The sequence below is a fragment of the Eucalyptus grandis genome, chromosome 8, assembly GCF_016545825.1.
Source record: "Eucalyptus grandis isolate ANBG69807.140 chromosome 8, ASM1654582v1, whole genome shotgun sequence".
Lineage (NCBI taxonomy): Eukaryota > Viridiplantae > Streptophyta > Magnoliopsida > Myrtales > Myrtaceae > Eucalyptus > Eucalyptus grandis.
In genome coordinates this window covers 27,998,202-28,070,290 of record NC_052619.1, presented here as the reverse complement: position 1 = coordinate 28,070,290, position 72,089 = coordinate 27,998,202, and the positions used below count along the sequence as shown (strand labels likewise).

General features: G+C 39.3%; 4 protein-coding genes across 4 annotated transcripts in view; 3 read left to right on the top strand and 1 right to left on the bottom strand.

The window, feature by feature from the left end:
• Positions 1-19,112: 19,112 nt before the first annotated feature.
• Positions 19,113-23,662, top strand: LOC120287694. The gene is made up of 5 exons (XM_039300906.1): positions 19,113-19,497; positions 21,757-21,823; positions 22,449-22,497; positions 23,085-23,129; positions 23,352-23,662. The coding sequence occupies exons 1-5, from the start codon at positions 19,249-19,251 to the stop codon at positions 23,416-23,418; spliced, it is 477 nt and encodes a 158-aa protein (XP_039156840.1). The 5' UTR covers positions 19,113-19,248; the 3' UTR covers positions 23,419-23,662.
• Positions 23,663-48,082: 24,420 nt separating this feature from the next.
• Positions 48,083-50,926, top strand: LOC104416881 (cytochrome P450 81E8). Its single transcript, XM_039299808.1, has 2 exons — positions 48,083-48,994; positions 50,241-50,926. Exons 1-2 carry the CDS (start codon positions 48,083-48,085, stop codon positions 50,826-50,828), a joined length of 1,500 nt encoding a protein of 499 aa, XP_039155742.1. The 3' UTR covers positions 50,829-50,926.
• A 2,774-nt stretch (positions 50,927-53,700) lies between these two features.
• Positions 53,701-54,380, bottom strand: LOC104416880 (cytochrome P450 81Q32-like). The gene is made up of 2 exons (XM_010028217.2): positions 53,926-54,380; positions 53,701-53,875 (listed from the first exon to the last, which is right to left on the bottom strand). Exons 1-2 carry the CDS (start codon positions 54,378-54,380, stop codon positions 53,701-53,703), a joined length of 630 nt encoding a protein of 209 aa, XP_010026519.2.
• Positions 54,381-70,095: 15,715 nt separating this feature from the next.
• LOC104416879 (isoflavone 3'-hydroxylase) overlaps positions 70,096-72,089 on the top strand; it is a 2,843-nt gene continuing 849 nt past the window's right edge. Inside the window, exon 1 of the mRNA XM_010028216.2 lies at positions 70,096-71,007. Within this exon, the coding sequence (XP_010026518.1) occupies positions 70,096-71,007 (912 nt within the window). The remainder of the gene's footprint in view (positions 71,008-72,089) is intronic.

The following is a 72,089-nucleotide window of genomic DNA, read 5'->3' as shown; positions in this document are numbered from 1 at the left end:
ACTCGCGAAAGTCCGCTGAATTGTCGGCCCGCGATCTTGAGGCGTCGGCACGTTCTGATGGAGTAAATGCAGACGATGGTAGATCAGCATAATCACGCAGATTTGGCGATGAAACATCATGACATTCCTCGGGAAATTGAGAGGCATAAATATCCTCTAGATCTGCTGGGGATCGACTGACTCCCTCCATCGGTTGCGGGATTTGAGGACATGCCTCTTTTCTCTTGGTCTCCCCCTGTTTCCATGCCTTCAGGTGGAGAGTGCTCCTCATGTTCTCCTTCTTCTTGATCTCTTTTCTCTTCTTCTTCTTTTTCAACTCTCTTTCTCAGCATCTCTTTCTTCTTCTTCTTCTTCTCTTTCCTCTGCTTCTTTCTCTTCTCTTTCTTCTATCTACTGTTCTGAGTCTTTCTCTGGAACAGAGCGACTTAGATTCTTCAATGCAGAAATAGTAATGTTATTCTCATCATCTTCATCCTCAACGATGAGAGCTCTTCTTCTCTTGGATGGAGCATCCATGGGCTCCTTCCCTTTTCTTTTTCCTACAGAAGAGAATTGATGAGATTTGACTGGAGTCTTCTCCTTGAATTTCTCCAACGCCTTGCTTAGTTCCTTCAGACGCATCTTAGTCACCATTTTCAGTCCTACCACCATATGATCGCACGATCGAGCACAAAGAATTTGCGGAGGCTGAATGTTCGATGTCCGAATAACTTCGTCACAAGACTTGGATAAGGAAGTTGACCTCCGTCCTTCATCACAGCTCTATACATGTGGAACATAACAAAGGTGAGGAAGTGAAAACCTTTTCCTAGTGATGATGGCATACATTAGCTTTGCCTCTGAACTTGAAACATCAGTCTTGGAAGTTGATTTCGGTCTAAGGCAATTGATTACAATATTGTGCAGCAAGATGTTGAATGCACTCATCCTTGAGTAGGAAATCTTTTCATCTGTTCTCCTGTCCTTAACAAGTTCCAGTGTAGCACGAGCAATAGAAACTTTGATCTATTGATATCTTCCTCTTTCAACTTCTAACACATCTGCTAGCATATCCATATCCACAACAGAGTCTTGATCTTTGACATCGAAGAGAATCTATTCGCATCCAAGAAACTAAGATTTGAATAGAAATATGCAGTTAGTTGAGGATAGGCCTCGTGGTGTCGAGCAGAATTTTTTCAAGTTGAAGATGACCGAACTTTTCCCTTAAGTTCACATTCACAAGATCCAGAAAATCAAAATCCACACTCCTAGGGTTTATCACCCCACGCTTCAGCAATTTTGAGTATAGATCTTTCTGTTCCTTCGATCTAAACAACTCCCATTTTTCCTCGATTTTCTGCCGCAACTCCCATTCTTCGTTGAAATTGGCTATATAATTTGTCATCATCATTTCCATCTACCGGATTAAATCCCCAATCACGAGGATCACTTGGGATATTCGCAAGGGTTTCTTCTGCCACCCCTTTATGAGCAATTCCCAAACTTTCCATTTTTCGCAAAAAGATATATTCATTTCCATATCCTTTGTCCTTAAGAAAATCATCAACATAGTTCAATGGAGTACCAGTCCCTTTTAAAGCACGATACAACTTATAAATAAAAGAGGGCCTTTGAACTCTTACGGGATCTGCATCTTCAATGATTTCTTCCTCTTGATGATGATCAACACCTTGAGGACTAGATGGAGGAGAATGACGTTGCTGAGAATGTTGTGGGCTCTGCTGCTGTTTTGGAGACACTTCTTCTTCAGTGAGATTGAAGTGTATAGGCCCCTCACTCATTCGCCGTGGTCCCCTGCTTGCGATCCTCGAAGACTTTCTTGAAGACGGCATCTTTCTTAGTCTTTGAAAGATTCATTGCTTGATTTTCTCAAGAAAGATGACAACTTTTTCGAAGATTAAACAAGAGAAGAAAACAAGAATGGAAGATTGGTGCTTTTTAGGGTTTTGGAGTTAAGCGAAGAGAAACCGAAATATAAGAGTCGAAAGGAGGGATACCAACCGTCGTAATGGAAAGTGAAAAGATGCATTTTAAAAAAATAACTGCCTTTTTCGAAAAATTGTCATTTCAAAATAACTCATTTTTCTAAAGGAAACGATGCAATAATCTCGTCAATTAAAGATAGCGGTTGAGATAACAATAATCAAATACGGTTGATGAACGTACCTTTTCAAGATGAGATTAGAGAGAGAATAACTTATAGTCAAAGTCTTGCAAGTCAAAGTCTTATTTGTTCGAGTCTCGAGAGTCTCTAGACTTTAACTTCTTCAAACCTCAAAATGTTGAGTTTGGAACGGATAATTTCAAATTGATTTTTCTCGAAAGGCTTTGTAAATATATCCGCCGGGTTGGTTCTTTGAGTCAACAAACTGAATCGTAATTTCTCCATTTTGAACATGATCTCTAATGAAGTGATGTCGAATCTCTATATGCTTTGCTCTTGAGTGAAGAATTGGATTTTTGTAAGATTGATTGCGCTTGGTGTTGTCACATTTAATCTCCGTGCATGAATCTTCAATTCCAAAGTCTCTTAGCTGTTGTTTTATCCACAGAATTTGTGAACAACAACTTCGAGAGCTACATATTCTGCTTCGTCAGAGAGAGCTACTATACTTTGCTTCCTTGAAAACCAAGACACTGCCCCGCCTCCAAGTAGTTGATAGGTACCGAGGTGCTCTTTCTATCAACTCGCATCCGGCTAAGTCTGCGTGCTCCGAGTATCCAAGAAGAGTAAAGTCTCCCTTTTAGGATACCGAGACCAAGGCTTGAAGTTGATGCAAAATATTTGATAATATGCTTTGCAGCATTTAAATGTGATTCTTTAGGTCTCGCTTGAAATCTGGCACAAATGCAAACACTAAACAAAATGTCGATCTAGAAGCAAAGAAGATAAAGAAGTGAACCGATGATACTCCCCGTATAACTTTTGGTCGACTTTCTTTCCTCCTTCATCTTTGTCTATCTTCAAGGAACTTGACATTGGTATATCGGTCTTTTTGCAATTGTCTAGTCCAAACTTCTTCTCAATATCATTAGCATATTTTTCTTGATGAATAAAAGTTCGTTCCTTCAGTTGTTTCACTTGAAGTCCAAGAAAGAAGGTTAACTCACCCATCATGCTCATTTCAAATTCATCCCGCATAGTCTTAGAGAAATTATTGAATAATGATTTCATTAGATGATCCAAAAATAATATCATCGACATATATTTGAACAAGTAGAAAATTCTTACTTTCTCTTTTAATAAAAAGAGTAGTGTCTACTTTACCTTTATCAAAACCATTTTCAATTAAAAACTTACTCGCCTCGTTGTACCAAGCTCGAGGTGCTTGTTTTAGACCATATAAAGCCTTTTTGAGTCTCGAATACTGAGTCTGGGTTTCCTTGGGTCTTCAAACCAGGTGGTTGTTCCACATAGACTTCCTCATGGATGAATCCATTTAGGAAGGCACTTTTGACATCCATTTGGAATAACCTGAAATTCTTATAACAAGCAAAAGCAAGTAATAATCGAATTGCTTCTAACCTTGCTACTGGTGTGTAAGTCTCGTCATAGTTTATCCCTTCTTCTTGTGTGTATCCCTTGGCCACGAGTCTTGCCTTGTTTCTTATGACTTTTCCTTTCTCATTCATCTTGTTCCCGAAAACCCATTTAGCTCCAATAACAGACTTACCTTTTGGTTTAGGAGTCAATTCGTAAATCATTAATACTTGAATTGCCCGAGCTCTTCTTGCATAGCTTCAATCTAGCTTTCATCAGATAAAGCTTCGTCTATGCTTTTGGGTTCTATTTCAGAAATAAGAGCCACAGCACTAGACTCTTCGCGCCTTTTGGATCTTGTGCAAATTCCTTCATTGTTGTCGCCAATAATAAGATCTTTGGGATGACTGGACTTATGTTTCCGATTGCTGGTTAATTTGTCGATTGATGGTCACTTCCTTCACTTGAATCTTCAAAGTCACTTGTTGCGGTTCCTTCAAAGTCTCGAGCTATTTTAGACTTTGTAGAGTCTAGAGTAGGTTCAGATTCTTCAAGATGAGTCTGAATGGATTCATTTTGCATAGAATCTTGGAATTTAACATTCATTGATTCTTTTTTGAGTCTTCTTGTTGTAGACTGTAACACTTTGCTTGTGGTTGAATATCCAAGGAAGATGCCTTCATCTGACTTTTCTTCAAACTTTCGATCATTTGCATTTTTCAGTATAAAGCATTTGCATCTGAATACATGAAAATATGAAACAATAGGCTTCTTTTCTTTGAATAGTTCATAGGGGTTTTTTTTTTTCCGTAATAGGTTTTACAAAAACTCTATTAATAATATAACATGTTGTAGAAACTGCTTTAGCCCAAAAACGTGAAGAGATGTTACTTTCAATTAAAAGAGTTCTAGCCATTTCTTGAAGTGATCTATTCTTTCTTTCCACAACTCCATTTTGCTCTGGAGTATATGGAGAGGAGAATACATGTTGAAAACCAGATTCATTACTGAATTTTGTAAAATCATGATTTTCAAATTCACCTCCATGATCTGTTCTTATACTTGAGATAACATACCCTTTCTCATTTTGAACCTTTTTAGCAAACTTTTCAAAGTAAGAGAAGGTTTCAGACTTACTTGCCAAGAAATATACCCAAGTAAATCGTGAGTAATTCCACAATTACTAGGCAGTATTTCTTACCTCCAATGCTTTGTGTTTTGGTTGGTCCAAAAAGATCCATATGCAGAAGCTGCAGTACACGGTTAGTGGAAACTTGATTTATTGGTTTAAAAGAATTTATTACCTGTTTTCCCAATATACATGGTGTACATAGATCAGACTTTTGGTATGATAAATTGGGTAGACCACGAACAAGCTTCTTTGCTGAGATTTCGGCTATTTGCTTCATATTGACGTGCCCAAGCTTTCTGTGCCATAAGTTTGCTTCGTCTTGGATTGAGATTAGACATTGTGATTCATCTGGTTTCACATCCAAGAGGTAGATATTTCCATGTCTTCGACCCATGAATGACTGAGTAGAATCTTTACTAATTCCTGAACATATTCCCTCTTGAAAGTTGATTTTGAAATCAGTATCACATAATTGGCTAATACTGAGCAAATTGTAATTAAGCCCTTCCACTAAGGAAACATTGCTGATTGTGAGATTTCCAATCTTTACAATTCCAAATCCCACAATTTTTCCTTTGCTGTTTCCTCCAAAAGAAAATTTTCCACCATTTACTCGAACAAGCTTTATAAAGAAATTTGAGTCTCCTGTCATGTGTCTTGAGCATCCACTATCCAGATACCATTTTACATTTTTCTTGATAGTGACCTGCATTTAAAAGAAACTCAAACCTTCTTTGGTACCCATATTTTCTTGGGTCCATTGGTGTTAGTATGATATGTGGTTTTTGCCCATACCTTTTAAGGTTTCCAAATCATAGGACATTCTTTTTCAAAATGATATGCACTATTGCACTTTGAGCATCCGAGAGCATTGCGACCTACTGGTTTTACAAAGATCCTTTTAAAATGATTGTTGTAAGCATCTCGTGTGGGTCTTTGTTTGATTCTTTCCTTTACTTTAGGAAAATCAATTAAAGGAATGGTTTAAGCAGTCATTCCCAAACCAGATTTATTGAAATAGGGTCTTTGAACAGAGAATATTTTTTCCAGTTTCTCAGATCCTATAGAAAATCTTTTGGAAATATTTGAGATATCATTTTTCAAGAATGCATTTTCTTTTAAAAGATTATCTTCACTTTCTTTAGGAGAAGAAACATTATTGTTTAAACATTTCACTTTTTCTTTCAAAATATTTTCCTGTTGTTTTAGAGCAGAATTTTCCTTCTTGAGTTCGGAAATTCTTTTAAGAGAAGTCTTAAGACTAAAACACAATTCATCAATGTATTTTGAAACTTTAATAGGGATTTTGAAGTTACTTACCTCAAATTCGCTTTCTGAATCTGAATATGTCTTGGAATTTGAATCTGAATCCGATTGTGCCATCAGACATATATTGGCATAATCATCATCACTTTCTTCACACTCTGTATCACTCCAGGTTTAAGCTTTTAGAGCTTTTCGATACTTTTCAGTTTTTCCTTTCTTCTTCCTCAGAAGAGGACAGTTGGGTCTGATGTGTCCATTTTTCTTACATTCAAAGTAGACTATATCTTTGTTTGATTCATCATCCTCAACAGACTTAGTCTGTTGCTTTTGAAAACTTTGTTTCTTTGGATTGAATCTTCTTCCTTTTCTGTTCAGCTTTCTGAATCTTCTTATCATGAGAGCAAGTTCCTCATCATCCATATCGTCTTCAAAATCTGTAACATCAGAATCATCATTAGATTTTAATGCAATGGATTTCTTACCTTTAGGGTCTTTGTCTTCATTGATTCGTTCCACTTCATAAGACTAAAGAGTCCCAACCAACTCATCAACAGATAGTGGCATGATTCTTTGGGTCTCTCTGATTGAGGTCTTTATGTGATTCCAATCCTTGGAGAGTCCACGTAGTAGCTTGTTTACCTTCATGGGATCAGAAATTGGTTGACCTTGATTTTCAAGACCATTCACGATTTCTGTAAAACGACTAACCATATTAGTTATAGATTCTCCTGATTTCATCTTGAAGGCTTCATATTGACCGAGGAGAATGTTGATTCTAGTCTCTTTCACTCGATCGGTTCCTTCATAGGTAATATGTAATCTATCACAGACTTTTTTAGCTGTAACACAAGAAGATATTTTGTTATATTCAGTAGGGGATAAAGCACAATATAAAGAATAAATTGCTTTTGCATCAAGAGCTTGTCTCTTGATTATCTCTTCCTGAGTCATTTCGCTAGACTCAATAGCATATTTTCCTCTTTCTGAGACAGATGCAGCTTTAGGAATGATTCCTTTTTCTACAACGTCCCATTCCAGAGGATCCTTTGATCTTAGGAATGCTTTCATCTTGTTTTTCCATATGTTGTAATCATTTCCATCAAAGTAAGGCGGTCTGGTATTGCTTTGCCCTTCTACTAGCCCTGGAGCCAACATACTAGCCATGGATCTTTAACTCTGAAGTAAAACACTTCAAACAAAGTGAGTACACAGGCTCTAGTATAAGCACCTAGAGGGGGGTGAATAAGTGCACAAACAATTTTTCGAGATATGGAAGCGATTCTAGGCAGACGATAGAAAGGAAAATACGATCAAAGTAAAGTAAAGGTTAGGGAAGAGAAAATTGAACACAAGATTTATAGTGGTTCGGCTTATTCCAAGCCTACGTCCACTCTTCCGCATTGACAGCTCACCGGCTAGATTTCACTATGAACAAAAGAGAAGTTACAGCACAACTTTTCCTTGATTCCACAGTGTAGATGTTCTACCACACTTCCTCAAGGTTTCTCACGAATATAGACTTTCTTTTGTTTACAAGATTTTGCTCAACAAATGAATTGACTAAGAACAAGGAGCTTCAGACTTTGGAATTCTTCTATCGTGCACACTCTCGAACAACTGGAATGTCTTCCTTATATACTCCTTCATGCCATCATACCCGTTGGCACTTACCAAAAGAATTCCTCCAATCTACTCGTTGGACGGAATCAATTAGGAAGATCATTCGAGCTATTAAAGGAATATATCGATAGCCCATCAATCATGTTCGCCCATACAATCAGGATCTTGGTTTCCATAAGTAGAACCTTCCAAGTATACTTTGCCAATCATCGAATCCTTAATCTTCGAATCAATTATGATCAAATAAAGGATTCCGTCATGTCATATCTAGCCAAGAGATCTTCTCCGCCGATAAGGCCACATCCTTAATAAAACATCTAGTTCTGAATAGCCTTTCTTCAACGGATTAGAAACTGTCAATGAGGATAGACTTTGAGTCTTGAGTCTGGCTGTCCGGAGGTCTTCAGACTTTAAATAGCAGAGTTTGCAAGCCTTAAGACTAGATTGATGGAAACGTTTTGTCAATTTCAAAACACTTCAAGAGGATTTCTCCAACACATCTTAGCGTGTTATTGATGCTTTGTGTTGATCCTCTGCTATCGTTCATCCCCCCTATGCACCATTTCTTGTATAGAGCAACAGCAGTTCGGGCTTCTTCTTGAGTGGTTGTTGGATTAGGCGAGGATCCTTGGAAAATCGCTAAGTTGTGGGTCTTCCAAATCTGCCACAGTAGGCCTGTGAAGAGGGCTTTCGGTTCAAGTCCTGCTCTTGAGGTAAGATTCTCGAAGATCCATTTGTCGATTCAAGAAATACTTGCTGGAGACATGTCGGCTTGAAAATAGGGGCTGACCATAGGGTTTTTGTCCAGTCACATAGGAGGAAGAGATGGTCTGCTATCTCTGGTGCATCGCCACAAGTTTGATAAGTTGGATAAAGTATCATGTGTCTTTTGTGTAGGTTTTCCTTTGTTGGAAGAGCATTGCTGCATATATTCCATAGTAGGAATCGAATTTTGGGGAAGGTAGGGAGTTTCCAGATCTCATGCCATAGGATTTTGGAACTTGGTAGGAGGAAGATGGGTTAGGTTTGGTGAAGAGTGCTGCTTTGTTATGTATTTGGTTGTAGCCACTTTTAATAGTATAGGACCTCGAGCTATTGGCTGTCCACACCTACTGATCATAATGGGGATTTAGGCTAAGTGGGTTAGCTAGGATCTCTTGAGCCACTATTTCCTCAAAAACTTCATTAACTCTTCTAATATCCCATCCCTTGGCTTCGTTATCAATTAATTCAACTACCATTCTTGGCTCATTTCGATTTGCTGGGCCAATAAGTCTTCTGGAAGGAAGCCATACATCTTCTCTAAAGCGGATTCTTTGTCCATCTCCAACCTTCCATCTAGTGGTATGTTCGATCACATCTCTCACCACCAATAAACTTTGTCATCCCCATGAAGGCCAGGATCCTTTTTGCTGCTCATAAGTCACCTTGAGAAAAATAAATACTTTTAAGAACTTGACACCATAGGGCATCTAGTTGTTGAACAATTCTCCAAGCTTGCTTCCCCAATATTGCTTTGTTGAAATCCACTAAATCCTTAAAATCTAGGCCTGCACAATCCTTCCTAGTTTTCAAATTTTCCCATTTTTTTCCAATAAACACCATAGGGCGTCTAGTTGTTGAACAATTCTCCAAGCCTGCTTCCCCAATATTGCTTTGTTGAAATCCACTAAATCCTTAAAACCTAGGCCTGCACAATCCTTCCTATTTTTTAAATCTTCCCATTTTTTTCCAATAAATACCTCTTCTAACAACATTATGTTTCCACCAAAAGGAGGCTATTCGCTTCTCAGTAGCGCATCAAATGGAAGTTGGAATTTTAAAGATGGACATAGCATATTGTGGTAGGGCTTGTATAACTATCTTAATGAGAACTTCTTTTCCTGCCTTCGATATCAGCCTCTCTTTCCATCCTTCAAGTTTCCTCTCAACTTTAGCTAGAATCCATGCAAACATTTGCTTTTTTGTGCGACCCCACTCTAATGGGATTCCAAGATATTTCCCTATGTTTTCTAAGATAGGAACTCTCAACTCAGCTGCTACATTCTGTTTAAATTCTGCGGGCAATCTCTCCCAAATAAAATGCCTGATTTATTGAGGTTGATAGCTTGTCCTGACACATAACAATATTGGTTCAATACATTGGCTAAATTCAGAGCTTCTCTTATCGTTCCATCTAAAAAAAAGATGGCATCATCAGCAAAGAGGATATGCGAGAGCGTAAGGCATGTTGGGTTTAAGTGAATCCCCTTTATACTCCCATCTTGGACAGCTTTACTCATAAGGGTTGAGAGGGCATTGGCCATGACAATAAATAGGTAAGGGGATAGAGGGTTCCCTTGCTGAATACCTCTAGTAGGCCTAAAGATAGCTGAAGGCTTACCATTAACTAGGATGCTAAAAGATACCAATGAGATGCATTGCTTTATCCAATTGACCTATTTTTCATGGAATCCCAGCCTCATCATATAATCACATAGAAAATGGCTGGAAATTTACGCTTCCTCCTTCTCACCCTTAGTTGGTGAACCGACTCTTGGACTAAAAAGATGTTGTCTTAGATCTGGCGATCACTAAAAAGCAGTTTGCTCCACAGAAATTATTTTTGGTAGCCAAGATTTCAGCCTATTAGTTAGTATCTTTGCAATGATCTTATAATTGAAATTGCAAAGGCCTATAGGTCTGAATTGGGTAATGTTTTCTGGATTTGTTACTTTAGGGATGATCCAATTTCTTCAATTCCAATCAATTCTCTCCCAATTGAGTCCAATTGAAGAGTAATATGCATTCTATTAAGCTCGATAGAAAAGTCGGTCCAAAGTGCCGATAGTGAATCACCCACACCCGATCACATGCCTCCGTCGAGTATCTCCGATCTCTGGTTCAAACGTACCTTGGTTGAAAAAAGATTGCACCATGTTGAAGATATCATCATTAATGATAGGCCAATGATTTTGATAAAATAAATCATTTAGCCCATTTGGTCCCGGCGCCTTTGTAGCCCCTAGCTGAAAAACAACAGCTTTAACTTCCTCTTTTGTGATTGGTTTAATCAGGTCTTCATTCATCTTCTCATTGACCACTGCTTCACATTGATTCAATATAGGTTGGTAGTTCCTGTCGCCCACTGAAGTAAAGAAAGACTAGTAGAAGCTTCGGATATGGTGTTTGAGGGTTATGGGTCCCTACACCAAGTTTGATCATCAATTTGCAGCATGTATATTTTATTTCGTTGTCTCTGTTGGACTATTGTTGCATGCAAATACTTGGTGTTTTGGTCCCCTATTTCAACCAGCTGATTCTTGACCTCATGCACCAATACATTTCCTCTTGCTTCCACAAATCTGCAATTTTCCTGACAATATTGCCGGTCTCCTCTTTGTTTTGCTCCCTATTCATTATGTTATTCAGCTCCATAAGCCTGCATTTGAGGGAGAAGATAAGTTTTTGAGCACTTTTAAATTTTCTCCTACTCCATTTGTTTAATGTAGCAGCAACCAGCTTTGTTTTATATACAAGACTGATTTTTATTGTTCTATTCTCTTGCCAAGCTCGCTTGATCACCGCCTCGCACTCAGGGTCTTCTAGCCAAAACGATTCAAATCTAAACATTTTCTTGCTTTTCTTTTCCCTTTGATCTAGAGATAATATAATTGGGCTATGATATGAACCTATCGCCGATAGTGCAAAAGCCATCACATTTGGGTATAGTACTCTTCATTCCAAGTTATAAAGCGCCCTATTTAATCCATTATTTACTAATGCGCTGCATTATTTTTATTTGACCAGGTATAAGCACAGCCCTTAGGGGCTGTTTGTTTGTGTTCTTTTTTTCTAGTCATGAACACAATTTCTTTTTTTTTTTGTTCCGGGGAACAAAAGAGAATGAAAACGCGTTTATTTACGTTTTTGTTTCAAATCTATTTTTTTTTGTTCCTGGGAACAAATTTGAAATAGAAACAAGAAACAAGAAAAACTTGTTTCTTGTTCTCGGAACACTTTTGAGAAATAGTTTTTCTCTCTCCTATTTTTTTTCCTTTTTCTTTTCTTCTTCCTTTTTCTTTGGCCGGTCACCATCCTCGGCCATTGCTAGCAACTGGCCGTCAAGGGGTTGGCGATGCCGGTGACCGGTCGTCGAGGGCCGACAAGCCTCGCTGTGGCTGGGCAAGACCACCAACCCTCGTTGGCCAGTCGCTGGCCATGGCCGAGGTCGGCAACTGGCCAAAAGGAAGAAAAAATAAAAAAGAAAAAGGAAAAATAAAATAAAAATATGAAAAAATTAAAAGAAACAAAAAAATCATATAAGTTTACCAAATGTGTTTATGTTCTTTTTTATTCTAAGAACATAAATTTTGTGCAATTACTAAACATGTTCTTTTGTTAAAAAATTGTTCCCGAAACAGAAATAGAACCCCGAAACAGAAATAGTTTTTTCTATTTCTGTTCCTTAGTACAATTTTTGAATAGAAACATTACCAAATGCACCCTTACTTTCGATGCCCATCAAGAAACAATCATCTAAAACCCCTGAAAAGCTGCAATTCGATAACGGTCCACTTCTCTACACTTGACCTTTTTCCAATGGTAAAGTATTTCGTTAAAGTCCCTTATGCATAACCATGGGAGTGGATTGTTGTGTTGCTGTCTTTCACAGCTCGCCATAGTCTCATTCTCTCTTGAAAATTTGTTGGTGCATGTAGAAAGGATATTCGTATTAGGTCACCTCGAATAAGATCCTTGCATCGAATATTGATTAGTTCCCCAGAGCTTCCCTCCACTTTCACTTTTACCTTCTCATGCCACATAAGCGCTAAGCCTCTAACTATACCAACTGGTTTGATAATAAAAGAAAATTTGAAATTAGTCCTTTTCCTCACTCTCTACAATGGTGTTTTTGTTTTTTGTTTTCATAAGGAAAACCAGATTGGGCCGTTCTTAAGCCATTAAGGCTTTGAGATGCTAGACTGTCAAGGGAGTGTCTAGCCCTTGACAGTTCCAGCTCAATAGTTTAATCTATTCTTTGGTGGCTTATTAGGGCTAGCCACCAAAGCCCATGCACTAGCCCAATCTCAAGTCTAAATTGGGGCATCCAAGAGTTGTTTTTCATCCACCAAGAAATCTTGTGAGATTTTCTTTTCATAGGGACTAACTCGCTTATGTTTTTTTTTGCCACAGGAGCTTTATACACCGCCTTTCCTTTTTTAGAGGTTAGTGAAAGGATCTCATTACCTCCAAGAGAAGGAAGCATCATTGTGTTTTTCTCTGTGCATTGCCCACTGAGTATAGTAAGTTGCTCCGTCTTTCCTGACTCTTCCATAACCTCTTGTGCATTATGCTGGACAGCAACAATTACCAGTTCATTTGGTTCATCTACTTTTGATCTTTGAGGTATTTCGGTAACCATTGTTGGAGTTTCCATCACAACTTCCTCTGTAGCAAAAAGTTCAATGTTGCCATAAAAAGTCTTTCAATAGGGGCTAACCTCTCGGACTTCAGCCTTTAGCCATGAGCCATACCGCCCTGGTTGATCATGGGCAAATTCAGTTTCTTCATAGGGAATTTCAATGCAAAAGTTTGCATAATGCCCAATTTGACCACAAGAATAGCAAAAGTGAGGAAGCCTTTCATACTCGAAGTCTATCCACCATTTCTTTTCCCCACAATTAATCATAGTTCATGTTTTGAGTGGGCTGGACAAATTCAGTAGCACTTTGGCTTTTCCATTTTTCCGTGCATTGTTATTTCTGGCTTCAATTTTAACCTCCTCAACTTGGCCCAAGCGAGAAGCTAGCAAACGTATGGCATTTTCAGTGATTCTAGCACTAGGAAGGCCTATAAAATTGTGGCACCCCTCGACGGCCCCCGAACCGTTAGGGTCGCCACAGTCCGCTTACCTTTCACTTGACTTGATAATATAATGCTCTGATACCAAGGAATTTCATTATAATTCATAAATTCTGGGGGTTTACATCTTTTAGATCGGTCACTGCGCAATTTATATGGCAGAAGCACATCCATTAACTGCCTTCCCTATATTAAGAAAACGATGCATACCTACTAAACATTTTATAAGTTAAAGCCGAACACCTTTATTTACTTAAAGCAGATGGACATTTTTAGTCAGTACATCAAAATGTCAAGGTCTTTTATACTTGGGTATACTTCAAAAGATGGCCAACATCTTTTCCAACAGTCATATACTTAAAGTCCATTGATTAGTGTCGGCGTCCAAAAGTTCATTCCTTTGCTATCCTCCTTTTCGCGGTCATATCCAACTACTCGATCCATCTACCGGTGGCAGTAGCAGCAGAGGTATCTTGTCTAGTATAAAATGTTAGTCCCCAAAAGGGGTGAGTATAACCACTCAGCAGTAAAAGATCCATCAAACTACACAATGCAGCAAGCAATACAACCAATATTTCATGTGAAATGTACATATCATCTATGCAACCATGCATATATATATCCATAAGGTTTATTCCATGCCCTGATAACCACATTTTCAATGCCAAATATTACCAACTCAAAACTCATGGACAATTCATGTACCATGCCATATGCACACACATGCACATGATTTATTTCCCATTTTAATATTCAAAAGAATCTCATTTTCTCGGGGACCAGTGTTTGCATCCCTCCAGGCTTTCGCATCCAATCTTGGCATCGTGAGACCTCCGACACACACCTCTGGACATCCGGCAAACACCTCCGGGCATCTTGCATCTCACCTGGCATCACAAGAAATCACCGAGGCTTGTCATGAAAATGGTTACCCCTGCCTTCCGGAATTACGTATCGACATACCACCAGGCATCTATATAGCACGGACACGGCGACACGGACACATGATATGACACGACACGACACGCGACACGTCATTTCTAAAAAGTAGAGAATTTCGACATGTTTTGACACGTTAAATGTTAAATAAATATTTTTATTTTTAATTAATTTGATTCAAATTCACAAATAAATAAATAAATAAATAAAGAGTTTACAATGAATTTATACTAATAATATTAATAAATCTTACACTTTTTTTATTTAATTATCCCAAATTTACATTTATTTTTTGAAATCACCCCCTCCCCCAAATTTACTTTTATTTTTAAATCTCATTTATTTATTTTTCTGATTAAAAAAATTCCCATTAGAGTCCACCCCACTCTCTTCTTTTCCTCATCCATTTCCCCCACCCCAAATTTATTTTCCTTTCCCTCCCCAATCCCCACCCTCCATTCCCCCACCCAAATTTATTTTTTTTCCTTTCCTCCCACAATCGTCCATTTCCCCCATCTGTTTGTCACTTTCCCTCCCCCCAAAATAGGTACCCATAGACTCCCATTTTTTTAATTACTTTTGAGTTTCTCAGAAACCCTAGCTCCTTTACTCCTCCTCCTCGTCGCTCGTGACCCTTCCTCTTCTCCTCCTCCCTCCTTGCCGCTCGCCGCACGACCTCCTTCCTCGCCGGTCGTCGCTCCTCGCCGCACGCACGACCCCCTTCCTCGCCGCTCGCCACTTGCCGCTCACTGCTCCTCGCCGCATGCACAACCCCCTTCGCCGCTCGCCGCTCACCGCACGACCACCTTCCTCTCCTCTTCCTCTCACCTTTGGTCATTTCTCCCTTGCAGCTGTAGCCTCGTCGGATCCATCGCAACATCATAGGGTCGGCCCTCACCTCAGTCTATGCTCGGCTGTCTCTCACCGTTGCTCGCAGTCTGCTCCCTCCTGGACACGTGTGTTGAAATGTGACGGGCAAAAGTTGACCACGTGTCGGAAAATCCGACACGCGTTGACCGCGTGTCCAACCGTGTTTGAGTGTGTTGACATGTCTGACACGTTCCGGCACGTGTCGGACACGACACGGAAGCATGGACAACGTGTCCGTGCTTCATAGCTAGGCATCCCTTGGAATTACATACCGATATACCACCGGGCATCCCGAAACTCTCGAGGAAAATCCTCTGGGCATGTATTCAAAATACAACCAGGTATCCAAAGGGCATCGACTCATTCAAACCTTTGGGCATCCCGACTCCCGGGGCATCGTTAATCCGAGGGTCCAACGGCAACAATTTACATCTTAATTTCAGAAAAAAACACTTTTCAATGAAATGATAAAATGTCTCTTGAGTCTCATCACATCTCAATATTGCATGATATGCCAATGCTAGTATCATCACGTCACAATGCATATTCACATATATGTCTCACTTTCAAAATAGCATTTGATGCAATAATGTCAAATGTTTCAATCAAATTTTGATGTCATATGATAAGCTAAATGTCACTATATATGCTGTATAAATAACAACCCAAGATATCACATCTCATAGAGCAATTCATTTGTTCTTGAAAATAAAACAATTTTCGGATAAAACATAATGCACTTCTTTAATTAAAATTCTGGAAAAATTAGTAAAAGATCTTAATAAATACTGAAAATTTAACATGTTATAAAAGAGATCTAGAGAAAAATGTTTCATGAAGAACACCAAGTCAAAAGAACTCCGTACGAGTTGCTATGGTCCATGCATCACAGCCTTAAAATTTCAAACATCACCATTGCACAGTTTTATTCACAAATTTGGTATAACCCCTAAATCAACTCAGAGGTAAAATTTTTGTGAAGAACTCGAAGTCAGATTCATGATAGATCAAAAGCTAAAATTACCATAACTCTCCCTAACCCTCAGTAATGATTTCCAGATTTAACAATTTCAGAGAAAAATCGTTTCACCCATCAATAATCGTCCGTTTATTCTCAAATTTTAGTATGTTACTCCTCAAGATGTCATCTACAACTTTTATCAAGGACACGAAGTCAAATTTCAGCTAAATAATTACAGAAAATTCACGGAGTCGCTAAAGGTCAATCTGTTTTTCCATGAAACAGTTTACTAACTTGAAGAACTACTCCTATACTTTCGAAATTCCAACATCCAGCATCACAACTCAAGCATCTCCAACTTCCACTACACTTCACACACAACCTTAGCAAGTAAAGTGTAGATCAATGGACTCTCACTTGCCGTAAGTCCAATGCAACACAACAAGCAAAACAGAGAACTCGGGGTCTCGAACGCAGCTTGGCGACGGCAGACTTGAGCGACGTCGGCAACGCATGAACGGAGGGGCAGTCTCTTCCCTCTCCCTTCGCTGCACAAATCTGCTCGATTAATCCCTTTCTTCTCTCAAAACCAAGCCTTATTTTGTTCCCTCTAAATATCAATTAAACTAATGATGATTTCTTGCATGTAAGGATTTCGATGGATGCATGCATGGAGGACAGGTGGAGGAGGCGTGTCTCCAGCTTGGTTTTCTTGGCCTTCGCTGGTTGCTCCACACGAAGCAACGTGGCCTCCTCTGACCTTGCTTCTCTGGTCACTGGTTTTGTTGAAAACTAGTCAACAAAAAGGGGGGTTTTCAGTGGCTAATTGGGTGAGTGGCAGCTGGATTATACGTGTCTAGCAATGGAGATCTCCTTCTTGGATGCATGCCACTTTTCTCCTCCATGCAAGGGACGTGTCCTCAGCCAACCGTATTCTTTTTTCTTTTTTTTTGTCCAACTTAGAAAGAACTACGTGGCTCTTGGTCAACATCCACCTTCCATAGTTGACCAGCTACATGAAATTTCCACGAACGTGCATGGAAAATGGATAACGTGAACACAGCCGGGGAAATGGGGTCTTCGAGCGGCACGGGCTGCTTGAATGTAAAATGGAGTCTCTCGGCTCCTTCGCCTAGGGTACGCACTTAATAAAAACAGCTAAAGTCCAAATAATAAGTAATCTTGTCGACACGTCACTTAGAATGAGCCTCGGTCTCACTAGTAATAGTACATAGGAACAAGGTTACAACTCGCTCACGGTCGAACCATTTCTAGTCGTGATTCATCGGCCAGATGGTGGAAACAAAATAATATCCGTACATGATACCGATGACACAGTCCAACGATACCTCCGTCGATCAGTCATGGCCGTCACATATCCGAGGGTTGTCAAAATTTCCGGATGTCACAAAAATGCACCCAAAAAGCATAATACATAAACTCATAATAGTGTTTAGGTATGTTTGGATCTCATTCTCTCAAAATTAAGAGGTTACTTGCAAAGGATCATGGTCCCGATTCTAACACCCTCCTTTTTTCTTCACTTAATTGAAATAAAAATGAGAAAAAACCTGGTTCAATTAACTCACATTTTACTGAATCTGTTTTCCATGCTTTTTTCATGATATTGATAAAAGTCTGGAAATTAACATTTGGTTTAAAAAATAGTTTGACATAGAAAGTTAAGTCACATTCTTGCTTTTTTTCCTCCGAGATTTCATCCCTAGGTCAGTGATATCCTTGTCGGACCACAAGTCTCTCATTTTTTGACACAGAGCTGCCAAACGGAGATGGTTATCCTATCTGCCTTCCATTTCCTGTCACCTATGCCAAATATGCTGAGAACCTATGGATGGTTTATATGGAATGAAGGGATCTCTATGGGTGATGGCTGTTCAACATGGGGTTTTATTGAGGAGCAGCAACAGGGGTACTTTCTTCGAGCAAAAAGGGTTAACAAATGGATGCGCAAAAAACCAGAGATTCAATATCCTCCTTCCACTTTAAACAAAATGGCCAGAAAAGGCACTGAGGTGCAATAATTTCCATGGGTCGCCTGGACGAAGACAAGTCTAGAGGATCTACGCAGAAACCCAGAGGAAATGCAAACATATATCGATCACCTGGAAGAAGGATAATCTGGAGGACAAGCGAAGAACTCTAGGGAAGACTGCCAACATTCTGCCGTAGGAAACATCATCAAAATGGAAGATCTGGAAGCTGCTGGCTTAATCGGGAGGGATATGGTTGGATTTTTACCGTGGATAGACAGGATTAAGGTTTGAGATTTGGGAATTTGATAAGAGAGGGTTAGCTATCACCTAGTGGGATAGAGAGGAACTCCAAGGCTGGAGAGAGACTAGCAACGGTACACTTGGAACATTTTACCAACTTGACCAATTCAAGTGGGGGCTTAAACACCTTGCTGATGGCTGATCGCCTAACTGGGATTGGAACCTCGTAGCTTGGACTGGGCGACCCGCCATCTCCTCCTTTAAGGGTATGCTCTCGACAGCCGCTTTCCTCAATTTCGACTAATAAAGCTCCCATTTTTCTCAGCTATCTACTGTGAAATTGACTGTGAAATTGACGAAACCTCTCCCTTTCCCTTTTCGATTCTGATTTTGCGGCACAAATAGGAATTGCTTTGCTCTCGACTTTTTGGGGCGAGAATTAGTTGGAATTCGGGGTCTGAGTCGACGACATATGTCAAGGTTCTAGTTTTTGGGGGCATTGACCAATGCCCATCTCCTAGATGTTCAAGGTGGGTGGTCTGGTGAGTTGGATTTTCTTTTTCTGTTCTTTTTTCCCCACTTACATGTCAAGCTTGGTGTGCTCTTTCGTGGGTTCATGTGAATTGGAGTTCAAATCTATTTGCAGTACCCTTGCTTTGTAAATTTTAGAGGGCTATCTTCATGTAGGGGGCTCGGTTTAGCAGATTTGAGTCATGGTTTCCGTCACTTCTATCAGGGTTTAGATCATGACAATGTCTATATCTTGTGCATGATGAGTGGGCTGCCTTCATCACCTCTTGAAATGCAGTATAAATTGAGGTAGTGGCTTTTTGTTGGATCGCCGCCTCCAGTAGCTGACTCTGGAGAAAGCATCGCAAGCATAGGCAAATTAGTGGAAATGGATCATGAAGATCAGAAATGCCACTCTCGGGACCAGGACAAATTGATAGAAGAACAAGATAAGGATTCATCGTCTGCATCTCTGCCAATGCTGACTGACCGCAGTGGGCAGGATAACACTGGAGAGAGGCCTATGCCAAACCAGACCGATATTGTTAAAGCTCTTGAAGTGGTTGAGAGGGACTCTGTTGCTATTGCCGAGAGTTTCGCATCTCTATTTGCTTCACTTCGCTTGGCTCTATCTGAGGTTGGTTTGATCAAATTGTGGCCATGACTTATCCCTTTGTCTAGCGTTCCCAGCTTGCCTAAGTTGGTTCAATGCCATATATTTGTAGAGGAGATTCATGCATCCCAAAGATGACACTGAATGATTTGACATCCCTCTTGGCTTTTCATGGTTCAGTGTGATTGCTGCAGCATTAATAAAATTATCAGATATTTCAGTCCTGTCATCTTCATGGAAAGTAAATCATAAGAAGAGATTTTGATAAAATTATAATTTGAAGATTGATGATGCTAAAAGAAATTAGAGATTGAAGATTAATGATTTATGTAGGTTCTTTGGGTAACTTTTTGACGGCAAACCATGAGAAGAACTTTGAGAAATCTTTGATGCTATGTAAAGGTTTACTTTTGTCACACGTTAGACTTGTCAAGATAAATTTTAGAGAGATTGAATTGTCAGCATTAATAAAGTGTCAATGAAGACACATTTCCCATGTGCTTTTGCATTTAATTCATGAGCTTCTTTGGTATGTTTTAGGAATTATTTGCAGTCCGGAGTTCATTTACCTTGAAATATGGAAGATTTATTAATTTTTATGAGGCTTCTCGGCAGAAGAACAGCACAAGTGCCATAACTTGCAGCACGCCGGGACACTTAAGTGCCATAACTTCCAAACGGTACACTTAAGTGCCACTTTTTTTCGAGTGGGACACTTAAGTGCCACCTCCCGCGACCCTTGCCGGAAATCCTACGTGGCAATATTTTATTATTATTTTTTGCCTACGTGGCTCGCCGGAGCTCCAAATCAGCATAAAAATTAACAAAAAAATTTTTAAAAAGAAAATTTTAAAAATTTTAATTTTAAAAAATTTTAAAAATTTAAAAAAAAAAATAAGAAAATTTTAAAAAATTTAAGAATTTAAGAAAAAAAAAAAGTGGGGAGGTCGAACGGGCGGCCGAGGGTCGAGCCCTCGCCGCCGCCGCCTCCCGCCGCCGCCTCCCCGCCGTCGCCGGGAAGGGCCGGCGACGGAGGGGGGAGGGTCGGTCTGGGGTCGCCGGCCCCCGGCCGACCGACGGCGAGGGCTGCGAGCCCTCGCTAATCGCGCGAGGGCCGCGACCTCGCCCAGATCCGGGCGAGGGCTCGCGGGCCCTCGCCGCCCGATCGGCCGGCCCCCGGCCAGGGCCCGGCGACCCCGCCGACCCTCCCTCCGTCGCCGGCCCTTCCCGGGCGGCGGCGGGGAGGCGGCGAGGGCCCGCGACCCCTCGCCGGATCAGGCAAGGGTCGCGCCCGCGCCTGATCTAGGGCGAGGGTCACGGCCCTCGCCCAGATCCGGCGAGGGCTCGCGGGCCCTCGCCACCTCCCGCCGCCGCCGGAAGGGCCGGCGACGGAGTGGGAGGGTCGCGAGGCCCGCGAGCCCTCGCCTGATCTAGGGCAAGGGTCACGGCCCTCGCCGCTCGGGCGAGGGCTCGCAGCCGCCTCGCCGTCGGTCGGCCGGGGACCGGCGACCCCGGCCGACCCTCCCCCCTCCGTCGCCAGCCCTTCCCGGCGACGGCGGGGAGGCGGCGACGGCGGGGAGGCGGCGGCAGCGAGGGCTCAGCCCTCAGCCGCCCGTTCGACCTCCCCCACCCTTTTTTTTTTTTTTTAATTTTTCATTTTCTTAATTTTTTAAAATTTTTAAATTTTTCTTAATTTTTTAAATTTTTTGAATACTTTATAATTTAATTAATTTTTATATTATTATTTACACGTAGGCACAAAACGGCGTCGTTTTGCGTTTTCTCTGCCACGTCGGCGTGCAAAACGACGCCGTTTTGGACTAAACTCGCCGGAAAATTGCCACGTCAGCCATTTGGCCGGATTTTCGCCGGAGTGGCACTTAAGTGTCCCATTTTACTCCGATGATGGCACTTAAGTGTACCATTTTAAAGTTATGGCACTTTATGTCCCGGCGTGCAAGTTATGGCACCTGTGTCCTCACCTCGAGGCTTCTCTGATGATACTCACATTGAAGGAAAAAATTATGAGCCAAATATAGCATATTAGTGTGCTCTTGAGATGTCTTAATTGCGTGAAGTTTTAAGGTGCTTTCCTATTAAAATTTACATTTCGAGAATGTCTTAAATTTTTATTTAGGTGTGATACCTTTCAAAATCAGAATCTTGTGCTGTTGGAATAGCTCCATATTCTGTTAAAAGAGAAATTACAACTATCACTCTTTGGTGGCTATTCCCGATATTACAAGCTCTGTGTTTATCTGGCTAGATATTGTAAAATTGCAGGTAACTTCTTGCTCAACAGATCATATGCAGTGCTTCAATGATGCTGCTGGACGCCTTCAAGAATCTGGTAAGTTCCTCAAAATAAAGTAAAAATCTGTTTCTTTTCCTGACAATGAATGACTGCTAATGGACTTGTAATCCGAAATTTGCCCCGTGAGATAAGTTCATTTGCTGAGCTAAACCCACCAGCCTGTTCTGGTCAGCGAGCATGTTATGTGTCTTTTCTCCCAACATCAACTGATGATGGTCATGTGCGGAACCTGCTCACTAGTATTGACATCTAAGGGTTGGACGCACTGCTGGTGGACTGTTGTCTTCATATATGTTGGAGATTGATGGATACATGTGTATGCATTCACACATGCTTACGGTTTTCGCATGCTAGATAATTCAAGGCTGTTTGCTGGTTTTCTAAAATGCTATTTAAACACAAAATGTAATTTCTAATGATTTGAAAGTGTAACTAAAAGAAGATAATTAATGGGATTTTCACAACATTTTGCAATTCAGTGCATGCTGTTGATATGAAGCTCATGAGATCTTTGTAATCTTCATGCTGATTAAGTTGGGTTAGAGGCAGTAATTGGTTGAGGATAGTCTCATTAAAATTATTCCATATATTTTATATGTTGATGGATGCTTCTTTTTGTGTATTTTAATCTGAACCTTGTTGTTCCTTCTCTTTTTTGTAGTGCTTGATGCAGCAACAAAAGGAAATCGGTACATAAATTCCTGTCTAAGGTAGTCAGGCTTTGATGCCTAACTTTGCCTTTCGGAACTTCATGTTGTGTTTGTCTGCACTTATGGAAACTGCTAATCTGAATATCATTCCTTATCTTTCATGTTACATGCAAGAATGTTGTTCTTCTATGTTTTACATGTGATGTGCTCAACTTGACTCAAGAAATTTTTTTCTGTGGAAACTAATAGCGAGGTTTTTGCATCTTCTTTTCACATAAAAATTCTTATTGTCAATGAGAGAATGCAAGTGATTTCCTGGTGTGACTGGAACATTAGATTATTAGCTTCTTGAATCAAGAGCAAAGGATGTGCATTAATTCAGCTGAAGAACCCGTTGCTAACACCATTCCAGCTTTTAGACTGTTCATTATATACTAAGTTGGTGGATATTCCCTTCTTTCCTCATTTGATGGAAACTCAAACTCTTGTATATGCACCTTAAGAAATCCTTTGAAGGATCAGTCATGACAAACATTATATCTTGTTGAACCTCTGTTGCTATTTGGAATTTAGTCACATTTTGCTCTTTAGTAATCGGTGTTTGCTAGTGTCAGTAAGTTTTTTGGCTTGGATTCTTGTTATTGCAGATTAAATGAAGAAATGAAGGGCATGGAAAGTCTGGCGACACAATTGCATCCTTGACTAGATGGAAAAAGTCCTTATCGTCGTTGCAGTGTTTGTCCTGAACACATTTTTGTCCTGTGAACTTAGAAATTTAACGAAAAGCATCATTTTACTTCTTACAAACGAGCGACACCCATTCACCGGAAAGTAAAAGCCACACAGTTTCTTTTTTTTCCTAGTTGAATTAAAGGTTTGTGCTATCATTTGTGTTTTCCTTGACATTGCTTCAGAAGAATTCTAAGGAGGAATGTTGATGCTTTAGATTCTGCTGTCAACAAGGTTGTCCGGCTTCCATGACATCGGATAAGCTGTCGATGCACTTCTGTTTCCCTACTTAAAGATCTCTTCTTATGAGAGTCCTTGTCTTGCCAACACGATACTTGAAGTGCTGGAGTGAGAGGAAAGATGATCATGTCACTTGTAAGATTCATTTTCGCCATTCTTTTGCATCTCTTGCCGTTGGTTGTATATTATCCTCCTGACTTTGGATTGGTCTACCTTCTTCTCTCTCGTATTCATTTTCCCTCTTTCTATTTGATCGTCTCAGCTTTTGCGATTTTTTGCAATCACAGCTGAGGAGTAGGCAGAATGGCTTTTACTACATGTGACATGCCATGCTCATTTTAGGGAGGAAATATGTAATTTTTGGGGCTCTGTTTACTTGAATAGCCAAATCTGAGCCCGACTTCTGACTTCCATTGTGCATTTTCGAAACCGGCGGGGGCATTTGAGGCAAGTAGCAGATTCATTTGGGGAATTGGTGTGGTGGGGATTGAGTTGATGCGCGGGGGCATCGGGGCCTATTTGTCTTGCAAATACATGGATGACCTGAGCAATCTCAACCTACACAACTCAATTGCATCGTTCAAGTCTGTCTCGCATCTGATAAGTTGCCATGGCGGCCATTTCCACTGGCTCTGCCACTCGAACGAGACTATTGTCCCCTTGTCACTCCACCGCTGCCATTGCTATATTGATGGCACGACACACTTGTTATGTTATGAACATTTAAGTGCGCATTTGGGATACATGAGTTCACTCTATTTCAATAATTGAAAAGTGTGAGCCCTACGTGACACCCTCGTAATTTAATGGCTGTTGTGTCTTCGCTTCCTTCCACTTCATTGCCGAAGGCCATAGCGCTTGCCTTTGGCCGCCGAAGGGGCTCTAGGTCTCTCTCTGAGCTCTGTTTTTAACCCTAATTTTGAATGAAAACACCTGATTACAATGGCTCGATTCTCTGTGAACTCGCTGTTTCTTCTCTGAGGAATCATGATCCAAGCTCGATTCAATTCGTTTTAATTTAATGTAGTTTGCAAAATCTTCCCCGTGAGAGGATGTGCGCATTATATTACCGGGGCTCCCACAATGGCTATTCCATTTTCAGCCTCCGGAATGACTAGGCTGTTGCTGCCCACTCCATGGAGCCCCACCATCGTGAGGCCACCACCCAGGAGCTTGAGCTCGAGGCCTTCTGAAGGCAAATCGCGGTCGATTCCTTGACCTGTCCACCGTCACCGCCAACGGCACGCTCTCCATCACCTGGATTTAGAAGCTCCTCGACGCCTTCCTCTGTTGCTAAGAGGAGTTTAGGGTCCACCTCTTCAACAACAGGGCCTATGTGGTGAGAACGCTGACCGTGGAGCGGTTGCTAGCCGAATTCTACGAGAGAAGCGTGAAGAAGGAGACCATTTGTAGTTAACCAAAAAAAAAAAAGAAATTACAAATTACAAATTTCTCATAACAATGTCGTTTCGAGTGGAGCTGTACATTAAGCTGCTAGCTATCGATAGTGCTGTATAGTATAGACGCCGTTGATTGCTCTGCCACGTTAGCAATTTCAAATTTAAATTAGCAGGATTGATTACATTGAAAAATCGTTAAAAAATTTAGGATTGTATTGACCAAATTAAAAAAGTTCAAAATTGAATTGTAATTCGTATAATAGGTTTAAAACTTTTTAGATAATTTTTCCTTTTTTCTTTCATTTGTCTTAAATTCAGGCTTAGAGTATAGAGTTCTCTACGCAATCTAAAACAAAAATGACAAGGAGCTAGTCAAAACAAAAATAAAAAGATGGTGAAGGGCACCGATTTTATGATGCTATTGTGCATACTACATATGGTAGGAAGGTTGGACTTTTTATTTTTTTGATCAGTCCTACTACTCTATTCCTACTCTACACTCATACTCAGACTTTTGCCCTGCTCTCTTGCAGGCGTGGGAGTCGAAACCCACTCTTGAAACTCACGCGTCCCTACCCTATCCCCTTGAGAAGGTGGGGATTTGAACCCCTCATTTCTCCATTTCCATGTTGGAAGGTGGCTACTTGGGCAAATCCAGTGATTGGAAGGTTGGACTTGAATAGATGCTTAAAAGGCTTAAGGAAGAATTAGGGGGAAGAACTCTCGAGGGGTGGGGCTCCCTGCTATCTTCTATATTCCCTGGTTGACCGGCGAGAAAAATGTAGGCCAGTCAACAAGGGGTGCGAGGCGTTTTCGTCATAGGACCTTAAAATAAGGTGGTTCACCACCGTAAAAGGGAGGGAGGCCGGCAAGTTCAGCAATGATGTTCTAAGCAGACGTAGAGTACAGAGTTAGCTATTTAATCTAAACAAAAAGAATCAAGAGCTTGTCAAAGAGCTTGTCAAAGCAAAATAAAAAAGATGGCGAAGGATGACGCTAGAGTGCATACCACATCTGTAGGAAGGTCAATTGCAGGATAGATGTCCATCATGAGAGTACCTTTGACTGGAACTAAAGAAAGAATGCCAAGCCTCTCCTCTTTGGTCTTCTTTTTTAACTTTGCGTTCTTATTGTCATAATTTATTTTTATATTTATAATATAGGGACACCAAAGTAGAGGCGTGTCAATGGAATAATGATAGGTTGTTAATAGAGCGGGTCCCATTCCATGCACGGGAACATGAAAAATTCCGTAAAGATCGATGATAGCTTCAACTAACTCTTATTTTCATGATTTTTATCTCAAAAATAGGTTTGAAACGGAAATGAGAAATATATTTTTTTTTTATAAATTTTATGCCTTTTTTTTTTTTAAATAGAAACAAAAATAAAAACACATTTTATTGCTCATCCTCGCATCCATCGCTTGCTGTTGGCCATTGCCCGTCAATGTAGAAATCAACTTTTTCAATTCAATTGAGGATAATTTATCTAATGAAAGATTGAATCACAATGAATGGAAAATAGCATGATAGGGAGATATATAAGAAGGCTAATCAAACAAATTTCTATTCCGAAAAAAAAAAATTATGTTGTCATTAGATTTTTATATTTGCTCAAAAACTCATTCACAAAATAAACATAATTTTTTTTTTATTTCTAATCAATAATTGTTTCTAAGAACAAAATGGTTATCATTAGCGTTCTTAGTGACAAGAGGATTGCACAATAAGTTATAAATTAATTATACAAATATAAATTTTGTTCTAAATTTATTAATTGAACCAATATAGTCATGCTTCTTTAAGTAAAAATATAATCAAGTTGTCCCGATCAAGCCTTTTCCCTTTTATATAACGTCTGACGCCGGGAAGAATCGACAAAATGTTATAATAACGCTATAAGAGGAGATTCATTTTGACTCTGGAGATTCATTTTGACTCTTTCTCATGCTTTGGGAAAAAAACAAAAACCATGTTTTGTCCGTTGGGCCAAGAAGTCATGATCATCCATCATCACAATGAAAAGGATACAGTAAAAATTAAATTGCCGGCGGGGATAAGCAAAATGTTAATGCAATTATCGAGAAAAAAAGCCAACTCATTGTCATCTATCATCATTACGAAGAGGACACATAGTTGATATTAGATAAATTTCTCGCCAGTGACGATTCATGCTAATCAACCCCTTGACTTGAATCATTCTCGATGGCTTTGTGGCTATACAAAAAAGGCCATTCGTAGAGTTATTAGTCAACCCCTCCTTTTCAGTTTGAAGTGAATGTTAAAATTTGGGCTACATATGGATGCACAACTAGTACATAACATATTTGTAACAAATTATTGCAATTAAGTGAACCTTTTTATCCCTTTAGCTAACTCAAAGCAATTTTTCAAAATATATTATAATGTTGTATGAGCATCAGAGGGGAGTCATGGGGAGGGTCATTGAAAACGAATTCTTGGGCGGCTGGTTGTGCAAGGACTAGCAGCTGTTGCGAGAGGTGGGCAATGCCGCGGTGGTAGTGGCGGTGAAATGAGCTCTGCAATTTCAGGCAATTCCTAATTTAAATTTTTCTCTTAAATTTTTCTCATTAAAGTATATGATTTAGTAGTGATAATGAGCTTAATCAGACAATTAACAGCCATTTCAAATGGATAAGAAATCCTGTCATTTTGTCCGTGTGAATATAGGAAAGCAGTTTTTTAAAACTAGCAGCAATTTGTTCTTTCATATCTATTTATTTATCATTTTAAATATCTCATAATATGTTCTAATTAAATATGTTAATTCAGTACCTTTGTTGGTTAAAGAGTCAATTATTCCCTTTTTATAAACTTTTTATTATTTTTTTGAAATTGAGGGAAAGCGTGCATTCCATAAGAATTTACATAAACCTTTTAAAGTTGAGGGTTTAACATGCATCAACACCAAAATTGCAGGGGTCAGGTGAAAATTTCCCTTGCAAATAGAATTAACTTTAAGGTACCATTAATCTATATGGAATTGTCATGTTCCACGCAGGGCATGGGACATGCTCTATTAATAAGCTATGATAACTCAATGGGCATTTTGTGTAATCACGCCATACGTTTCACGTTCCTGTTTTGAATGAGATAAATGATAGATTAGGATAAGAAGAAATCAAGTTTATACTTAAGAAAAGAATAATAGGAAAGATTTAGCATTCTCTTTTACTATTGAGTGGTTGACCTCTCAACCAGATGGCGATTCATGCTCTCTAGCGCAATCAAATTGGTTCTCTTTACCATTTTTTTCCTTTTCTCACAGACTGGTGATTCGTCTGTTTAGATTACAAGATCAACACTGTATTGAGGCCAAAAAAGAAAAACAATGTTTAGGAAGACTATGCATATGAGCGCCTCCAATCAATCATCGAGTTTGATACTACTATAATATTGACATAACCCATGAGCATCAGGTTTAGCCAATATAGTGCGCCAAGATTTAATAATGATGTGGGCGGGTCTTGAGCCTCACTTTTTGGTAATCCGATTGCTTATTTCAATTCCGCATTCAAACTTATTTTCGTGACATTCCTAGTTTAGTGATAACAAATTGACATACTTCCATATTTATGACGTATGATTTAGTGTCAAAAGTTCCTTCAGAATTTTCGATTGAAATCATAACAACTTGGTAGGACAAAATATAGAGTACCTCCTATCATGCGTCTAAATTCACATTTTTGTGATTGTTATTTTTTAGATTATCTCAGTCTTTTATTTAAAATCCCTGTGGATTGTGCATGCGGATTCCGTGAGATTTTATTTTAAATTTAGATAATTGTAGGATTTTTAAAAATCGCAAAAGGATTGCATATCATGTATGTTGGTATTGATTTTCTAGATAAGATTGCATAAGGATACTTTCCTAGTTGAATTAAATACATGATTAGACAATATCTATGTATGATGATATTTTTTAAATTGAATTGCATGAGATAGGCATCCAAATTAAGATAGGATTTAGGTTCGTCTATTTCCTAGCTTATTTTAAATAATATATAGATTTTTGTTTTTGTAATTTTTAGTTACCAATTTTAATGAAAAACATAAAAAATATCATCTGCATGTCATATAGACTAATCGCATTACATTCATGTCGTGTACTTTATGTCAAGTCATTATTGCACGTCATATTAGAATTAGGTCATGTAAACATAATTTAGGATTAAATTCGCATGTCATGCATTGCATACAATTTATTTTTTTTATATATGGAAAAACCCCAAAAAAAAATCATGCTAGATTAGTCACTGCCTGCATTTTCTTAATAAAAAAATCATGCTAGATTTCTTCGTAGAAATGTAATGAAACTAATGTATAAAATTAATCTTCGGAGTGACGGGGCAAGCTGTTCAATTATTTAACAAAGCTCATTTGTTTATATGTTCTCTTACGGTTTATTTTATCACTTAGTATACTGACTATGGGGACCAACTTCAATTATAGAATATCACTCATTTTAGTTACGTTGATCGCTAACTTATCATCATATGATAAAGATGTGGGTGTAATAAAATATTCAAATCCCACAATTTGCCGAGGTTAATTACTCCACACTTTGTCACCAATCAAGTCCTTAAAAAATTGCTGCTGGCCGGACCTCTCCTTTTTCTCTCTCTCTCCCTCCCTCCCTCCCTCCCTGCTAAAGAGGAACATCAAGGAACCCCACAACTTTGGTTCAGTGGCGATTGTTCAATTACGTCGCAATCTTTGTGCTTACAATCAGACAACTTTAGCGGAGACTTAAGCCGAGAAAGAAATGATAGCTTGGCCTATGGGTTGTATAACAGCCAAGCTTGACGGCACCAGGTTGTTCGGGCACATTATACATCTTTCTAGGATGAGTCCTCTGCATCGGAATTATTAGCATTAAAAGGAATAACTTTTTACCTTCTTGAGTTAGGTTCCTTGTTCTCAAGCTCAATCCCATACCCCATCAGAGTACCAATAAGCCTCGCCCATTGAGAGAGGTTGAATCCCGATAGTTTTCTGAACGAAGGTTTTCACATGACTCCACTCCATGGAAAGTGCTCAAAGTATCTTTTTTACGTCTTTTGCGTTTGCGTAGGTCTACCCTTGGCTAGCAAGACCATTTAGGATGTCTGTGTAGTGCGTATACATCTTAATGATGTTCCTCATGCGGCCCCATCTTGAACATTTCATGGTTGTCCGGTACATTGTTCATTTTCATCTCCCTAACTATGTCTGTGCCTTCGTAAGCTGGCTTGTCTGTCCTTCTGGGGATATGATTCCAGGAGCCTGCAGGTAAGGAGTCGCCGTTGTTTTTGCACCACAAGCTAGCACTATCCGCTTTCATGACGTGCGGACCCCTCAAGTGCCTTAACTTTGCCCAAAGGGACACTTAAGTGCCATAACTTACGAAAGGTACACTTAAGTGCCAAAATCGGAGTAAAAGGATCACTTGAGTGCCAATCCGGCCAAAATCCGGCCAAAACGCCAACGTGGCGTTTTTTCCGGCGCTGCGGCAAAACGGCGCCGTTTTGCACTTTGACGTGGCCAAAACGGCGTCGTTTCGACCGATGTGGAACAAAATAAATAAATAATTAATTAAATTAAATTTAAAATTAAATTTAGTTAAAATATTTTAAAAAATGATATTTAAAAATTTAAAAACTTTAAAAAAAAAATTTAAAAAATTTAAAAAAATTAAAAAAGGAACGGGGAGGCGGGTGAGGGATCGCCCTCGCCCTGCCGCCGCCGCCCGCCGCCGGGAAGAGCGGCGACGGCGGGGGAGGGTCGGCCGGCCGTGGTCGCCGGGCCTGGGGCCGGCCGCGACCGGCCGATCGGCGGCGGGCTCGCGAGCCCTCGCGCTGGGATTCTGGGCGAGGCCGCGAGCCCTCGCCGCGGGATCTCGGGCGGGCCGCGAGCCCCGCCGCTAGTCTCGGGGGGCGCGCGCCCTCGCCCAGATCGGCGAGGGTCGGCGGCCCTCGCCCGGCCGGGCAAGGCCGCCGCCCGCTGGGGCGACCCCGCGGGCGGCGGCCCTGGCCGGCGCCGGCGAGGGCCGCCGACCCTCGCGGACGGGCGAGGGTCGCACCTCCCTCGATGGGGCGAGGGCTCGCAGCCCCCTGCCGCCGGTCCGGGTCGCCGGCCCCGGCCGTGGCCCGGCGACCCCGGCCGACCCTCCCCCCCGTCGCCGGCCCTTCCGGTGGCGGCGGGCGCATGGCGGCGGCCGAGGGCGATCCGGCCGCCTCCCCCATTCCCTTTTTTTTTTTTAATAAATTTTTTAAAGTTTTTTAAATTATTATTTTTAAAATATTTTAAATATAATTTAATTTTAAAATTATTATTTTGAAATATTTTAACTAAATTTAATTTTAAAATTAATTTAATTAATTTTTTAATTTTCTTTTTGCCACGTCAGCCCAAAACGACGCCGTTTTGGCCACGTCAGCGTGCAAAACGGCGTCGTTTTGGGCGCGCTTCGCCGGAAAAACGCCACGTTGGCGTTTTGGCCGGACTTTGGCCGGAGTGGCACTCAAGTGATCCGTTTTTTTTTCGAATTTGGCACTTAAGTGTACCTTTCGTAAGTTATGGCACTTAAGTGTCCCTTTGGCCAAAGTTATGGCACTTGAAGCGTTCTTTTGCCCCGCTTTCATTGGTTTTTAAAGCACCATCTAATTCTACTAAATAGTTGTGACCATCCACCAGAATGGGCCGGTCCAGTACCTTAATTAGTAATCAATTCACACAATGTTGGTCTTCAATTTTTGGGACGGGATACCAACCTTGTTGAACTTGAGACCAAGTTCTATTCCACGGTTAACCAGTGATTAATCGAATAGTTTTTTTTTTTTTTTTTTTTTTTTTTTTTTGTTTTCCATGAAAAAATAAACCTACTCTTTAAAATTACATATGCGTTGAGAATGTGATATTGAATGTCCAAACTATCAACACCAATACAAACCAAATAGGAATCTAAGATAAGAAAACAATAGAAATCTCAACTTACCAAAAATAAAACCCTTGGAAGACGAACATGTGAAATAAAATTTAACAATAAACTATCAATTATACATAGATATATATTAAAATACACACACACACGAAGTTGGTTTGGGTTAGACTAACTATAAAGCTTTAAGTTATGTACTGGAGTTTGGAAAATTTATAATAGGACGACAAAAAAAAGGCAGCGCCAAGCACTTTAAGTTAGATACCAAGGTTTGGAATATATATATATATATATATATATATATGGGTTTAAGACCATAGACCAACCAACACAATATAGGTTTCAGTCACTCTGGGACTAGAGACCGATATATGTATATATAACCAATCCTAAAGTATTAAGACCATAGACCAACCAACACAATATAGGTTTCAGTCACTCTGGGACTAGAGACCGATATATGTATATATAACCAATCCTAAAGTATTAAGACCATAGACCAACCAACACAATATAGGTTTCAATCACTCTGGGACTAGAGACCGGCTCAATTCCTTTAGAAACCAGATCAAAATTGGCCAGATTAGGCTAATCCAAGGTCAACCTTGGACCAATGCTCAACCCTATCACTAAAACAAGAGAATGCTGGATCACGTGTTCAAGCATGCGATTTCCAAGCAAAACTTTGGGTGGGTGAATAACAAGCCCCACCTTTTTTACCAAATCAACATCTTACATTACCCATCGGTCCATAATAATGATACATAAGCCAATGATTGGTTATGACTAGTGATGTGAAATATTGATAAAGTTTCTAATCAATGAATTGCAATGATTGTCAACTGCTATAACCATTCTCACATTAGTGTTGTCAGTTCATCTAATAATTTTGCTTCTTTGCTGGTCATACACGCTGGTCATCATAGCATTTTCTTCTTTCCTTGTTAATGCTCAACATGTTATGATATTTAGGCTTTATTTGTTTCATGGAAAATAAATAATTTTAAAATAATTTTTTTAAATGATTGCTTTTATTACTTGAAAAAATTAGTTGATGAATTTTTTTTTTTTTTTGGTATCGACAGCAAATTATATCTAAGCATTGTTTGTAAATAATGATTTTTTTTCTTTCAATCCATTTTGGAAGCGATAAAAGCTATCAAATTTTGAAAAAAAAAATTCTAAATCATTAATTTTTCGCGAAATAAACACACTTCCAGTAAATACTCTCAATTCACATTAATCTCCTTTAATTTTTTCTTTTGGTGGAAATAAACTTATATTCTTTGCTCAAAATGATATATTAGAAGTATGTAATCTTCATAACAAAGCAAATCAAAATAGAGCAAGAAACTGAATAGCAAAGCCGAATATAGAAAATAGAGAGGATTAACGGGGCATTAGCAAAATTAACGAATACTCATTCCACAAAAATGGATCAATCAAGCAAAAAAAATTGGCGACCAACACTAGTTCATGTGCCTTTATCAATCATGAGCACACTCCGAAAATTCCTTATCTCATAACTATGATGTTGCCACTTGACGGTGTGTGATTAGGTTTGGCTTTCTCTACACCATGCCATATGAAGACAACCTAAATAGGTTAAATAAAAGGGAAAAAGTCACGAAAAACCCTGAACTTTGCCCAAATTGACACATTTATCCCAAACTTTTTTTTTGTGACATAAAAATCCCCAAACTTTTCAAACCATGACACATTTACCCCATCAAGGGTATTTTTGTCTTTTTATTCTATTTTTTCCTTTTTTTTCTTCTTCTTCCCTCTGCCGGCCATGGCGGAGTTGGCGGAGGGAAGCTGGTGTTCGGCGAGGGTCGCTCGACGCCGGCAAGGGCACCCCTCACTAGATCTGGCGAGGGTCGTCCTTGCCAAACGTAGGCGAGGGCCGCCCGATGCCGGCGAGGGCAAGGATACCCTCGCCTGACCTTGTTAGCGTCGGGCGAGGGCCGCTCAATGCTAGTGAGGGCAAGGACACCCTCGCCCGACATCACTGGCGTCGGGCGAGGACGGCCCTCCACAGATCTGGCAAGGGCACCCCTCACCAAACGCAGGCGAGGGCCGCCCTAGCCCGACGTCAACGAGGGCAGCCCTCGCCATATGTCGGCTTTCCTCCGCCGATCGGCCGGCGAAGGAAGAGAGAAGAAAAAAAAAAGAAAAAAATTTTAAAAAATTTTAAAAAATGAAAAGACCAAAATGCCCTATAAATTTGGGGTAAATGTGTCATATAACAAAAGTTCAGGATTTTTGGTGTCACAAAAAAAGTTTAGGGTAAATGTGTCACGGTTAGCAAAGTTCAGGGTTTTTCACATCATAAATTTTTTTTTGGTGTAAATGTGTCACTTTAGGCAAAGTTTAGGGTTTTTCGTGGATTTTTCCCTAAATAAAAATAGATCTAACATGTGGATGAGCAAATCTTTGTGATTTAATGAGATGCCAAAATGCTTGCAATCATCATTAAAAATTGAAGGTAGAGAGCCTATACACGAATAGAGCAGAGGAGCATTGAATCCCCAAAAGCATATTTATTAAACTTCCAAATTTAGAGCAGGAGATTACCTAAATCTAGAACTAGATCAGAAAAGTTTAAGAGAAGAGAGCTTTTAGAACTAAATCAAGAGAGAGAGGAAAAAAAAAACAAGAAAAGAATGATAAAATGCAAACAAAATCAACAAAAGAGGAAGGGAATGGTGAGACTACCTCAAACACTCACCATGGCTAAAGGTTGAAGAAGATGATGGAGAGAAAAAGAGAGAGGGAGAGAGAAAAGAATTTTTGGCTACAATCAAGAAAATCTACTTTGTTAATGGCTTGTTTTATCATGTCAATGTGATTCCAAAACCAAGTTTTGTCTTTCTTTTTTTTGTCATATTGGACTAAAAAATTCCTTATAAACTTTTGTTTGAGATGATGCATGTCATTGGCATGAATTGCTTATTAAAGATGCCAACACTTTCCTTGTATCTTTCATTTTCTTAATTAATTAGCATTGACCACTTTGCAAGCACCCACTATTACTCAGAAAATTGGGAGTTACAATGATCATCGACAACGAGGATTCCTTTGAATTTTTTGTGAATCCCATCATATCTATAAAGTCAAGATAATGAAAACTCATTTTGAGTGATACTTTTTTTGTGCCTGCTCATAAAAGCATTACTTCCCGATGTCTTACATCAAACATTTTTGAGTATCTCAATTAATGATTGTGATGGCACCAAAATTTTGGCAACTCATTTAATTATTCTCTAATCATATGGGAAAATAAGGATTAATTATAACCCCTAAGCATAAATGATTTTTGCTAAAGTGGATTGCATATAGACATTAGGTATATTTGCATTACTAATATTAATTATATATATTTTAAAAAATTTAAAAAGCAGGGGTCGGGCCAAGGCTACGCCGGCCCGACCTTCTTTCCTTTCCTCTTCTTCTATTTCCTTCCGCTTGTTCCTGGCCCATCTCTTCTTTTCCTTCTCTTGTCTCTTGTGTTGGACATTGGCTCCATGAGAAAGGAGCGAGGATAGAGGATAGAGTACGGTGATGGCAAATGGAATGTCAAGTGTGACACTCATTCAGGATGATTGATTGGACAAGTGGTGTCATCCTAGAGAAGAGAGAGAGGGAGAGAGAATGATGAGTTTGAGAGAGAGAGAGAGAGAGAGAGAAGGGGGGTTCCAAAGGAAGCGAGCAAGCTTGGGAAAATGAGTTATTTTCTCCTTCCGCGAAGTCTGGGAGTGGTGCATGTGATAATGCCATATAAGTGTACCATGCAAACCTCGTTAGCCTCGTCAGCTACCACATAGGATGTCTACCATCAAAATGGATGAAATTGTAAAGGAGGGAAAAATTGGGACAATGGTATCACTTTGAGAGTTTTTACTTGTCCTAAGATAATTTGTGGTAAATATGTTTAAGTCATACCAGTTTAAGATTTTCTATGATTTAACTCTAATGATATAGATGTATTATTTCTTTCTTTTTTCTCCCTTTGCAGAGCCTTGAGTTCCATTTCATTTGGCAAGAGAAAATGCCAAGTAATTCCCTTGGAGAACATTGGTTAGTCAAGTTTGTACTAGGATTGCGTTCATATTATTCATTGGCTGAAACTAAAGTTCACATGCTTTCTCACTTTCCATCCCATTAACAACCTTTTGTTTAAGTCTAGGTGGCCTGAAGTCGTCGTCAATTTAAAACGCAAAATTCAATGTAGTATAAATGATATTGCCAATTTGATTTCTTCTTGTATTTTTCAACATTTGGAAGTCTCTCACATATAGTACACAAGAAAATCCCATAAACCTCTTGGAAAAAACACAAATTACCCTTGTGAGATTGTAATCGACTGGGATATCAATTACATCAATCAGCCATAATATCAATGGGAGCCTGCCACCGCTTTTGGACTAGAAGTGCGCATTAGAGTACATACAATTCTATTTTTCAAATTTCCTCATAGCGATCAAATATACGGACTTGCGGACGAGTGTAGTTTTGGAATCGAATGGCCATTGGGCATCGATGGTGCGGAACAATAAAAGAAGAAATCAAATTGGACCTGCTATGAGGACATGTGCGATAAATTTGATGCAGATGGATTGATTCCATTTTCGAATTCATGGAAGAGCCCAACATTGAGTTACCTTATCATGGACGCTCTTTGCACTACATTTATGGCTGTGGTGATCTTGAGTGGAGGCCAGCTATCGCACTAACCTGGGTTTGTATGGATTGGAACAATCATTGACCTTCAGCTCGTCTTTCTTTTGTATCGTACATGTACTTGTCGTGGCCCGCGGGAGGCACGGAGAACGCCCGCACTCACATGACTCAACCAGGACAGATCATTTCCATTTCGGGTTCGCTCTTCTTCTCAACCAATGCTCGACCATCATGAGTCCCTCCTCCGCCGTCGCCGACGATGACCCGAAGCTCCCTTCATACCTCGCTATTGAGATCTTGAAGCGATTGCCAGCGAGATAAGTTAATATGGAGGAATCTTCAAACCAATCATGGGAAAGAAGTTGTAGTGTAACACATAGCTTATCATCCACAAACATATGGCCAATTGGAAATGATGATCCAAATAGTTGAAGCTATGCTATAAGTTTGTGTGATGGACTTTGAAAGAGGTTGGGAAGATTAGTTACTCAAACAAAAAACTTACATGATTTATGTTTATTTACTTATTCAAATTTGAGACATATTATCAACACGAATGATTTGTTAATGTGTTCACATTTACTTGACCATTTCAAAATTGGAAAACTATACTTATTTTCATTATCATATCTAGGGTAAAAAGACTTTGAAATTGTGTCATTTTTTTGGGAAAAAGCCATAGAAAACCCCAAACTTTGCTTAGTATGACAAATTTACTCCAAATTTTTTTTATGACCCAAAAAACCTAAACTTTGCAAATTTTGACACATTTATCCCAAACATTTTTCTTTATGGTACAAAAAAATCCTAAATTTGCACTTGTGTGACACACTTACCCCAAACTATAGGGTATTTTCGTCTTTTACTTTTAAATTTTTTTTCTTCTTTCTTCTTCTCTCTTACCTTTGTTGGCCATGGTGAAGGGAAGCTGGACTCATGTGAGGACTATCCTTGCCGACATTGGGTGAGGGTCGCCCTTGCCCTACGTAGGCGAGGGATCCTCGCCTAATGTAGGATCTACGAAACTATTTTAAGCTAAAGGCTCTTAGAGCCATTAGGAGATGGAATTGCATCTTGTCAAAGTTCTTGAAAAAAAATTGACCCAAACACTTTCACATTTGGCGAAACCCCTTAAAGTCCAAAAACCCCTTCCAAATGTTGAATCAAATGGGCTAAGTCCATTTCATTTCTGAAATGTTGCCATCAGGGCCATTAGCACTGGCTTTGCCACTTGAACATGACTATTGTCCCTTTGTTACTCCACCACTGCCATTGCTGTATTGATGACACGACACATTATCTCTATTTCAAACATTCATGTATGCATTTGGGATATGTGAGCTTACTCTATTTTAATGATCCGATAGTGTGGGCCCTAGGCGAGGCCCTCGTAATTTACTAATTGTTGTGTCCTTGCCCGCTTTCACTTTATTGTTGAAGACCGCAACCCTTGCCTATGAATGATGAAGGGAGGGTTGATTATAGCAACAGACTCCTTGAGAATGGAGGCAATGGAGAAGGCGACGATCGAGGGGAGGGGGGTCTGGGTCTCTCCTCTCTACTCTATTTTTAGCCCTAATTTTGGATGAACCCTGTGACATCCTGGATTTTGTCTTGTTTTCAGTTGAATAATCGAGCCTTTTATCAACGCACCTATAGTGCTATTTTCAAAGCTGATCACATGAGATAACTAGATTATTTGGGGAAGTCATTAAGAGATTTTAATGCAATAGACTTGAGAATTCGACCAAGAATCGACTACTTGACCATGCTCATCTATAGAGATCATTTCGGCACAGTAAGATGTAGGTGATTCCACTAAATTGCAAAATTCTCGTCAATCGGTACTAGATTGATTTTTCTATCATTTTGATACTCTGTGCCTGTATTTGAAACCTCGAGATTTTCACGACCACCGAGAGTCGCCAATGTGTCAAAGAGGTTCATTGTGGCTCGAAGAAAATCGACCATGGGTCATTTGTACTAAAAAGTTCTAAAAGCTACTCGATAACCTAGGTCACGTTAAAATTGCGCTAGATTGAAATTAACCACAAATTTGAATCTAATTTCAGAAATTGAAAGTTCTGTCATGTTACGAGTCATTTTAGGAATGTCGACTCAGTTTCCAAAGATTTTTCTGCAAATCGAGTTTTTGGCGGAAAAAGTCGACATAGGGCCGTTTTCGACTAGAAAAACCAGAGGACTGTTTTTTATTGTGAAATTTGGTTACATGTGAGATTAATTGGCGAGGAAAAATACCAATTTGATCGAGGACTCGATAATTGAATTTATAGAAGTCGAAATGAAGGAGAAGGAATTGAATCCCAATTGAAGGAAATTCAATCAAAATTCGTAGCTCCCCATTGCCCGTGACATTTGGAGTATTTCAAGGTCTTTCTAGAAGGAGTGTGTTGGTTTGGAAATATAACTGTGGAGGCCAGCTAGTGGTGGGGACCAAAGGAGGGGGACAAAGAGATGAGAAGGTGACATTGGTGGCCCCCTCTAGCTCAAACCGATTCCCTCCTTCCTTGTGCCCGTCGACCAGCCTCCATTGAAGATCAAGAAAGCTCAAAACTTGCAGGAAATCCAAAGAGACCCCCATTGGCCGTTGCACACCGTTGGACACCCCTACCACCGCCGTTTGCTGTTGCATGCCTTGCGCTTGCCACGAACTCATCGCGCATCACCCCTCCTCCCGGTGCATCGTGTCACGCCCCGACCCTCGGTCACGTGACCATCCTTCAATTTTTGGTCGATTTTAAAATGCGATATCCCAGGACTACATATCGCCGACCCCTTCCTTTTTAATAGCACATGCGGAAACAATTATAAAAATCCCCGGACAATAAAACAATGGGATATATAAGTAGGATTAGAAAATTTAACCTGAGAACCAACACCCTTATGTACATCTATAATGACTCAGTCATACATGTACATATACAAACCATACTAAAAAGGTTGGTTTCTACTCAAATAGATTCTACGGGAATAGTCATCAGGATCCTACTCGGGATCATCCTCGAGGTTCTCCTTCAGATACTCCTCTTCGGGTTTTTCTCCTCGTCTTTCTCATTAGGGTTCTCCTCGTCAGATTCCTCCTCCTTAGGCTTCTCATCCGGGTCCTAAAATGGTTATTCAATAACCATTGAGACAACGTCTCAGCAAGTTCTACCTCCTAAGACCCGATTAGTAAACCAATACACCATCCAGGTTGTGTATGTACAGCACGAGTCAGAGGACTTACCTTAACCTTAGATTCCACCTGCATATTAGTACAAATCAAATAGGCATCCAAGCAATCACATCACTGATAGAAGCATCGATCAAATCGACCTAGTCAATTACACACCAACAAGACCACTCACAATCCTTTCCATTCAATCAATCAATTCACAACATTCGACTCAAGCAATGACCAATCAACCTAGTTGATTATATCTCAATCAACCATTCACTGATCATTTCATTCAATCAATCAATTCGCAGCATTAGATCAAAGCAATGAATCACATCAAATCACACTCAAATCGAAACATCGATCAATTGACATAGTCGATTACATCTCAGTCGAATCATTTCTAAGTCATTCACTCCATCCCATATAACCTCCAATAGTATACTTAGTCACAGAGTTCCATTAATACTCTCAGACGTCGTTTTCACCAAGGTGAGATAAGTAACAGACAGTCTACATGAGTTCTTTAAGGCGCCATTTTCGCACAGTGATATTCCTCATCATCGAATCACAAACAGTCTGCGTAAGGCGTCGTTTTCGCACAATGATGTTCTTCATCACCAAACCACGCCTATCACAAATCATAGGCAGTCTACATGCGTTCTTTAAGGTGCCATTTTCGCATAGTGATATTCTTAATCACCGAACCACGCCTACCACAAGTCATAGACAGTCTATGTGCGTTCTTTAAGGCGCCGTTTTCGCAGTGATATCCTTAATCATTGAACCACGCCTGTTTATACTTCGTACTTGATCATTCTCAGCCAATAGAGTTCTTAGTTCACTCTCACGACTCTCTCCACTTTACAACTCATCAATGCATTATAAATGCTAAATAGCCATACTTGGCCACCTACCAATTAGTCATTTAATTCCACTCAATTTCAATCAATCAAGGAACAATTCCTCGAATTGCACAATCAATTCAATTAAGCACAATGTGGAGCTCAAATAAATTAATGGACTGCACCACTACAATCAGCACAAAATTCAGGTCACTAGCTATCCCAGTTGAATTTCTGGGAAAATAAATAATTAAATAATTAAATTCGAAATTTAAAAAAAAATACAATAATTCTAATTTAGTATAATATAAAGCTCAATTAAACGGACTGCACCAAAATTAGTAGCATAAAATCCTGGTCACTGGCCATCCCAATTGAATTTTCGGAAAATAAATAATTTCGAAAATTAATATTTAATTCCTAAAAAAATCCATTTAGACTTGAATTGCCTAATTAACACCCGATAAGGGTTGGGAAAAATCTCAAAAAGCATCCAATAAATATTATAGGCAATTCTCTAAGTACACTAACCACCTAACTAATATGCAATGCAATTAACTAATAATCGCTAATCCATTCTAACTAACCACCTAATTGCACTTAATTAAATCTAATCAATCCTTAAGTGTCATTAGCAAACTAAGAAAGTATTAGTGAGCAAAACTCACTTGATTAAAAGTGGGGACCAGATCACGCGACAACGGCATGATAGCGGCCGAACTTGGGCTAGCAACAACACCAACGGGCTTGGACTAGGCCCAAGGCTTGCAAGCCCATAGCAAATTGCTAGACTTGGGTTGAACTCAACTAGGCTCGTGAGCTGTTGGACTTGAAACTAAGCTGAAAAATGGGCCCAACAGTGAACTAATGGGCTGACTCAATTCGCTGGATTGATGGGCCAAATTCTTGCGAGCTCTTGGACTTCAATTGGGCTGGAATGGGCTGACTACAGGTGTTGGAATTTGTTGGACTAATTTGGTGGGCCTGGTCTTCGATGGAGCTGGGCCCACGACGGGATTTGCTGGCCGCGAGGAGGAAGCCGCGGGCGATACACGGGCGAAGATGGAGCTGGAGAAATTGGCTTTGCTTCGGTTTGTTGACTCACGCAAAGCAGAGAAATCCGGTGGACGTTGAAGATGATGCAGGATTCGGTGGAACCGTGAATAGCTGCAAGCGTGAGAGGCAGCAACAGATGCGGGCGGATTCCTTGCCGCATGGAGAGGACGAAAGAGCTGCAAGTCAACCAAGGCTTCGATGGCTTGTTGTTGTTGACTGAACCGAGAGCAAACACTGCCAAGTGCCAGCAAGGCCAAGCTACTCGGTCAAATTAGGAGTCTCAATGGCTCGTTGTTGACCGAAGCAGATCGAGAAGTTGGCAGGTGGCAGCTGAGGGGAGGAGAGACCAATGAAGGCGGAGACGTGGGTTGTTCCTGCTTCTACGGACTTCTCGCTGCTGAAGAGTGCGAGATGGGGCATCTCTCGGACGTCTTAGACAAGCAGCAAAAGAGAGAGATTTGATGGGGGCTGCTTCGTGCAAAAGAGAAATGAAAGCAGAGGCAAAAAACAACCAGCGGGTGGGGGAAACCGTGCGCAAGGGAGAAGCCAAAGAGGAAGAGAGAGATGAGTGAGGGGCCCTTTGGCTAGATATTTTTCCACAAGTCTATTCTATTAGACTCACTCTTGGCCAAGTATTATCCTTGGCTCACAATCACCCACACATACACCACTTACAACTTCTTAATTGGTGCATTTTGCTAGGGGGAAGGGAAAGCTACGAAATTGGCTTCCCTTGGCTTCAATTGCTCATCAAATCCCTCTTGATTCTCTCTCAATTGACTCCCAAAAATCAATTGATGTCTCACTTATCAAATTGCTTATTTTCCTCATCCAAAAATCCCTCATGCTTCTCAATTTCACCACCAGAATTAATCCTCGGCTTCAATTGAATGAAAATGGCCCTATTTAACTAATTGAAATCAAAACCCGAAAATTTGGATGTCACACACCTCTGCCTTGTTCTCACCATCTGCGGACTGCCTCAAGTTGCCGCTTAGCCCGTCGAGGCTCTGTCGCTGCCGTTCTGACCGCCTGGAAGCCCACCGAAGCTCTACCTACCCGCCACCGGTCCTTGCTTGCTCAATCAGCCATCGGTCCAGCTTCTCTCGGCCCAGACTAGAACCGGACTGAGTGAGTCTCTAGGCCGCCGTTTGGCTCGCTTTGGACGGTTTCCCAACCCCACTTGGCGATCCCGTTTTGGAGTTTCTCGTCCCTTGCCACGTTCCCATCGTTTTGATCTAAGCGGAACATTAAACAAGTAAGTTTAACTAACTAATCATTGCTTAGTAAGTTAATGACACTTAAGGGTTGATTAGTTTAAGTTAAGCTTGGATTAAGTGGTTAGTTAGAATGGATTAGTGAATTAGTTAATCGATATTGCATGTTAGGTGGATAGAGTAGTGTAATTAACAAGTAAATAGGCCGTAGTATTTAATTAATGAGTCTTAGAAATTTTCCAGGCCCGTTTCAGTGTTTAATTAGGCTTTACAGGCCTAAGTGAGCATTTTTAGTATTTAATAATTAATTTTTGTAATCATTTAATTAATTATTTATTTTTCAAAAATTAGACCGGAATAGTTGGTGACCGGAATCTTATGTTGATTGCAGTGGTGTGGTTGATTTATTTAATTGACTATTTTATGCAAATTGAGTGTGATTTGTGATTTGGGGTATTTATCCTAAAATTGATTATTTTTAGCAATTGAGTGGAAAATAATCGAGCGTCGATTTACAATGTCAAAAATATTTTCTGGACTATTGAAATTACTGGGAGTTTCAAAAAGGGAAAATATTGTATTTTGACTAAGGCTGACCGTATACCCACACACGGTTATTTTTATCATGGAGGACAAAAATGGTGGCATTCTTAGATGGTGAGAACAATATACTATATCAACTTATGAGCTCTAATATGTCGGCTTAGTGAGAGTAGTATATCGATATATTATATCAGCCTACGAGTCTCGACATATCAGCTCACTGAGAACAGTATACCCGAATAGCTTCTAGTGAGCCTTGACAAGTATACTATATCAACCTACGGGCTTTGATACGTCAGCTTAGTGAGAGCAATACACCTTGACAGCTTCTAGAGGTCATTATTAGTGTGCTATATCCACCCGGGGGTTCGATATGTTAGCTTAGTGAGAATAGTACACTAATTTATTAGCTTAGTGCGAGCTATACTATCTATTTTTAGCTTAGAGTGAACAGTTCCTGGATATGATCGGACTTTATAGATAATACTGAATGGCTTGACCAAGAGTTGGTCGTGCTGACATGTAGTTGATCGAGTCAATTGATCGATGATTCGATCTGTTGTGATGAATTGATTTATGGATGTGATTTAATGAGTTTATGAATTGTGTTGACTTGCAGGAAGGGACTGAAGCCAAGGTAAGTCCTCTGACTCGTGTTTGCACCTAGGTAGCCCTTGGGGCATATTTTCTTCTTAGTCGGGGCTTAGGGAATTGAACTTGTTGAGACATTGTCTCATCTCGTCATGGGATAACATTTTCAAGTCCCTAGATGGCCACTCCTCTTGAGCATTTTGGACAGCCCAAGAAGGTCACAGAACAAACGTCTTACATTCCGTTGCATGAAAGCCCTAGGGGTTGGACCTATGAGCTAGTAAGGTTCATAGTATGGATCGATGTGGGTCTACCCAAAAAGGTACTCCACCGATACCGATCATGGTACCGCCACGCTCAGGATGGCCAGAGAGAGGGACCTATACTGGAATCTGAGATGCCTCTGTATATGCTGGAGGTTGCTTTTGGAAAGGGTACAACAGATCCTTTCGGTGGTTCGGTGGTAGACACAATAGACCTGGATCTCGAAGATCCAGGAGGTCCGGTGTACTCGGCCATGGGCTCAAATGTTAGTGACAATGTGGAGCAGGAGGGGGATTAGTGGTTGTTTGTAAACCCCTCTTTTGTTTTATAGACTTGTCATATATATCGGTTTGTGTGTATATGACTTGTTCTAATATGTATATATAAAGGTGTTGTCGGTTATGAAAAATTGTGGCCATACTTTCCTTTCCCATCTTGTTGTTGTCTGAGGATTATTTAATTGCTTCTGCATGTGTATTAAAATGAATGGGTCGGCGATGCGCCTTGAGACGTCACTTTTAATCGACCATGGAGGGATGGGCATGTGCTCGGAGGATCGGAGCATGACAAACCCACCTGTTTACATTGGCTCAATTCTCTGCGAAATCGTTGTTTCTTCTTCGAGGAATCACGACCCAAGCTCGATTCAATCTGTTTTGATTTAATGCAGTTTGCGAAATCTTCCATGTGAGAGGATGCATGCATTATATTACCAAGGCTCCCACGTCGGCCATTCCATTTTCTGCCTCTACCACGACTAGGCTTTTGCTGCCCAATCCATGCAGCCCCACCACCATGAGGCCACGCCTAAGAGCTTAAGCTTGAGGCCTTCTAAAGGCAAATCGCCAGTCGCTCCCTCGACCTTTCCATCGTTATCGCTGACGACTTGCTCTCTGTCGCTTGGATTTAGAAGCTCCTTGTTGCCTTCCTCTGTTGCCAAGAGGAGTTTATGGTCAATCTCTTCAACAACAGAAGGGCCAATGTCGTGAGATCATCGACTGCAGAGCGCTCACTAGTTGAGTTCTACAAGAGGATTGTGAAGAAGGAGACCATTTGTAGTTAAAAGAAAAAAAAAGGGGGAAAAATACAAAAAAAAATTATTTCAAGTGGAGTTGTGCATGTCAGTGAGAATAGCCACTGTTGATTAGATCGCCGGGTTAGTGATTTCCATTTTAAATTGTTTTGGATGGATTACATTAGAAAATCGTCAAAAAGTTTATGGCTATATCAATCAAATTAGAAAGTTCAAACTTGAATTGTGATCCGTATAATAAATTTAAAACCTTTTACACAGTGTATCTCTTTTTCTTTCTTTTGCCTTGAATCCAGGCCCTGAGTACAGAGTTAGCTATGTAATCTAAATATATCACGAGCTTGTCAAAACATAAATAATAACATGATGAAGGGCACCGGTTTGATGATGCCAGAGTGCATACTCTATTTGGTTGGAAGGTCAACCACTCAATAGTGCCAATTATAGGTAGAGGTGTCAATATGGATTGAAAACCCAATTTGAACCCATATTCAATAAGATATGTCATATATGGGGTAGTTAAGTTTTAATAATTTTATGGGGTAAGTAAGTTTTAATAATTGGGCTATTAATGAGAGTGAGTTGTTTGTAAGTCTAATGATAAATGGGTTTGTCTTTAAACCCATTTACAACCCATTTAACTTATAAAGGTTATTAGTTGAATCAATGCATTAAGGATATATCATTCTCTTTGAACAGTTTTTATCATTTTTATTTTTTTTTTTATTTTTCGATTTTTTAAATAATTCTTATTTTATTATATTTTAAATTTTTCTTTCTTTCTTTTACTCTTTTTCCCCTACTAAGTCCGACACCTGGCCCTTCTCGAGGAGGTTAGGTTTGCAGCTCTCACCTAATCGCCCTAGCGAGCTTGAAGCTCGTCAATCGAGCGAGGCCAATGCCTCACTAGCTTGAGACGAGCTCAAGCTCGCCATATCTAGTGAGATGAGCTTGCTAGCCTTAGTGCTAAAGAGACTAAGCATGATTGATGTCGAGGCGAGCTCGATCTCACCAAATCTAGTGAGGTGGAGCCTCCTCCAAAGTCAGCGAGGTTTCGCTTGTTGGAATTGGGCAAGCTCGAGCCTCATCAGCTTATGGCGAGGTTGGCCATGACAGGTGAAGAAGGAGAAAGAAGAAAAAGAAAAAGAAATAAAAGAAATAAAAATTATATATATTAAAAAAATAAAAACAGAAATACTTAAAATGAGTGCAAGGAAAATCAAAATCGGATTTTCTATTCCAAGCGGAAATTTTTTAATTTATTTTTAAGTGTTAACCAAACACTAGAAAATATTATTATTTTTAGAAATACCACTTTTTCATAAGATAAATGAAGCTTCAATTTAAAAAAAATTATAAAATATATCCATTAATTTTGTAATTTTATGAGAGTGTTTTAACAATATATTTTTTCTTAAAAAATTAGGTTAGGGATGTGTCAATAAATTTACCTTAGTGACAAATGGGTTAAGAATGAGTTAATAAGTTAATTTAAGTTGGATCATTTATGACGTGACCTAACCCTTGCCACGTCTAATTACAGGCTAGATGTCCATTATTAGAGTACCATGTCCGGAACTAGAGAAAGAATGCCAAGTCTTACCTCTCTCTCTTTTTTCATTTTTTTTTTTTTTTTAAACTGTAGACTTAGCATCCATCTTGTCATAATATATTTTTATTTTTTATGATACAGGGACACGAACTCATGGATGCGTACCACGGGATAATGATAGGTTGTTAATGGGCACGCTCCATCCGATGACGCACGGGAACATGAAAAATTCCGTAAAAATCGATGATAACTTGAAGTAATCCTTGTTTTGGTGCATGTTAGACCCCGAATTTGTCTAAAAGTTGCATTTTATACGGCCTTCCATGCGTGGGTGCCCTGTGTGAGGGGTGTTTATGCATTGAGGCGAGGGTCGTGAGATCTCGTTGCATGGCCGCGACCACCAATGTGGTGACGGCTCTCTACTTTTCTATCAATAGTGGCGTAAGCGGCATCGGTCAGCAAAACGAGCCCTAGCTCTGCCTAGAACCACAGTCACCCATCGTGTGTTCCCCGGTGAAGTAAGCCCTGACTTTTTCCCTAAGTTAAGTAAGCTCATTCCGTGCTCTGGCGGTAGCCGGCGCGATGGATGAGCGCTTGAGGAGCTTTAGGCGAGCAATTGAGAGGCTAAAGATGATCAACAGTAAAAGGACCTTTCTCGATGAAAAAAGAAGGAAAGGAAAGAACAAATAAAAGAAAAAAATAAAAAAAGGAAAGAAAAGTCAAAGGAAGAAGATGGCATTTTGCCACGTCAAGTTGCGTATCATGACATAAAGGTTGACTTAATTGCCACATTGAAAATTTCGGGCTAGACATCAACTTGAAAAATTAATTGCATTTTCAATTGAAGGTTTAGGACTACAAAGAGCATGGAATGAGTTTACCAAGCCCGATTGAACTGCCGCAATGAAAAATTGACAGAAATACCACTATTAAAATATTTCAAACTAAATTTAAATCCCTATAATAATCTTTTATTTCCCCGCCGGCTAAACAATTGAGAAATTTTGGGTCAAAAATCGTTTGGGATAAATTTTAATTACTAATGACGAATTTGCCGAATGTCAACTGTCTAATCTTTGTGGTTGATGACGATTGATGAGCTTTCTCTCCTCACGTTTGAGATGTTTGAGATTATATATATGGCAATTTTGGGTCAAAATCATTTGGGATACATTCTAATTACAGACAACGAATTTGCCGAATGTCAACTGTCTCTTCTTCAAGGTTCATGACGATTGATGAGCATTCTCTCCCCATGTTTGAGATTATATATATATATATATTTGGGTCTCCAGCAAGGAACATGCAACAATTATCTATATAAGAAGCGTGGACACCGTAGCCTTTCGCCAACACCAAGTTTGTCCCAACCATGGAGACTTCATCGCTCAACACTGCCCTTCCTCTAGCTTTCCTCCTACTCCTCACTCTCAAGCTCTTCTCTTCATGGTTCAAGCAACCGAAAAACCGTCCGCCCAGCCCACCTTCCATCCCCATCCTGGGCCACCTCCACCTCCTGAAACACCCCCTCCACCGAACCCTCCACTCCCTCTCCCAATCTTACGGCCCCGTCTTCTCTCTCCGCTTCGGCTACCGCCAAGTGGTTGTCGTCTCGTCCGCTGAGGCAGCCGAAGAATGCTGTACTAAGAACGACATCACGCTTGCCAACCGCCCCTCTACTGTCGCCGGCAGGCACATTGGGTATGACAACACGATTGTCGTCTTTGCCTCGTACGGCGAACAATGGCGTAGTCTCCGCCGTGTTTGTACTCTTGAGATCTTTTCCTCGGCCCGTCTCAACTCCTTTTTGCCCATTCGGAGGGATGAAATCAAGCGACTCCTGCTTAATCTAAACAAAAGAGCCTCAGCATCTGGGGACGACTTCACTAAGGTGGAACTAAAACCGATCTTCTGGGAGATGACATTCAACATCGTTATGAGGATGTTGACTGGGAAGAGGTATTACGGGGAAGATGTGACCGATGCCGAGGAGGCGAAGGTGTTTCGCGAGATCATGTCTGAAATTGTGGAATATGCTGTTAGTGCGTATCCAGGGGATTACTTGAGTATCTTGAGGTTGTTCTTTAGGAATTATGAGAAGAGGGTGACTTGGTTGCGCAAAAGATCGGACGAGTTGTTTCAGAATCTGATTGAAGAACAGAGAAATAGTCGCAGAAAAATATGTAGTGGAGAGAGTAGGGAGACCGTGCTGGATCATTTGCTTTGGTTGCAAGAGAAGCAGCCCGAGTTTTACACTGATGAGATCATCAAAGGGCTACTATTGGTACGTAGAAATTTGACGATCTTTCGCATCTCATCCTCATCATGGAATACTGCGTACATATAAACTGGATCATCCATTGTCTTAAAAAATACAAAATTAATTATGGTCCTATGGTAAATCAATCGGAAAATTATCCAAAAAAATCCTGTATCTATTGCATCACATCCTCACTATGGAAATCATTGACATGGACGATTTTGTTAGGCTACTCCATTTAACATGCAACATTTTAATATTACTAACCATTAGAGAGCAAAACAAATATGTAAAAAAGTATTTGATTGTGCATCATAGTAGTTTGACAATTTAGTATCTAGATTGCTGAATCTGTTCTCTCTTAGACAGCATGTCCTAACATTGAAAACCTTAGAAACTCGTGTGTACATTCATTGACAGTGATAGTTTTCTTGAGAATGAATATTGCAAGTTGATTCTGACATTAAACATCTGTTTAAAAAGATGTAAATTCTTGTTGTGATCAATTAACTCGTTCTTTACATAATTATAATCAAAGGGATATCAATGGACGAATGTTTTAGGTTTTGCGAAAGTATAGGTTTCCCTGCTCTCAAATTAGAAAAAGGAGCAAAGAGCGTGCGTAAAAACCAACACATAACATTGTCTAGATATATCTATAGATCCAAATATTGCAATCTCAAATAGTTAAACATAGGAAAACAAGTTTACCTAAATTTGAAAGATTTCATGGATCTCTTATGTTGTCAATCATCTTTTTCATTAAGTTCAGTATATAATTATGATTCGTCTTAAGTAATTGATAGGTTTAACTGAATTTTGTCCGGTAAAAGATTGAGATTGAAATCATGGATATATTTGTTTTCTGCTAACTATTCAGAATAGCAATACAAAAAATCTTTCTATCTATTGCCTCACTCAAAATGAAAGTTAATATATTTATGAAATTAGAGGAAAATGGTTATGAGGTAATGAGTAAAATTGAATTCTCTCAAGTTCCTTGGACACAATAATCTCATCGTACAGAAAACTGGATTTCCTTCTTGAAGTAAACAAAAAGTTCTGGCCTATTACTCACACATTTATGCGGATATACATATTAAATTGTAAACAATTGTTAATTTTGAAGTCATTTATAATAGCCGATCTAATATCTTATGGATTGCAGTAAGATTTCTCTGATATTAATGTTTGAATTATTACTCTTTTATCATTTCTTCCATTTCAACAATGTAATGACAATTTGTTCTTGCTCTATATTCTTCTATAGGTCATGCTTATAGCAGGCACCGATACTTCTGCTTCGACAATGGCAAGGGCAATGTCCCTTTTAATTAGTCATCCGCATTCCTTAAAAAGAGCTATTGAGGAGTTGGATAATGTGATTGGTCAAGAACGCTTGATAGAGGAGACGGACATTGCAAAACTTCCTTTTCTCCAAAACATTGTATTAGAAACTCTACGTTTGAAACCACCGGCACCACTTCTAGTTCCACACATGTCATCAGAGGATTGCATCATAGGCGGTTATGATGTACCTAGTCAAACCATAGTATTCATCAATATATGGAGCATTCACAGGGATCCGAAGTTGTGGGATGATCCGAAAAGTTTCAGACCCGAAAGATTTGAAAATGAAGATAATGGACAGTGCAAGCTATTGTCATTTGGACTTGGGAGGCGAGCCTGTCCTGGTGCAAACATGGCCCAACGGGTGATCAATGTGGCTTTGGGATCGTTGATCCAGTGTTTTGAATGGAAAAGAACAAGTGAAGAAGGAATGAATATGCCTAAGCCGTTGCCATTGGAAGCCATGTACAAAGCCCACGGAATCATGGCGAGGATTGCTGAGCATTGAGCGGGAGCCAAGATATTGCCATCAGTCCTTGTCTTATGTGTTTGTACCAAAAATAAATAATCCATTGCTAAGGACGTCTTAGACACTTAAATGGTATTATGGCGGACAAACTTGTACGAAAATGGTTAAAGTCATTTGGATAAGTTTCGTTATCTACCTTATCGGCCTCTTTCATGTTTCTGACAATTTATTTTTCCCATTCAATGCTTTCGCCAAACCCTACGTTATGAATATGGCACATGTCTTAATGCACCACAGCCAAAAGTTGTTCCTCTCACTAAACTTCTCAATATCAATTCTTGCTCCAAATAATTTCATTGGAAACAACCCACATATAATTTTTCTAACATCATAATTGTATCAACTACTTCCCAATTTATATTTTTTCGATTTTTTTTGCAAAAATTTACCGCTTCTAGTCTCCAAGGCAACCTCTGGTCCTAACTTTTGCATTGAACAACACCAATTTTCACTCGAAAGATAATTTTGGCCCAAATTTGCAAGTATCGCATAAAAAGGCACCGACTTTTACCCAAGCGGTATTTTCCCATCACTATGATTTTCTGACAAAATGTGCACATTTATTTATGTGCTTCATTCATCAAGTTGGCGCCTTTCTTTTCTCCGAAAAATCTCAATTTTTTTAGTAAACGAACTGGGTTCTTGAAAATATAAACACAACGCGCATTATCTTCCAATACAGTATTATTGGCAAAAGAACGCTTCAAGTGCCATAACTTTGGCCAAAGGGACACTTAAGTGCCATAACTTACGAAAGGTACACTTAAGTGCCAAATTCGAAAAAAACGGATCACTTGAGTGCCACTCCGGCCAAAGTCCGGCCAAAACGCCAACGTGGCATTTTTCCGGCGAAGCGTGCCCAAAACGACGCCGTTTTGCACGCCGACGTGGCCAAACGGCGTCGTTTTGGGCGACGTGGCAAAAAGAAAATTAAAAATTAATTAAATTAATTTTAAAATTAAATTTAGTTAAAATATTTAAAAATAATAATTTTAAAATTAAATTATATTTAAAATATTTTAAAATAATAATTTAAAAACTTTAAAAAATTTATTAAAAAAAAAAAAAAAAGGGAATGGGGAGGCGGCCGAGGATCGCCCTCGCCCGCCGCCGCCGCCCGCCGCCACCGGGAAGGGCCGGCGACGGCGGGGAGGGTCGGCCGGGGTCGCGGGCCTGGCCGGCCGGGCCGGCGACCCCGGCCGGCCGGCGGCGAGGGCTCGCGAGCCCTCGCCCAGATCGGGCGGGTCGCAGCCCTCGCCCGGATCCGGCGAGGTCGGCGGCCCTCGCCCGGCCGGGCCAGGCCGCCGCCGCCCGGGGGTCGCCCCGGCGGGCGGCGGCCTTGGCCCGGTCGGGCGAGGGCCGCCGACCCTCGCCGGATCGGGGCGAGGGCCGCGCGCCCCCGAGATCTAGCGGCGAGGGCTCGCGGCCCTCGCCCAGATCAGCCGGGGCGAGGGCTCGCGAGCCCTCGCCGCCGGTCGCCGGCGAGGCCGCGAGCCCTCGCCAGCATCCCGGCGGCGAGGGCTCGCGGCCCTCCAGATCCAGCGGCGAGGGCTCGCGAGCCCTCGCCGCCGGGTCGGCCGGGTCGCCGGCCCGGCCGTGGCCCGGCGACCCGGCCGACCCTCCCCGCCGTCGCCGGCTCTTCCCGGCGGCGGCGGGGCGGCCGCGGCGGGCGGCCGAGGGCGATCCTCGGCCCGCCTCCCCCTGTTCCTTTTTTTTAATTTTTTAAATTTTTTAAATTTTTTTAAAGTTTTTTAAATTTTTAAATATCATTTTTTAAAATATTTTAACTAAATTTAATTTTAAATTTAATTTAATTAATTAATTATTTATTTTGTTCCACGTCGCCGAAACGACGCCGTTTTGGCCACGTCAAAGTGCAAAACGGCGCCGTTTTGGCCGTGCTTCGCCGGAAAAACGCCACGTTGGCGTTTTGGCCGGATTTTGGCCGGATTGGCACTCAAGTGATCCTTTTTACTCCGATTTTGGCACTTAAGTGTACCTTTCGTAAGTTATGGCACTTAAGTGTCCCTTTGGCCAAAGTTATGGCACTTGAGGGGTCCGCACGTCCAGTATTATTCCTTTTTCGCCTTTATACAGTGTTCGTCTTGTAATTTAGATAGAGGAATCAGGAGCTCGTCAAAACAGAAAAAAAAAAGGAAAGAAAGAATGTGAAAGGGCACCAATTTCATGACGCTATAGAGTATGATATAGGCGTTCGGAAGTTCAACCACTCAATAGGAGAGATGTCCATTCTCGTAGTCCGCTTACTGGAATTTAAGAGAGAATGCAAAAACTTCCCCCCTTTTTTTTTTTTTTTGGTTTTGTTTTGTTTTTTGTTTTACAACTACGGACTTGCTTTCTTCTTATCATAATCTGTCACTTATGTTATATAAAATAGGGACGCGAATCGTAGATGCGTCGTTACCCAAATACCCTTGATATTATCGTAGTTTACCTAATAGAGCATGTCCTCGTGGTGCACGAAACATGACACTTTCATATAGATTAGTTTGTTTGAAAGAAAAATGTATCTTAAAGATTGTTTTTGGACTTTTTCATTATTTGAATAATGAAAAACTAATCGATATGCTGAAAACATTTTCTATGGATTAAAAAAACAAGTTTAGATTGTCGAATTCCATGATGACGATGAGATGCAAAAAAATTGTCGTATTTCTATGTACCATTATAAGGTCTTTGATGATCTCATCCGTGTAAAATTCGGGCTGCTTCTCTTGCAATGAAAGCAAGTGATCCAGCACGGTTTCCCTTCTCTCTTCACCACCTGCTTTCTTGGGACTATTCCTGTGTTCTTCAATCAAATTCTATAACAGCTCGTCCGATCTCTTGCTCAACTTAGACATTTCTTCTCATAATTCCTTAAGACCAACCTCAAAATACTCAAGTAGTCCCCTGGATACGCACTGACAACATACTCGATAATTTCGGACATGACCTCGCGAAGCACCGTTGCCTCATCGGCTTTGGTCACATCTTCCCCAAAATACCTCTTCCCAGTCAGCATCCTTACAACGATGTTAAATGTCATCTCCAAGAACATCGGTTTTAGCTCCACCTTAGTGAAGTCGTTGCCAGATGATGAGGTTGAGGCTCTTTGTTTCGATTAAGCAGGAGTCGCTTGATTTCATCCCTCCGAATGGGCAGAAAGGAGTTGAGACGGGCTGAGGAAAAGATCTCGAGGGTGCAAAAGCGGCAGATATTGCGCCATTGTTCGCCGTAGGAGGCGAAGACAAGGATCCTGTCGTCGTACCCAGAGTTCCCACCAGCGACGGTGGAGGGGCTGTTGGCAAGGACGATGTCGTAGTTAGTGCAGCATTCTTCGGCCACTTTGGCCGACGAGACGATGACCACTTGGCAGGAGGCGAAGTGGAGAGAGAAGATGGGGCCGTAAGATTGGGAGAGGGAGTAGAGTACTTGGTGGAGGAAGAGTTTCATGAGCTGGAGGTGGCCTAGGATGGGAATGGATGGCGAACTCGGCGGGAGCTTTTTGGGTTCCTTTTGAGGAAGCATTGACACTTTTCGGGAGGTTTTGGGTCGTGGCGGAGTTGGATACTCCGACACGTATCCAACATTTTTCGATACTCGGTTAATGGGTGTCAAAAAATTCGATACTTAATTAATTCTCCCGACACTATCTAACACACAAGTTTGAAATTCCGACATGTGAGTTCGGAATTTTGATACGCACGGGGCCAATTTTAAAAATTTTCAATAAATTACAAAATATAAATATGTAAAAAAAAAATAAAAAATAAAAAAATAATAATTTAGGAAATAAGAAAAATCTAATCTTCTTTTCTCTTATAAGTCTGCCTGTGAGACCAAATTTGACTCATAAATTTATTTATTTCCTCTTCTTCGGACACATTCTAATACCTGAGTTCGGAGTAATAATTGTTTTTTTTCCTTCAAGTTTTATGGACTATTGGAATGGAATTGAATTTGTCAATTGAAATAATGAATGATATTAATAACTAGTGGATTAATGTTTTTGATTATTTATTTATTTGTGAATTATATCAAATTAATTTGATTAAAATAATCATAAAAATGATCATTTATCATGTATTTATAAAAATATATATTTAATATACAATGTGTTCTAATGTATCGGAATTCTCCATTTTTTGATAAATGACATGTCGACATATTGTATCGTGTTATGTCGCATGTTACATGTCAGTATCAGTGCTACTTGAGTTGCTTTAACCATGAAGAGATGAACTTGAGAGTGAGGAGGAGGAAAGTTAGAGGAAGGAAAGAGTGATAGGATGCTTCTCACCAAGTGGAGTTGAACTTTATGGCTGGGACAAACTTGGTATTGGCGAAGGTTGTGGAGTGCCTAAATAGTATTCTCTCACTCCGATGCTTCTCACCAAGTGGAGTTGACTTGTTGCAACTCTTGCCCAAAGTCTTACCTTTTATCAATTATGACATGTTTTTCTTTCTAGTATCGACCATCTGTTGCATGCGGGGAAAAGAAAAAAGTTAATGAAATTATGGAAAGAGTCCACACATGGTCACGAATCATCATCATGAAGTAGACACACATTTGGCATTAGATAAATTCTGAGTGCCAAAACTTGACATGAGTTCCAAAAGGTACACTTGCTCGTGCCAAGTTTTGACATTTGGGGGTGTACTTCTTTCAAAGATTCATGATAATAAACCACCCGCCTTGAATGTTTTTCAACGGTTTAGGATGCACATGATAACCATTTTTTTTTTTTTTCATTTTTCTATTTTTTAGCTCCTAGAAACAAGTTTGGAATAGAATTCCATTTAGTATTTTTTCTATTTTTGAAAAAAAAATATCTTAAAAATAGGTTTGAAACCGAAATGAGAAATATAAATTTTGTACCTTTCTTTTTTTTGAAATAGAAACAGAAATAAAAACATTTTTCATTACTCGTCCTCGCGTCCACTGCTTGCTGCCGGCCACTGCCCGTCAATGTAGAAATCGACTTTTTCAATTCAATTGATTGAGGATAATTTGTCTCATGAAAGATTCGATCACAATGAATGGAAAATAGCTTGATAGGGAGATATATAAGAAGGCTTACCAAATGATTTTCTATTTTGGAAGTAAAGATTTTGTGTTGTTATTAGATTTTTATATTTATTCAAAAAATCATTCAAAAAAATAAAAAATAAAACTAATTTCTTATCAGTAATTGTTTCTAAGAACAAAATGATTATCATTCGTGTCCTTAATGGCAAGAGGATTGCACAATAAGTTATAAATTAATTATACAAATATAGATTTAATTCTAAATTTATTAATTGAACCAATATAGTCATACTTCTTTAAGTAAAAATACATTTAAGCTGTCCCGATCAAGCTTTTTACCTCTTATATAATATCTGATGGGGGAAGAATCATCAAAATGTTATAATAACACTATAAGTGGAGATTCATTTCGAATCTTTCTCACGCTGAGGGAAAAAAACAAAAACCATGTTTTGCCCGTACGGCCAAGGAATCATGATTATCCATCGTCACAATGAAAAGGACACACTAAATATTCAATTGCCGGCGGGGATAAGATAAAGGTTAATGCAGTTATCGATTAAAAAAAAAAGGCCAACTCATTGTCCTCTATCGTCATTACGAAGAGGACGCATAGTTGATATTAGATAAATTTCTCGCCAGTGACGATTCATGCTTGTCAACCCCTTGACTTGAATGATTCTCAATGGCTTAGTGGCTATATAAAAAAGGCCATTTGTGGAGTTATTAGTCAACCTCTCCTTTTCAATCAATATTGACAAGATAAGTTTATCTATTGTGTCATTCGGAATGTTAAAATTTGGGCTACATATGGATAACATCTTTGTAACAAATTATTGCAATTGAGTGAACCTTTTTATCCCTTAAGCTAACTGAAAGCAATTTTTCAAAATATATTCTAATGTTGTATGAGCATCAGAGGCGAGTCATGGTGAGGGTCATTCAAAACGAAATCTTGGGCGACTGGTTGTGCAAGGACTAGCAGCTGTTGCGAGAGGTGGGCAATGCCGCGGTGGTAGCGGCAGTGAAATGAGCTCTGCACTTTCGGGTAATTCCTAATTTTGATTTTCCTCTTAAATTTTTCTCATTAAAGTATATGATTTAGACAGTGTATCTCTTTTTCTTTCTTTTGCCTTGAATTCAGGCCTTGAGTACAGAGTTAGCTATGTAATCTAAACATATCACGAGCTTGTCAAAACATAAATAATAACATGGTGAAGGGCATTGGTTTGATGATGCCAGAGTGCATACTCTATTTGGTCAGAAGGTCAACCACTCAATAGTGCCAATTATAGGTAGATGTGTCAAAATGGGTTGAAAACCCAATTTGAACCCATATTCAATAAGATATGTCATATATGGGGTAGATAATTGGGCTGTTAATGAGTGTGAGTTGTATGTAAGTCTAATGATAAATGGGTTTGTCTTTAAATCCATTCACAACCCATTTAACTTATAAAGGTTATTAGTTGAGTCAACGCATTAAGGATATATCATTCTCTTTGAACAGTTTTTATCATTTTATTTTTTAAATTTTTGATTTTATAAATAATTTTGATTTTATTATATTTTTAATTCTTTTTCTTTTGTTTACTTTTTTTTTTTTTCGCCAGCTAAGTCCAGCGCCCGACCCTTGTCAAGAAGGTTAGGTTTGCAGCCCTCACCCAATCGCATTGGTGAGCCTGGAGCTCATCGATCCAGTGCGGCCAATGCCTCCTGGCTTGAGGCGAGCTCAAGTTCGCCATATCTAGTGAGCTGAGCTTGCTAGCCTTAGTGCTAGTGAGACTAAGCATCATCGGCGTTGAGGCGAGCTCAACCTCGCCAAATTTAGTGATGTGGATCCTCCTCCAAAGTCGGCAAGGCTTGGCTCATCGGAATTGGGCGAGCTCGAGCCTCATCGGCCTATGGCAAGGTTGGCCATGATAGGTGAAGAAGGAGAAAGAAGAAAAAGAAATAAAAGAAATAAAAGAAATAAAAATTATATTTATACAAAAAATAAAAACAGAAATACTTAAATAAGTGCACAGAAAATCAAACCGGATTTTCTATAACAAGCAGAAATTTTTTTAATTTATTTTCAAGTTTTAAAGAAACACTGGAAAGTATTATTATTTTCAAAAATACCACTTTTTCATGAATTCAATGAAGCTTCAATTTAAATATAAATATATATATATATAATTTATCCATTAATTTTGTAATTTTATGGGAGTGTTTTAACAATATATATTTTTAAAAAATGAAAAGAAATCAATTTTTCTATATTTAGAGTACCTTGACTGAAGCTAGAAAAAGAATGCCAAGTCTTATCTTCTTCTTCTTTTCCTTTTCTTTTTATTTAACTGTACACTTTGCATCCTTCTTGTCATAATTTATTTTTATCTTTTATGATACAGGGACATGAACTCATGGAGGCGTACCACGGGATAATGACAGGTTGTTAGTAAGCACGCTCCATCCGATGACGCATGGGAACATGAAAAATTCCGTAAAAATCGATGATAACTTGAAGTAATCCTTGTTTTGGTGCATGTTAGACCCCGAATTTGTCTAAAAGTTGCATTTTATACGGCCTTCCATGCGTCGGTGCCCTCTGTGATGGGTGTTTATGCATTGAGGCGAGGGTCGTGAGATCTCGTTGAATGGCCGCGACCATCAATGTGGTGACGGCTCTCTACTTAGGCGTAGGCGGCATCGACCAGCAAAACGAACCCTAGCTCTGCCAAGAACCACCGTCGCCCATCGTGTGTGCCCCGGTGAAGTAAGTCCTGACTTTTTCCCCAAGTTAAGTAAGCTCATTCCGTGCTCTGGCTGGTAGCCGGCGCGATGGACGAGCGCCTGAGGAGCTTTAGGCGAGCAATTGAGAGGCTAAAGATGATCAACAGTAAAAGGACCTCTCTCGATGAAAAAAGAAGGAAAGGAAAGAACAAAGAAAAGAAAAGAAAACTAAACAAGAAAGAAAAGTCAAAGGAAGAAGATGGCATTTTGCCACGTCACATTGCGGATCATGACATATAGGTTGACTTAATTGCCACATTGAAAATTTCGGGCTAGACTTCAACTTGAAAAATTAATTGCATTTTCAATTGAAGGTCTAGGACTACAAAGAGCATGGAATGAGTTTACCTAGCCCGACTGAACTGCTGCAATGAAAAATTGACAGAAATACCACTATTAAAATATTTCAAGCTAAATTTAAATCCCTATAATAATCTTATATTTCCCTGCCGGCTAAACAATTGAGAAATTTTGGGTCAAAATCGTTAGGATAAATTCTAATTACTGAAGACAAATTTGCCGAATGTCAACTGTCTCCTCTTCGTGGTTGATGATGATTGATGAGCTTTCTCTCCTCACGTTTGAGATTATACATATATATTTGGGTCATCAGCAAGGAACATGTACTATTTTCTATATAAGAAGCGTGGACACCGTAGCCTTTCGGCAATACCAAGTAAGGAACATGTACTATTTTCTATATAAGAAGCGTGGACACCGTAACCTTTCGCCAATACCAAGTATGGAACATGTACTATTTTCTATATAAGAAGCGTGGACACCGTAGCCTTTCGCCAATACCAAGTGTGTCCCAACCATGGAGACTTTATCGCTCTACACTAACCTTCCTCTGGCTTTCCTCCTACTCCTCACTCTCAAGCTCTTTTATTTAAAAGCTTTGTGGATTGTGCATGCGGATTATGTGAGATTTTATTTTAAATTTAGATAATTGTAGGGCTTTTAAAAATCGCAAAAGGATTGCATATCATGTAGATTGGTATTGATTTTCTAGATAAGATTAAATAATAGTATTAGATAGGATATTTTCCCAGTTGAATTAAATACATGATTAGATAATATCTAGGTATCATAATGATTTTTAAATTGAATTGCAAGAGATAGGCATCCAAATTAAGATAGGATTTAGGTTCTTCTATTTCTTAGCTTATTTTAAATAATATATAGATTTTTTTTTTTGTAATTTTTAGTTACCAATTTTAATGAAAAACCTAAAAAAAAAATATCATGTGCATGTCCTATAGACTAATTGCATTACATTCATGTCGTATAGTTTACGTCAAGTCATTATTGCACGTCATATCAGAATTAGGTCATGTAAACATAATTTAGGATTAAATTCGCATGTCAAGCATTGCATACAATTTAGTTTTTTATATGTGGAAAAACCAAAAATAAAAATAAAAATTATGCTGGATTTCTTCGTAGAAATGTAATGACCCTTGATAGATGTAAATTTTAATTAATTAAGGTTGCGTATTGAGACTAATGTATAAAATTAATCTTCGGAGTGACAGGGCAAGCTATTCAATTATTTAACAAAGTTCATTCGTTTATATGTTCACTTACAGTTTGTTATATCACTTAGTATACCGATTATGTGGACCAACTTCAATTGTAGAGTATCACTCATTTTTAGTTACGTTGATCGGTAACTTATCATGAAATGATAAATATGTGGGTGTAATAAAATATACAAATCCTACAAATTGTCGAGGTTAATTACTCCACACTTTGTCACCAATCAAGTCGTTGACTGTATGGAAGAGTACGAAGAAGCTTTAAGGGCTTGTTCTCAGAAAATTGCTGCTGGCCGGAACTTTCCCTTTTACTCTCTCTCTCTCTCTCTCTCTCTCTCTCTCTCTCTCTCTCTCCCTTCTAAAGAGGAACATCAAAGAACCCCACAAAAACTTTGGTTCAGTGGCCATTGTTCAATTACGTCGCAGTCTTTGTGCTTACAATCAGACAACTTTAGTGGAGACTTAAGCCGAGAAAAGAATGATAGCTTGGCCTATGGATTGTATAACAGCAAAGCTTGACGGCACCAGGTTGTTCGGGCACATTATACATCTTTCTAGGATAAGTCCTCTGCATCGGAATCATTGCATTAAAAGGAATAACTTTTTACCTTCTGGAGTTATGTTCTTTGTTCTCAAGCTCAATCCCATAAATAATACATAAGCCAATGATTGGTTATGACTAGTGATGTGAAATATTGATAAAGTTTCTAATCAATGAATTGCAATGATCGTCAACTGCCATAACCATTCTCACATTAGTGGTCACTTCATCTAATAATTTTGCTTCTTTACTGGTCATACACGCTGGTCATCTTAGCATTTTCTTCTTTCCTTGGTAATGCCTAACATGTTCTGATATTTAGGCTTTATTTGTTTCATGGAAAATAAATAATTTTAAAATAATTTTGTTAAAAAAATGTTTACTTTTATTACTTGAAAAAATTCATTGATGAATATATATATATATATATTGGTATCGACAGCAAATTATATCTAAGCATTGTTTGTAAATGATGAATTTTTTTTTTCTTTCATTATGTTTTGGAAGCGATACAAGCTATCAAATTTTGGAAAAATTTTCTAAATCATTAATTTTTCGCGAAACAAACACACTTCTAGTAAATACTCTCAATTCACATTAATCTCCTTTGATTTTTTCTTTTGGTCAAAAGAAACTTATATTCATTGCTCAAAATGATATATTAGAAGTACATAATCTTCATAACAAAGCAAATCAAAATAGAGCAAGAAACTGAAAAGCCAAGCCAAATCCAGAAATTTGACAGGATTAACGGGGCATTAGCAAAATTAAGCGCATACTCATTCAGCAAAAATGGATCTATCAAGCAAAAAAAATTGGCGACCATCACTAGTTCATGTGCCTTTATCAATGATGAGCACACATTGAAAATTCCTTTTCTCATAACTATGATGTTGCCAGTTGATGGTGTGTGATTAGGTTCGGCTTTCTCTACACCATTGCCATACGAAGACAACCTAAATAGATTAAATAAAAATAGATCTAACATGTGGATGAGCAAATCTTTGTGATTCAATGAGATGCCAAAACGCTTGCGGTCATCATTAAATCTGAAGGTAGAGAACCTATACACAAATAGAGCAGAGGAGTATTGAATCCCCAAAAGCATATTTATTAAACTTCTAAATTTAGATCAGGAAAGCACCCAGATCTAGAAATAGATCAGAAAAGTTTAAGAGAAGAGAGCTTTTAAATCTAAATCAAGAGAGAGAGAGAGAAAAAAAAACAAAGAAAAGAGCAATAAAACGCAAACAAAACAACAAAAGAGGAAGGGAATGGTGAGACTACCTCAAACACTCACTATGGCTAAAGGTTGAAGAAGACGATGGAGAGAAAAGAGAGAGGGAGAGAGAAAAGACTTTTCGGCTTCCGTCAAGAAAATCTACTTTGTTAATGGCTTGTTTTATCACGTCAATATGATTCCAAAACCAAGTTTTGTCTTTTTTGTCATATTGGATTGGAAACTTCCTTATAAACTTTAGTTCGAGATGATGCAAGTCATTGGCATGAATTGCTTATTAAAGATGCTGACACTTTCCTTGTATCTTTCATTTTCTTGATTAATCAGCATCGACCACTTTGCAAGCACCCACTATTACTAGGAAAATTGAGAGTTACAGTGATCATCGACAATGAGGATTCCTTTGAATTTTTTGTGAATCCCATCATATCTATAAAGCCAATGACGCTCAGTCAAGATGATTGGTTGGACAGTTAGCATCATCCTAGAGGAGAGAGAGAGAGAGAGAGAGAGAGAGAGAGAGAGAGAGGAAGTGAGCAAGCTTGGGAAAAGGAGTTCTTTTCTCCTTAAGCAAAAACTGGGAGTGGTGCATGTGATAATGTCACATAAGTGTACGATGCAAACCTCGTTAGCCTCGTTAGCTACCACAGAGGATGTCTACCTTCAAAATTGGATGAAATTGTAAAGAAGGGAAAAATTGGGACAATGGTATCACTTTGAGAGTTTTTACTTGTCCTAAGATAATTTGTGGTAAACATGTTTAAGTCATACTAGTTTAAGCTTTTCTATGATTTAACTCTAACGATATAGATGTATTTTTTATTTCTATTTTCTCCTTTTACAGAGTCTTGAGTTCCATTTCATTTGGCAAGTGAAAAATGCTGAGTAATTTCCTCGGAGAACATTAGTTAAGTCAAGTTTGTACTAGGATTACATTCATATTATTCATTGGCCGGCACTAAAGTTCACATGCTTTCTCACTTTCCATCCCATTAGCAACCCTTCATTTAAGTCTAGGTGGCCTGAAGTTGTTGTCTATTCAAAGCAAAATTCAATGCAGTAGAAATGATATTGCCAATTCGATTTCTTCTTGTATTGTTCAACATTTAGAAGTCTCTCGCATGTAGTATACGCAAGAAAATCCCATAAACCTCTCGGGTAAAACACAAAATTACCCTTGTGAGATTGTAATAGACTAGGATATCAATTACATCAATCAGCCATGATATTGATGGGAGCCCGCTGCCGCTTTTGGACTAAAAGTGTGTTAGGGAAATCCCTTATGATGTTTTAAAGATGACAAAATAAATCAAAAGCTACTAACGTGCTTAATTGTTGAGTGACAGACTATGCAGATGATAGAACATGTAAAGGATATTGTCAAAGTCTAAAGACTGCCAAACTTTAGTATCAAAGTGTGTTCTACATCAGAAGTCTGCCAACTCTGACAAATTCCAAACTGAATGTGAATGAAAAACCAAAAAACAGACTCTATGTTGAAGCTGAACTTATTTAGATTGTGTTCAGATCTAGATTATAAAGTCTATTGCACTCAGACTCAGATTGTAGAGTCTATTGCACTCATATTTTAAAATCCAAATTCAATAGAACGTAACATAAGCCCCAATCATATAACAGCTAGTGATCTGGTTTGGATTCTACATCAAAATTGATTTGATTGACTCAATTTAATTGATTGACAATTGGATCTTGAAAACAAGAACTTTATATATGAAAAAGCTCTACTTAGGAAACCAAGATTTTGTTTGTATGGGCGATCAGAATCAATTTGGGATTCTACTTCTATCACTCAACGGCTACCAAATCTTCTAGATACAAATCTGTCCAATAGGTAGATTGGAAGACAATCCTTGAGATACTGTCCAACGGCTAGTTTGGAAGTGGAGGAGTATTTAAGGAGATGAAGGACCGATGAGCAATAAGAGACGGAGCGTAGAATTTATAATTCCAAAGTCTGAGCGACCTTCGATCATATACTTGTCTCTTGTGAGCTTAAACGTTTATGATCGTGAGAGAAATACCAAAAGAGTGACTTAGTGAGATAGTGTGATCTACTACTAAGTATTTGCACTCAAAGTTGTAATCTCTTGTTGATTGCATAGTGGAATACAGCCAAGAAGGCTGTTAGTGTGGGAGAGTGGACGTAGGCTTGGTCTAAGCCGAACCACTATAAACATTGTGTTCTATTTTCTTCCTTGAACTCTTTTATTTTGTTCGTAACTCTATTTAATTGTTAGAGTCTGATTTCATTTGCAAAGTCTATTGTTGACCAGACTTAGATTAAAAGTAAAGCTTTTCACTGTATTTTGCAAAATTTTCTTTCATACCTATTCACCCCCCTCTAGGTGTTCGTACTAGCACTGTCAAAGTGCACATCAAAGTACATACAATTCTATTTTCCAAATTTCCTCATAGTGATCAAATATATGGACATGCGGATGAGTGCAGTTTTGGAACCGTATGGCCGTTGGGCGTCGATGGTGCGGAATAATACAAGAAGAAATCGAATTGGACTTGCCGTGAGGACATGCGCAATGAATTTGATGTAGATGGATTGATTCCATTTTCGAATTCATGGGCAAGCCCAATGTTAAGTTGCCTTATCATGGACACTCATTGCACTGCATTTATTGCTGTGGGGATCTTTAGTAGGGGCTAGCTGTCGCCTCAACCTAGGTTCGTACGGATTGGAACAATCATTAACCTTCAACTCGTCTTTCTTTTGTACCGTACATGTCCCTACCGCAGCCCACGGGAGGCACGGAGAGCACCCGCACTTGCATGACTCAACCTGGACATATCATTTCCATTTTGGGTTTGCTCTTCTTCTCAACCCATGCCTGATCATCATGAGTCCCTCCTTCACCGCTGTCGACAATGACCCCAAGCTCCCTTCAAACCTTGCCGTTGAGATCCTGAAGCAATTGTCGGCATGATAAGTTAATATGGAGGAGTCTTCAAACCATCATGGGAAAGAAGCTTTAGTGTAACACACAACTTATCATCCATAGACAGATGGCCAATTGGAAAGGACGATCCAAACACTTGAAGATATGCTATGAGTCTGTGTGATCAACTTTGAAGGAGGTTGGGAGGAATAGTTACTCAAACAAAAAACTTACTTGATTTGAGTTTTATTTACTAGTTCAAATTTGAGACATGTTATCAACACGAATGATTTGTTAATGTTTTCACATTTACTTGACCATTTGAAAATTGGAAAACTATACTCTCTTTTTTCATTATCATATCTAGGCTAAGAAGACTTCGAAATTGTGTCTTTTTTTTTTTGGGAAAAAGCTATAGAAAACCCCAAACTTTTCTTAGTATAAAAAATTTACTCCAAACTTTTTTTTTATGACACAAAAATCCTAAACTTTGCAAATTTTGACACATTATCCCAAACTTTTTCTTCGTGATACAAAAAACGCTAAACTTGCATGTGTGTGACACACTTATCCTAAACTATAGAGCATTTTCATCTTTTACTTTTTTAAATTTTTTTCCTTCTTTCTTCTTCTCTCTTACCTTTGTCGGCCATGGCGAAGGGAAGCTGGACTCAAGTGAGGACTATCATTGCTGACGTTGAGTGAGGGTTGCCCTTGCTTAACGCAAGCAAGGGACCCTCACCTGGGTTGGGAAGGGCAATTCTCACATGATGTAGGACCTCCAAAACTATTTTGAGCGAAAAGCCCTTAGAGTCATTTGAAAATGTAATTGCATTTTACAAAAGTCCTCCAAAAAAAATTGACCCAAACACCTTTGCATTTGGTGAAATCCCCTTAGAGCCTAAAAACCCCTTCCAAATGCTGAATCAAATGGGCCTAAGTCCATTTGGCATCTGAGATGTCACCATCATGGCCATTAGCACTGGCTTTGCCACTTGAACGTGACTATTGTCCCTTTGTCACTCCACCACTACCATTGCTGTATTGATGGCACGACACACTAGCTCTATTTCAAACATTCATGTATGCATTTGGGATATGCGAGCTTACTCTATTTTAATGATTCGATAGTGTGGGCCCTAGGTGAGACCCTCGTAATTTACTGGTTGTTGTGTCATCGCTTGCTTTCACTTTATTGCTGAAGGCCGCAGCCCTTGCCTATGAACGATGAAGGGAGGGTTGATTGCGACAATAGACTCCTCGAGAATGGAGGTAGTGGAGAAGGCGATGATCGTAGGTAGGAGGTTCGGGTCTCTCCCTCTCTACTTTATTTCTAGCCCTAATTTTGGATGAACCCACCTGATTACGTTGGCTCAATTCTCTACAAAATCGTTGTTTCTTCTTCGAGGAATCACGACCCAAGCTCAATTCAATCGGTTTTGATTTAATGCAGTTTGCGAAATCTTCCATGTGAGAGGATGCGCGCATTATATTACTAGGCTCCCATGTCAGCCGTTCCATTTTCTGCCTCCACCACGACTAGGCTGTTGCCGCCCACTCCATGCAGCCCCACCACCATGAGGCCACGCCCAAGAGCTTCAGCTCAAGACCTTCTAAAGGCAAATTGTTGGTCGCTCCCTCGACCTTTCCACCGTCACCACTGGCAACTTGCTCTCTGTCGCCTAGATTTAGAAACTCCTTGACACCTTCCTCTGTTGCCAAGAGGAGTTTAGGGTCAGCCTCTTCAACAGGAGGGCCAATGTCGTGAGATCATCGACTACGGAGCGCTTGCTAGTCGAGTTCTACAAGAGGAGTATGAAGAAGGAGACAATTTGTAGTTATAAAAAAAAAAAAAAGGAAAAAATAAATAAATAAAAGAAAGGGAAAAATACAAAAAAATATTTCGAGTGGAGTTGCGCATGTCAATTAGAATAGCCACTATTAACTAAACCGCCACATTAGGATTTCCATTTTAAATTGTTTTGGATGGATTACAAAAGAAAATCGTCAAAAAGTTTATGGCTATATCAATTAAATTAGAAGGTCCAAACTTGAATTGCGATCCATATAATAAATTTAAAACTTTTTAGGCAGTGTATCTCTTTTTATTTCTTTTGCCTTGAATTCAGGCCCTGAGTACAGAGTTAGCTATGTAATCCAAACATATCACAAGCTTGTCAAAACATAAATAAAAACATGGTGAATGCCACCGGTTTGCTGATGCTAGAGTGCATACTCTATTTGGTCAGAAGGTCAACCACTCAAAAGTGCCAATTATAGGTAGAGGTGTCAAAATAGGTTGAAAACCAATTTGAACCCATATCCAATAAGATATGTCATATATGGGGTAGTTAAGTTTTAATGATTGGGTTGTTAATGAGTTTGAGTTGTATGTAAGTCTAATGATAAATGGGTTTTCTTTAAACCCATTTAACTTATAAAGGTTATTAGTTGAGTCAACACATTAAGGATATATCATTCTTTTTGAATAATTTTTATCTTTTTTTTTTTTTAAATTTTCGATTTTTTAAATAATTTTTATTTTATTTTATTTTTAATTCTTTTTCTTTTGTTTACTTTTTTTCCCTACTAAGTCCGATGCCCGACCCTTCCCGAGAAGGTTAGGTTGTAGCCCTCACCCAATCACACTGGTGAGCCTGGAGCTCGTCGATCAAGTGAGGCCAATGCCTCACTAGCCTAAGGCGAGCTCAATCTCACCATATCTAGTGAGCTGATCTTGCTAGCCTCAGCGCTAGTGAGACTAAGCATCATCGGCATCGAGGTGAGCTCGACCTTGCTAGATTTAGTGAGGTGGAGCCTCCCCCAAACCCAGCGAGGCTTGGCTCATTGGAATTGGGCGAGCTCGAGCCTCATCGACCTATGGCGAGGTTGGCCAGGACGGGTGAAGAAGGAGAAAGAAGAAAAAAAAAAAAAATTCTATTTAAAAATAAAAATAAAAACAAAAGTACTTAAATTAGTGAACAGAAAATCAAATCGAATTTTCTATACCAAACAAAAATTTTGTTAATTTATTTTCAAGTTTCAACCAAACACTGGAAAATATTATCATTTTTAGAAATACCACTTTTTCGTGAAATAAATGAAGCTTCAATTTTAAAAAAAATTAAAGAAATTTATCCATTAATTTTGTAATTTTATGGGAGTGTTTTAACAATATAATTTTTCTTAAAAAATGAAAAGAAACAAAATTTTCTATATTTAGTTAAATATGGAAGTATTTTAGTAATATGGATCGAGTCAAGTTGGGTATGTGTCAATAAATTTACCTTAGTGACAAATGGGTCAAGGACAGGTTAATGGGTCAATTTAAGTTATATCATTTATGAGCGACCCAAACCAAGCAATCCTCACCCAATCACATTGACAGGTGAAGAAGGAGAAAGAAGAAAAGGAACAAGAAAATATAAAGAAAAAAATTCTATTTAAGAATAAAAACAAAAACAGAAGTACTTAAAATTAGTGCACAGAAAATCAAATTTTCTATACCAAGTAGAGTTTTTTTTTTAATTTTTTTCAAGTTTAAACAAACACTGGAAAATATTCTTATTTTCAAAAATACCACATTTTTCATTAAATAAATGAAGCTTCAATTAAAAATATATATAATTTATCCATTAATTTTGTAATTTTATGGGAGTGTTTTAACAATATATATTTTAAAAAAAATGAAAAGAAATCAATTTTTCTATTTTTAGTTAAATATGGAAGTATTTTAGTAATATGGGTTGAGTTGGGTTGGGTATGTGTCAATAAATTTACCTTAGTGACAAATGGGTTAAGAACGAGTTAATAGATCAATTTAAGTTGGATCATTTATGACGTGACCCAACCCACCCGTTTGACATGTTTAATTATAGGCTAGATGTCCATTATTAGAGTACCTTGACTGGAACTAGAGAAAGAATGCCAAGTCTTATCTCTTTTTTGTCCTTTTCTTTTTTTTAACCGTACACTTTGCATCCTTCTTGTCATAATTTATTTTTATCTTTTATGATACAGGGACATGAACTCATGGAGGCGTATCACGGGATAATGACAGGTTGTTAAGAAGCACGCTCCATCCGATGACGCACGGGAACATGACAAATTCCGTAAAAATCGATGATAACTTGAAGTAATCCTTGTTTTTGGTGCATGTTAGACCCCGAATTTGTCTAAAAGTTGCATTTTATACGGCCTTCCATGCGTCGGTGCCCTGTGTGAGGGGGTGTTTATGCATTGAGGCGAGGGTCATGAGATCTCGTTGCATGGCTGCGACCATCAATGTGGTGACGGCTCTCTACTTTTCTATCAATAGTGGCGTAAGCGGCATCGGTCAGCAAAACGAACCCTAGCTCTGCCAAGAACCACCGTCGCCCATCGTGTGTGCCCCGGTGAAGTAAGCCCTGACTTTTTCCCAAAGTTAAGTAAGCTCATTCCGTGCTCTGGCTAGTAGCCGGCGCGATGGACGAGCACCTGAGGAGCTTTAGGCGAGCAATTGAGAGGCTAAAGATGATCAACAGTAAAAGGACCTCTCAATGAAAAAAAGAAGGAAAGGAAAGAACAAAGAAAAGAAAAGAAAACTAGAAAAGAAAGAAAAGTCAAAGTAATAAGATGGCATTTTGTCACGTCACGTTGCGGATCATGACATATAGGTTGACTTAATTACCACATTGAAAATTTTGGGCTAGACTTCAACTTGAAAATTTAATTGCATTTTAACTTGAAGATCTAGGACTACAAAGAGCATGGAATGAGTTTACCTAGCCCGACTGAACTGCCGCAATGAAAAATCGACAGAAATTCTACTATTAAAATATTTCAAACTAAATTTAAATTCCTATAATAATCTTATATTTTCCCGCCGGCTAAACAATTGAGAAATTTTGAATTAAAATCGTTTGGGATAAATTCTAATTAGTAACGATGAATTTGCCGAATGTCAATTGTCTCCTTTTTGTGGTTGATGACGATTGATGAGCTTTCTCTCCTCATGTTTGGGATTATATATATATTTGGTAATTTTGGCTCAAAATCGTTTGGGATCTAATTACTGCCGACGAATTTGCCGAATGTCAACTGTCTCTTCTTCATGGTTCATGACGATTGATATATATATTAGGGTCACCAGCATGGAACATGCAACTATTTTCTATATAAGAAGCGTGGACACCGTAGCCTTTCCTCAATATCAAGTTTGTCCCAACCATGGAGACTTCATCGCTCTACACTACCCTTCCTCTAGCTTTCCTCCTACTCCTCACTCTCAAGCTCTTCTCTTCATGGTTCAAGCAACCGAAAAACCTTCCGCCCAGCCCGCCTTCCATCCCCATCCTGGGCCACCTCCACCTCCTGAAGCACCCCCTCCACCGAACCCTCCACTCCCTTTCCCAATCTTACGGCCCCGTCTTCTCTCTCCGCTTTGGCTACCGCCGAGTGGTTGTCGTCTCATCAGCCGAGGCAGCCGAAGAATGCTGTACTAAGAACGACATCACGCTTGCCAACCGCCCCTCTACTGTCGCCGGCAGGCACATTGGGTATGACAACACGATTGTCGTCTTTGCCTCGTACGGAGAACAATGGCGTAGTCTCCGCCGTGTTTGTACTCTTGAGATCTTTTCCTCGGCCCGTCTCAACTCCTTTCTGCCCATTCGGAGGGATGAAATCAAGGGACTCCTGCTTAATCTAAACAAAAGAGCCTCAGCATCTGGGGACGACTTCACTAAGGTGGAACTAAAACCGATCTTCTGGGAGATGACATTCAACATCGTTATGAGGATGTTGACTGGGAAGAGGTATTACGGGGAAGATGTGACCGATGCCGAGGAGGCGAAGGTGTTTCGCGAGATCATGTCTGAAATTGTGGAATATGCTGTTAGTGCGTATCCAGGGGATTACTTGAGTATCTTGAGGTTGTTCTTTAGGAATTATGAGAAGAGGGTGACTTGGTTGCGCAAAAGATCGGACGAGTTGTTTCAGAATCTGATTGAAGAACAGAGAAATAGTCGCAGAAAAAGATGTGGTGGAGAGAGTAGGGAGACCGTGCTGGATCATTTGCTTTTGTTGCAAGAGAAGCAGCCCGAGTTTTACACTGATAAGATCATCAAAGGGCTACTATTGGTACGTAGAAATTCGACGATCTTTCGCATCTCATCCTCATCATGGAATACTGCATACATATAAACTGGATCATCCATTGTCTTACAAAATACAAAATTAATTATGGTCCTATGGTAAATCAATCGGAAAATTATCCAAAAAAGTCCTATATCTATTGCATCACATCCTCACTATGGAAATCGTTGACATGGACGATTTTGTTAGGCTACTCCATTTAATATGCAACATTTTAATATTACCAACCCTTAGAGAACAAAACAAATACGTAAAAAAGTATTTGATTGCGCATCATAGTAGTTTAACAATATAGTATCTAGATTGCTGAATCTGTTCTCTCTTAGACAGCATGTCCTAACATTGAACACCTTAGAAACTCGTGAATACATTCATTGACAGTGATAGTTTTCTTGAGAATGAATATTGCAAGTTGATTCTGACATTAAACATCTTTTTAAAAAGATGTAAGTCTTGTTGTGATCAATTAACTCGTTCTTTACATAATTATAATCAAAGAGATATCAATGGACGACTGTTTTAGGTTTTACGAAAGTGTAGGTTTCCCTGCTCTCAAATTAGAAAAAGGAGCAAAGAGCGTGTGTAAAAACCAACACATAACATTGTGTAGATATATCTATAGATCCAAATATTGCAATCTCAAATAGTTAAAAGTAAGAAAACAAGTCTTCCTAAATTTGAACGATTTCATAGATCTCTTATGTTGTCAATCATCTTTTGCATTAAGTTCAGCATATAATTATGATTCGTCTTAAGTAATTGATAGGTTTAACTGAATTTTTTCCAGGAAAAGGTTGAGATTGAAATCATGGATATATTTGTTTTCTGTTAACTATTCAGAATAGCAATATAAAAAGTCTCTCTATCTATTGCCTCACTCAAAATGAAAGTTAGTATATTTATGAAATTAGAGGAAAATGGTTATGAGGTAATGAGTAAAATTGAATTCTCTCAAGTTCCTTGGATACAATAATCTCATCGTACAGAAAACTGGATTTCCTTCTTGAAGTAAACAAAAGTTCTGGCCTATTACTCACGCATTTATGCGGATATACATATTAAATTGT

Coding starts and splice junctions, on each gene's coding strand:
- LOC120287694 (XM_039300906.1), top strand. CDS start 19,249: ATGGATCATGAAGATCAGAAATGCCACTCTCGGGACCAGGACAAATTG. Junction 22,498..23,084: donor TACATAAATTCCTGTCTAAG/GTAGTCAGGCTT, acceptor TTGTTATTGCAG/ATTAAATGAAGAAATGAAGG. Junction 23,130..23,351: donor GAAAGTCTGGCGACACAATT/GCATCCTTGACT, acceptor ACATTGCTTCAG/AAGAATTCTAAGGAGGAATG.
- LOC104416881 (XM_039299808.1), top strand. CDS start 48,083: ATGGAGACTTCATCGCTCAACACTGCCCTTCCTCTAGCTTTCCTCCTA. Junction 48,995..50,240: donor TCATCAAAGGGCTACTATTG/GTACGTAGAAAT, acceptor ATTCTTCTATAG/GTCATGCTTATAGCAGGCAC.
- LOC104416880 (XM_010028217.2), bottom strand. CDS start 54,380: ATGCTTCCTCAAAAGGAACCCAAAAAGCTCCCGCCGAGTTCGCCATCC. Junction 53,876..53,925: donor CTGGCAACGACTTCACTAAG/GTGGAGCTAAAA, acceptor CATCGTTGTAAG/GATGCTGACTGGGAAGAGGT.